Source organism: Saimiri boliviensis, chromosome X (assembly GCF_048565385.1).
Source record: "Saimiri boliviensis isolate mSaiBol1 chromosome X, mSaiBol1.pri, whole genome shotgun sequence".
NCBI classification, from domain to species: Eukaryota; Metazoa; Chordata; class Mammalia; order Primates; family Cebidae; genus Saimiri; species Saimiri boliviensis.
The window spans coordinates 43,945,904-44,017,568 of record NC_133470.1 but is presented as its reverse complement, the minus strand read 5'-3'; the positions used below and the strand labels follow the sequence as shown (position 1 = coordinate 44,017,568).

Genomic DNA, 71,665 nt, shown 5'->3' with positions numbered 1-71,665 from the left:
CAGGCTATCAGTCCATTGGCACAAACTGCATCTAATCCTGAAAGCTGAATCCAACAAGTCAACAGCAATGAGACATCTCAAAGAAGGGGCTGGTCTGATCTGTGTGGAGTGGATGAAAGGGTCATATTCCCTGTGATGCGTCCTTCCCTGACCTGAAGATTTCATGAGAACTCACAAGTTAGGAATGCAATTCGTCTCTGTATCAGAAATCTAGAGCCATTCAGCCACCCAATTTTAGATGGTCTCATGAGAACACACCCTTTCCTGTTGGCATTTTTAGCGACCCAGACAGTCCGGTCAGCGTCCGTATTTTCGTTGTTTATAGCCCCACAGAGGCCGTCTTAAATGGGCAATGGTTCAGAATCTGAGTCTGTTATTTGACATGAGCCTTCAGTTCCGCACAGCTCATGGCAAGGCTGAAACAGCTGCGGAAGACAGCATCAAGTCTCAGCTCACAGGCAAGCACAGGCAATTAAGATCTATGAATCCGGGATTTTTCCTTCAGTAACAGCAAAGCCAATATAAGGAAGAGCCAGACAGCTGTGTTCCAAGACCAAGTGACAAGGCTTTTCTAAAAGTCCCTTTTATCTTGTTCATTTTAGAGGCCAAATAGACCCACTCAAATATATGCACAGCAGGCTGAAAACCATCAGCCTCTATGGGTCAGGCAGTTCATGGCAGCAAGAGCACATTAGCAAACTAAAAGCTGTTTTTGAAAACTCCCAGAAGTATGTTTCTACCTGGAGATCGCCTCCCTTTTTATGTTCTCTCCCTTCTTAGGCTCCAATGGGCAAAAATCAGTGGTTATGGTTCTGTTTCCAATCCTCAAAGAGTTTAAATTGCAATCCACCCACAGGCAGCAAAAAGCAAGGGAACTTTGATCCACTAACACTGTTTTTTTTTTCTTTGCAGCTTTCCCTATCAGGATGTTCTGTCTAACGTCAATGAAATGAAGCATATACCATTTTACATCAGTTTTTATCATACACCCAGATGCAATAGCCACAAAATACAAAGCCTTTTAAAAACATTCCCCTCTGTTTTCCCCAAGCCCCTAGCTGTAAAATCAGCGTGTTCCATAGTGAACAGGTCTATACAAACCTACCCACAAAGTCCAAGGAAGCTGAGAGGCCAAAAAAAGAGGCTGACATATCCAGTTTCTCAGAAGGAAAACATTTAATAGGGACTTGTGAACAGAAGACATGTTCGCATCTCAGGCGGCAGTGAGAGGAGAAAGTGGATCCCCATGCCATCGCCCTCCAGACTCAGGGCTTATATACCATAGGGAAGGGGTGATTCAGAAGTGATGTGTAGGCCGGGTGCGGTGGTTCACTCCTGTAATACCAACACTTTGGGAGGCCAAGGCGGGCAGATCACAAGGTCAGGAGTTCAAGACCAGCCTGGCCAACATGGTGAAACCTGTCTCTGCTGAAAATAAAAAATAAAAAAAAAAATTTTTTAAAAGCCAGGCGTGGTGGCAGGCACCCGTAATCCCACCTGCTCTGGAGGCTGAGGCAGGAGAAATGCTTCAAACTGAAAGGTGGAGGCTGCAGTGAGATGAGATCGTGCCACTCTACTCCAGCCTGGGCGACAAGAATGAGACTCCATCTCAGGAAAAAAAAAAAAAAAAAAAAGTGATGTGTAGAATTGAAGAACAATCACATCGAGGTTATTTTCACCTAAGGGGAGGATTTATAGTAAGAATGTGCTCTTACACAAGGAAAGATAGCTAGACTGGAAATCTTAGAGGCCTTCCTGGAACTGGAGTTAATTTGAAGTCAACATGGTGGATTAGCATCCAAAATGGAGTTGCTTTAGTCTCCACACAGCATTTACAAAGTTAGCATTGCAGCTGCCGGAGACGAAGGTTGCAGCGTAAGGAGGGCTTTGTGTTGCAGAGGCAGCTACTAAGCTATAGAAAAGGCTGGAGTGGTTTTCTTGTTTGGGGAGGGATGTTTTTTACCCTTTCTTCCCCTCTGGTTTATCTAAAGCCTTGCTCCAGCACTGGGAACTGATGTAACTATTTTTCTTCTACTTGGAGGAGTGAGCAATGCAAACGTAGAACATTCTTGTCTTTTCATTGGTTTGGTTTGGTTTTGTTTGAGCCAAGAGTCTCTCTCTGTCGCCCAGGCTGGAATGCAGTGGCACGATCTCGGCTCACTGCAACTTTCCCCTCCCAGGTTCAAGCCATTCTCCTGCCTCAGCCTCCCAAGTAGCTGAGACTACAGGTGCGTGCCACCACACTCAGATTATTTTTGTATTTTTAGTAGAGATGGGGTTTCACCATGTTGGCCAGGCTGGTCTCAAACTCCTAACCTCAAGCAATCTGCCCACCTCGGCCTCCCAAAGTGCTAGGATTACAGGCGTGAGCCACTGCGCCCGGCCGGTCTTTAGTACATAGAAAGCTCACTGGGGGAATGTTTGGGCCCTTTTTCCTCCCAGTTGGAGGAGAGAACAAAAACCAAAGTCATCCTCTGAGCTGCATTTCTTCCTATCTTAACCCAGTATGGTCAAAAGCAGCCAGGAGATCCAGCAAGCCAAGTGTGTATGGATGGACTGATCATTTTCAAATGCCACGAGTAACTTCTACTTCTCATAAGAGATAGCGAGCAGCTCAGCTGCTGTTTTATATAATAGGTAACTCCATAGCCACCCAGGAATGATTTTCTCATCCCCCTTCCCTCTACTTCCCTCCCAGGAAGCCTCCCACATATCGCACTCTCCCCAGAGCATCAACAATGCAGCAACAAGTGTGTCATGTTTCTGCCCAGAGAAGCCCATTGAAGACTCAGCGACAAAGGTTTTTATTGGGAGTTTACAAGCTCTCTGCCTAGCAATTCCAGACTCTCAGAAGGGAGGCCGATGGCCAGCATAAACCAGACTGTCAGCACAACGTAGACACAGTGAGCCAACCTTATCAGTTAGGGAAGGGTGGGAACCCTCCAGAAATCCAAGTTCCCAGACATCAGCCAAGGACCAACCTTGAGAGTAAGTTTTTCTCAGCTTAACAGTCTCAGGCCTGCTCTGTTAATCCCTTTCTAGGCACCCATATTATCCAGTCTCAGAATAACAATACTGAAATGACTGAAAAAATTATAACAGTGAAAAAAATTATGACAGTGAAAGAGATCTGACCTAACTGACCCCATCTTGCCCTTAACCTCTAAACTGTCCTTATTTATTCCCAGGCATAGGCCAAGCCAACTACAGGAAAAATTTAGTTTATAGGTTTTTTCTTCTTGTTGTTTTTTGAGACAGGCTCTCACTCTGTCACCCAGGCTGGAGTGCAATGGCGCAATCTTGGCTGACTGCAACCTCTGCCTCCCGGGTTCAAGTGATTCTCCTGCCTCAGCCTCCCAAGTTGTTGAGATTACAAGTGTGTGCCAACATGCCCAGCTAATTTTTTTTTTCCTGGTAGAGACAGGGTTTCACCATGTTGGCCAGGCTGGCCTTGAACCCCTGACCTCAAGCGATCCACCCATCTCAACCCCTCAAAGTGCTGGGATTACCAGAGTGAGCCACCATGAGGCCTTAGTTTATGGTTCAACTTTGAAACAAAGATGATAACAGCCCTTTCCCAAAACAAACCCCCTTCTTGCCTTGGGGCCAGACAGCCTTTATAAAACTAACAAATTAGCCACAAGATGAGAAAATCTGGTTTAGAAGTCATGCAGCCAAAGGTCACAAGATTCCTAACGTCCCCAATTGTTCCTTTTGATAACATCACTATTGTAAATCCTATGATTGGTGCTTGAGATATTTTTCAGACCTGCATTCTTTTTTTTTTCTTAATTCTTTTTTTCAAGACAGACTGTCACTCTGTCACCCAGGCTGGAATGCAGTGGTGTGATCCTGGCTTACAGCAACCTCTGCCTGCCGGGTTCAAGAAGTTCTCATGCCTCAGCCTCCCGAGTAGCTGGGACTACAGGTGTGTACCACCTTGCTTGGCTAATTTTTGTATTTTTAGTAGAGACAGGGTTTTGCCATGTGCCAGGCTGATCTCCAACTCCTGGCCTCAAGTGATCTGCCTGCCTTGGCCTCCCAAAGTGCTGGGATTATAGGCATGTGCCACCATGGCTGGCCTCATTGTTTCATATATTTTATCATTTTTGCAGTTGTTTCAAGTGGAAGAGTAAATCCGGTTCCTGTAACTCCATCTTGGCCAGAAGCAAAAGGAAGTTTGATGTGCTCTTCCAATATGTAGTTTCCATTTTTCTTTTTTAAATTCCAGGAAGTTTTCTTGAATTATCGTTTTTACTATTTGTTTTCATCATTTTGTCCTTGTTTTCTTCAAGGACTCCTAGCATATGTGAATTGGATCTTCTTTTTCTAACTTTGATATTTGTCATTTGTCCTCAAATACTATTATTTCTCTTTGTAAAAAATATGTTCCTCCTTTCCACCTTGTATTTCTTTTAAGCCATCATGTGTTGTGTTTATTTGCTCTGTGTTCCTTGCAGTTTAATTTTCTATTCTGAAAGATTTTCTCTTTTACTCCCAAATATTTTCTGAGATCTATCGTGAGTTTTTCTACTTCTTATTTACATTATTATTTCATTGTCTCGCATCATTTTCTTAATATTGTTTAGCTTGTTCAAAATAGTTGGCTATAATTTTGATGTGTTCTGTGAGCAACTGTTTTTGACATTCTTCCACTGTGTCCAAGAATGGTATTCTACCCCTTATTGTTTTATTCTTACAGCAATATTGTATGGGATTTGTCCTCTGTATGTTCCTGTTGCTCTTCTTTATATCAAATTAGTTTTCCTGAACTTTCAGAAGGAGGTGGGGTTCAGGGTAGCTTTTCAAGTGTCAGAGCTCCCTCTTCTGTTGTTTTTGCATAGTGCTAAAAATTATGGAAGCTTGTTTCTGAGATTCTTGGCCCTGTTCTCCCACTTGAAACAGTCTCTTCCCTTATTGAGGTAGGCTGAATAATGACTCCCCAAGATAAATCCCTGGAACCTGTGTATGTTACCATATGATAAAAGGACTTTTGGGGTGTGATTAAGTTAAAGATTTTGAGATGGAGAGATTATTCTAGATTATCAACATAGGCCCTAAATGCAATCACAAGTGTCATTATAAGAGGGAGGCGGAGGAAGATGACACAAATAGCAGAAGAAAATATGAATACAGAGGCATAGATTCGAGTGTTGTAGTCACAAGCCAAGGAACGCCGGTGGCCACCGACAGCTGGAAGAGCCAAGGAATGAGGTGCTGCCTTGCCAACACCTTGATCTTGGCCCAGGCATACTGATTTTAGATTTCTGGCCTCTAGAATTGTGAACAAATAAAATTCTGTTGTTTCAAGTCACCAAGTTTGTGGTAATTTGTTACAGTAGCAAAAGGAAACTGGTTTGGTCGCAAAAGTAGGGTGTTGCTGTAAAAAATACCCAAAAATGTGGAAGTGGCTTTGGAATAGAGTAATTAGTTAATAGGTAGAGGCTGGAAGATTGTTGAGAAACATTGTAGGAAACTCCTGGATTACCTAAAACACCCTGTTGGTAGAAATTTGGATGTTGAAGGCATTGCTGATGAAGACTCAGAAGAAGTCAAGACAATGGTAGAGAACGTCTATATCATCTTAGAGAATACATGTATCATCATAAGCATGTTAATATAAATATGACCATTAAAAGTGCTGCTGGTGAGGGCTAAGAAGGAAATCTTACTGGAAACTATAGGAAAGATGATCCTCATTATAAAGTGACAGAAAACTTAGCAATTAAGCTAATTGCTAATCCTACCATTATGTTAAAAGCAGACTTACAAGCAGTGAACTTGCATATTTAGCTAAGGGGATTTCCAAGCAAAGTGTTGAAGTACAGGCTGGTTTTTTCTTGCTGCTTATAGTAAAATGTGAGAGGGAAGTGATAAACTGAAGGAAGAACTGCTAAGCAAAAATGAATCAGGGCCAGGCACGGTGGCACACGCCTGTAATCCCAACACTTTGGGAGGCCAAAGGGGGAGAATCATTTGGGGTCAGGAGTTCAAGACCAGCCTGACCAGCATGACAAAACCCTATCTCTACTAAAGATACAAAAATTAGCTGGGTGTGGTGGCATGCACCTGTAATTCCAGTTCCTCCAGAGGCTGAAGCACAAGAATTGTGTGAACCTGGGAGGCAGAGGTTGCAGTGAGCTGAGATTGCACCACTGCACTCCAGTCTGGGTGACAGAGCGAGACTCCGTCTCAAAAAATAAATAAAAAGAATCAGGACTTGATAATTTGAGAAATTCTTAGCCTATCCAGGTTGCCAAAGCTACTAAAATTAGGATATTTGTTTTTAGGAAAGCATGCTCTGGAGAGAAGGACGAAGGTATGGCTGGGCAACCATTTGCTACTACAAAAGAGATTCGGCATGTAATTCATGGATCCTCTCAATCTTTACAGCAGAAGCCAGGAGTAGAGATGGGATTAACAAGGGAAAGCCTGTGAAAGACCTTCTTGCCTGATGGTGTGAATCCCTGCAACATATACAGGAGATCCGCAAGGTTTTCAAAGAATGTTATGCCAGCAGAAGCATTGCCAACTTATACTGAGAGACAGAGATGGAATGAAATGAAGGAAGGCTTACAGATTCCAAAGATTCTTCAGGCAAGAAACAGGGTGATAAAACTACTAAGCTTCAAACCCAAGCTACCCTTCAATAAAAAGGAAGAATGATTCCAAGGATGGAGTTTGGGGCCCATAGTGTCAATTCTTGAACTACAGAGGATTATTTCCAGGCCTTGAACCCTAATGGAATCTCCCCTGCTGGGTTTCCAAGTGGCTTGGTAACTACGACTTCTTAATTCCTTCAATTTTTCTCCCTTTTAGAATGAGAATGTCTATAACTGTTATCCTGTGCCTATCGCACCCTTGTATTTTGGGAATAGATAACCCATTTTCTTATTTCACAAGGTTCACAGATAAAGGGGAATTGTACCCTGGGTTGCCATACTTAGTTTCACCAAAACCTGATCTACATGATGAGATTTGCGACTTCTGAGCTCATGATATTCAACTAAGATTTTGAACTTGAGTTGATGCTGTAATGAATTGACACTTCTGCGGGTGTTGGGATAGGGCGAATGTATTTTTTATGTGGGATGAACATCAGTGTTTGAGAACCACAGGGTGGATTGTGCAGGTTGAATAATGACTGCCTAAAAGATATCTATGTGTTAATTCCTGGAACCTGTGAATGCTATATTATTTGGCCAAAGAAAGGACTTTGCAGATGTGATTAAGTTAAGGAACTTGCCATGAGGAGATCACCTGAATTATCTAAATGAGCCCTAAATGCAATCACAGATGATGTTATAAGAGAGAGGTAGACGAGATGGCACAAAAGACAATGTGACTACAAAGATGGAGGCTGGAGTGGTGTGGCCAAGGAATCCTGGCAGCCTCTGGTGGGAGCAGGGTCCTGCTGATACTTGATTGTTTCAAGCATCAGCAATACAAAATTGTTTCAATTTTGGCCCACTGATATTGATTTCAGACTTCTGGCCTGTATAACTGTGAGGAAATAAATTTCTGTTGTTTCAAGCCACCAAGCGTAAGATATTTTGTTATAGCCGGGCGCGGTGGCTCAAGCCTGTAATCCCAGCACTTTGGGAGGCCGAGGCGGGTGGATCACAAGATCAAGAGATCGAGACCATCCTGGTCAACATGGTGAAACCCCGTCTCTACTAAAAATACAGAAAAATAGCTGGGCATGGTGGCGCGTGCCTGTAATCCCAGCTACTCAGGAGGCTGAGGCAGGAGAATTGCCTGAACCCAGGAGGCGGAGGTTGCGGTGAGCCGAGATCGCGCCATTGCACTCCAGCCTGGGTGACGGAGCGAAACTCTGTCTCAAAAAGAAAAAAGAAAAAAAAAAAAAAAGATATTTTGTTATAGTAGCCACAGGAAATGAATACACAAGTTCAAGAGATCTATTGAGCAACATGGTGACTATGGTTAGTAACAATTGATATGTTTAGGCTTTGTGCCCCCACCTAAATCTCCTCTTGAATTGTACTCCCCATAATCTCTATCTGTCAAGGGAGAGACCAGGTGGAAGTAACTGAATCAGAGGGGCAGTTACCTCCATGCTGTTCTCATGATAGTGAGTCTGTTCTCACAAGATCTGATGGTTTTATTAGGGGTTCTTCCCCCTTTGCTTGGCACTTCTTACTACTACCTTGAGAAGAAGGTGCCTTGCTTCCCCTTTACCTTCTGCCATGATTGTAAGTTTCCTGAGGCCTCCTCAGCCATGTGAAACTGAGTTTCTTTTATAAATTACCTTATACATTTATATATTACTTTCATAAATTACCCAGTCTCAGGCAGTTCTTTATAGCAGTATAAAAACAGACTTATATACAATGTATTGTATATATGAAAACTGCCGAAAGTAAATTTTACATGTTCTCACCACAAATAAGTATTTGAGGTTATGTATATGTTAATTAGCTTGATTTGGCCATTCCACAATGTATACATATTTTATAACATCATATTGTACACCTATGATATTGTGACTTATAATAAGATATATATTTGGGCCGGACACAGTGGCTCATTCTTGTAATCCCAGCACTTTGGGAGTCTGAAGTGGGTGGATTACCTGAGGTTGGGAGTTCGAGACCAGCCTGACTGACATGGAGAAAACCTATCTCTACTAAAAATACAAAATTAGCTGGGTGTGGTGGCGCATGCCTGTAATCCCAGCTACTTGGGAGGCTGAAGCAGGAGAATCTCTTGAACCTGGGAGGCGGAGGTTGAGGTGAACCAAGATCGTGCCACTCTTGTTGCCCAGGCAACAAGAAACTCCATCTCAAAAAAAAAAAAAAAGATATATTTGGTCTTCATCACCTGATATGGTTTGTATCTGTGTCCCTGCTCAAATCTCATTTCCAATTGTAATCCCTAATGTTGGAGGAGGAGCCTGGTGGAAGGTGACTAGATCACAGGGCCAATTTCTTATGAATGGCTTAGCACCATCCCCTTGGTGCTAAGTTCTCAAAGATTTGGTTGTTGAAAACTGTGTGGAACCTCTTCCACCCTCTCTCCCTCATGTACTGGCCATGTAAGATGTGCCTGCTTCCCCTTTACCTTCTGCCATGGTTCTAAGTTTCCTGAGGCCTCCCCAGAAGCAGAAGCTGCTATGCTTCCTGTATAGCCTGTGGAACTGTGAGCCAATTAAACCTCTTTTCTTTATAAATTACCCAGTCTCAGGTATTTCTTTACAGCAGTGCAAGAACAGTCTAATACATTCCCCATTTGCTAGCGCAGAGTTCCTAAGGCTCTTGGAATCTCCAGAGTGATGAGTGACTTTTCACACTAATGAGATGATGACGACTGGTGGCCGCTAGATAGCCTCAGGATGGAGGCTGGTCACCAGAAAGACCAAAGCATGATTAGAGGATTGAGACTTGCAGACCCACCATAAACTCTGGGGAGGGAAGAAGGGCAAAAGGCTAACTTGATCACCAATGGCCAATTACATAACCAATCATGCCTACATAATGAAGTTTCCATAAAAGTGCAAAAGAACTGGCTTTGGATGAGCTTCCAGATAGTTGAACACAGGGAGATTCCTAGCAGGTGGCATGCCTACAGAGGGCATGGAAGCTCTGCATCCCTTCCCCCAGACCTCACTCTATGCATCTCTTCCATCTGCTATTCATCTGTATCCTTTGTCATATCCTAGATAATAAATGGGTAAATATAAGTAGTGTTTCCCTAAATTCTAGGAGTTGCTTTAGCAATTTAATTGAACCCAAGGAGGGGGGTCACTGATTTATAGCTGGCTGGTCAGAAGTGTAGGTCACAATTTGGGACTTACAACTGGCATCTGATGTGAGGGCAGTCTTGTGGTACTGAGCTCTCTAATAGTAGTATTTCCAGGTAGCATCAGAATTGAATTGGAGGACACCCAGATGATATCCACTGAAGAATCTGACATCAGAAGTGTTGCATTAGCTGTGTTCAGAGTAAGAGAAACACTGTTTATCCCCACTATCTCTGTTAATGCATAAATATATACAATTTTTCTTTGTCAGTTAAATAATAATAAAAACAAAACAAAACAAACATGAGAGGCTGGGTGCAGTGGTTCATGCCTGTAATCCCAGCAATTTGGGAGGCCAAGGCAGGTGGAATGCTTGAGCCCAGGAGTTTGAGGCCAGCCTGGGCGACACAGTGACACCCCATCTCTACAAAAAAATATAAAAAATTACCCAGGTGTGATGGTATGCACCTGTAGTTCCAGCTACTCAGGAGGCTGAGGTGGGAGTATCACTTGAGACCAGGGAGGATGAGGCTGCAGTAAGCTGTGATCGTACTACTGCACTCCAACCTGGGCAACAGAGCAAGACCATCTCAGAAAAAAAAAAAAAAATTACATTTACTATTGCCCTATCCTGCTCAATTTTTGTTTCACTCCCAGTAGTTTCTCATTAGTGTAGTTTGCTGTCCTATAAGACAGCCCTAGTATATCATCATACAGTAAAGAATTAATTTAGGAAGTCTGGGTTGTTTAAACCTTGCACATTCCAAGGAAAGGTTTGGCCCTTGCCCAGCTCCTGGGACTCTAAGCCAGGGGTCCTGAACTGCCAGGCCACAGACAAGTATGAGTCCGTGGCCTGTTAGGAACTGGGCCACACAGCAGAAAGTCAGCGGCAGGCAAGGGAGCAATACTGCTTGAGTTCTGCCTCCTGTCAGATCAGTGGCAGCATTAGATTCTCATAGGGGCACAAACTCTATTGTGAACTGTGCAAGCAAAGGATCTAGGTTGCACGTTCCTTATGAGAATCTAATGCCTGGTGATCTGAAATGGAACAGTTTCATCCCAAAACCATCCCCCTCTGCCCTGCATCCACAGAAAGACTGTCTTGCACAAAACTGGTACCTGGTGCCAAAAAGGTTGGGGACCACTGCTCTAAATCCTTGGATTATACTTGCCTGTTAAGAAAACTTTGTTTATGGCCAGGCGCAGTGGCTCAAGCCTGTAATCCTAGCACTTTGGGAGGCCAAGACGGGTGGATCACGAGGTCAAGAGATCGAGACTATTCTGGTCAACATGGTGAAACCCCATCTCTACTAAAAATACAAAAACAAGCTGGGCATGGTGGCACGTGCCTGTAATCCCAGCTACTCAGGAGGCTGAGGCAGGAGAATTGCTTGAACCCAGGAGGCAGAGGTTGCAGTGAGCCAAGATCACGCCATTGCACTCCAGCCTGGGTAACAAGAGCGAAACTCCGTCTCGAAAAAAAAAAAAGAAAACTTTCTTTACTTGAGTGCATGAGCCATGCCAGATAGCCATGATTTTTGGTGAGGGTCTTGGGCTGTGCAGTATCAGCGTGAACCTTGGAAGGACTGAGTAAGGTCAACCACATAGGTAGTTGGCCATGGCTGAGACTGACTCCAAATAAAAACCGTCACAAACACCAAGGCTCAAGTGAACCCATGAGTCCATGGGTTATTGAGTCCATGGTCCATGAGTTCATGAGTTCATGAGTTCATGAGTCCATGGGTTCATGAGTCCTTGAGTCCATGGTTGGCAATACTTCATGCATGTTACCCCGCATCTTGCTGGGAGAATTAAGCACTGGCCGTATAACTCCACTGAGAAGGGAGAACCCAAAGCTGGATCCTTGTTTCCCCTGGACTCTGCCCTATGTGCCCTTTTCCATTGCTGAATTAAGTCTCTATCCTTTTGCTCTAATAAACTGTAACCATCAGTATAGCAGCTTTGCTGAATTTTGAGTCCTTCATAATGGACCAGTGAACCTGAGGTTGGTCCTGGGAACCTCCAGCACAGTTGGTCTTAAGAGTTCATAGGAGGCTGGGTATAGTGGCTCACACCTTTTAATCTAGCATTTTGGGAGGCCAAGGCAGGAGGATCACTTGAGCTCAGGCATTCAACACCAGCCTGGACAACATAGCAAGACCTTGTCTCTACTAAAAATTTAAGAAATTAGCTTAGTGTGATGTCATGTGCTGTAGTCCCAGTTATTCAGGAGGCTGAGAGGGGAAGATTGCTTGAGCCTGAGAGATTGAGGCTTAGGTGAGCCAAGATCATGGCACTGCACTCCAGCCTGGGTGACAGAGCAATTCCCAGTATCAAAGAAAAAAAAAAAAGGTTCATAGGAGTTATTATAGTCTGCTCCAACCCCTTCCAACCTTCCTGCAGACCTCTCACAATCACTTGTTCCTGAATTTTGCAAAATTCTTCTGTTTCAGCTGCCGAATTCAAGTTGACCTGCCATGCCCATTGGCTGTTTTGGTATTGTGTTCTCAGGTCTGGCAAATGCTGCTTACTTCCCCTGCTTTTTCCTATACAGATAATTGTACCATGAAGTTCTTGTGGCTGTTGATTTGTCCTTACTCATGTGCATTTTGATATTCATGGATATTTCAGCTATCTATTGCTGTATAAATAAACCACACCAAAACTTAGTGGTTTAATAAGTATTTTTTTACTCATGAATCTGGGCAAGGCTCACTAGGGATGGCTCATCTGTTCTTTTTTTTTTCCCCAAGAGGTGGGATCTCATTCTGTCAACCATTGGAGTACAGTGGTATGATCATAGCTCACTGCAGCCTAAAAATCCTGGGCACAGGCAGTCCTCCTGCCTCAGCCTCCCAAGTAGCTGGGACTACCAGTATGTGCCACTGAGTCTGGTTAATATTTTTTAGTGGAGATGAGGTTTTGCTTTGCTGCACAGGCTGGTCTCAAACTTCTTCTTTTTTTTTTTTTTTTTTTGAGACGGAGTTTCACTCTTGTCACCCAGGCTGGAGTGCAATGGCGCAATCTCGGCTCACCACAACCTCCGCCTCCTGGGTTCAGGCAATTCTCCTGCCTCAGCCTCCTGAGTAGCTGGGATTACAGGCACACACCACCATGCCCAGCTAACTTTTTGTATTTTTAGTAGAGACGGGGTTTCACCATGTTGACCAGGATGGTCTCGATCTCTTGACCTTGTGATCCACCCACCTCGGCCTCCCAAAGTGCTGGGATTACAGGCTTGAGCCACCGCGCCCGGCCCTCAAACTTCTTGCTTTATTGCTTCAGATGATCTACCCACCTTAGCCTACCAAAGTGATGGGGTTAAAGGTGTGAACCACCATACCAAGATTTGTTTCTTCTCCATGTGATGCCTGGGGAAACTGGAACAGTACTGGAGGATGCAAGATAATTTCATCACATGACTGGGACCTCAGTGCTAGTTGCCAGCTGGGGCTTCAGTTATGTACACAGCCTATATTTAAGAGTCTCATGCTCAACGAACTGAGCTAGCCAGGTGGCCACCACAGTGCTGCATGACCTATTTTTAAATGACGTCTCATCCTCCAGGACCTCTGTCTTCAGAAGGACAGCACAGACCTCTTTACAGGGTATCTAGGTTCCCCTCTCATGAAAGCATAAGTTCAATGTCATTTAAGGCTGGGCTTAGAAATCCCAGAATGCCATTTCTACCATACCTTATTGGTCAAATGGAACACAAAGCCAGCCCAGACACAAAGGATGAAAAAATAGGCTCCATGTCTTGATGGGAGGATGGCAAACACGTACAGGGTTGGAAATATGGCTGGCAGCCTTATCTGCAGATAATCTGCCACACTGGGGACACTGTGTCCACTGGCTTCACCATAAATGTTGTCCATGGGTTTTGATTTTGCCATCTGGTTGCTCTGTCTGTATGGTGGCATGACAAGAGAGTGAAAACTACACTGCTGCCATCATGCTTCCAGCATCTCTTCTAATTTAAGAAAAAAAACCGCCGGGCGCGGTGGCTCAAGCCTGTAATCCCAGCACTTTGGGAGGCCGAGGCGGGTGGATCACGAGGTCAAGAGATCGAGACCATCCTGGTCAACATGGTGAAACCCCGTCTCTACTAAAAATACAAAAAATTAACTGGGCATGGTGGCACGTGCCTGTAATCCCAGCTACTCAGGAGGCTGAGGCAGGAGAATTGCCTGAACCCAGGAGGCGGAGGTTGCGGTGAGCCGAGATCGCGCCATTGCACTCCAGCCTGAGTAACAAGAGCGAAACTCCGTCTCAAAAAAGAAAAGAAAAGAAAAGAAAAAAACCTATCTCAGAAAAGAATAGAAATTTTGGGTGGAGGTAGAATGAAGAGGTAAAAACATTCTAAATGGTTCATTCTCCTGAGAAATTAGGAATAAAGGCCACTAACACATCTGTGCATGTGTGTATGTACACCCATGTGTGTATTCAATCTACCAATAGACAAATGTGAATTATGCTTTTTAAGGAATGGAAAGATAATCACCAGGAGAACTGATAAGCAGAGTAGAACTTCCAAATGACTAAGGGAGGGAGAAGCGGGGAATAAACAGAAGCTTGACAGAGCCAACAAATGTAAGGAAATTGAAAAGGTGGAAACAATAACAAAATCGAAAAAAGGAAACAAAGTTCAATGCAACATACAAAATCAGGCATATCACTGATAAACTGAATGGACTAGGCTCTCCTATAAAAGAGAGGGACTTTGAAATTGAGTCAAAAAACAAAAGTTATGTGTTGTTTACTAAAAGCGTGTTTTTTTTTTTTTTTTTTTTTTTTGACATGGAGTTTCACTCTCTTTGCCCAGGCTGGAGAGCAGAGGCATGATCTTGGCTCACTGCAACCTCCACCTCCCGGGTTCAAATGATTCTCCTGCCTCAGCCGCTGGGATTACAGGCATGCACCACCGTACCCAGCTAATTTTGTATTTTTAGCAGAGACGGGGTTTCTCCATGTTGGTCGGGCTGGTCTAGAACTTCCAATCTCAGGTGACCCACCCACCTCAGCCTCCCAAAGTGCTGGGATTACAGGTATGAGCCACTGCACCTGGCCTAGAAGCACATTTAAAATAGAGAGACTGGATGCACAGGGTGGCTCACGTCTGTAATCCCAGCACTTTGAGAGGCCAAGGTGGGAGGATCACCTGAGGCCACGAGTTTGAGACCAGATTGAGACCTCATCTCTATAAAAATAAAAATTAGCCCGGCATGGTGATGCGCATCTGTAGTCCCAGCTACTCGAGAGGCTGTGGTAGGAGGATCACTTAAGCCCAGGAGTTCAATGCTACAGTAAGCTATAATTGTGCCAGGGCGAGAGTGAGACTCTGTCTCTACCAAAATAAAATTAAATTAAATTAACAAATAAAACAAAGAGACAAAAGCTGGATGCAGTGGCTCAAATCTGTAATCCCAGCATTTTGGGAGGCTGAGGTGGGAGGGTCACTTCAGGCCAGGAGTTTGAGAGTAGCCTGGGCAACACAGTAAGACCCTGTGTTTTAAAAAAAAACTTGGCCGGGCGCGGTGGCTCAAGCCTGTAATCCCAGCACTTTGGGAGGCCGAGGCGGGTGGATCACGAGGTCTAGAGTTCGAGACTATCCTGGTCGACATGGTGAAACCCCGTCTCTACTAAAAATACAAAAAATTAGCTGGGCATGGTGGCGCGTGACTGTAATCCCAGCTACTCAGGAGGCTGAGGCAGGAGAATTGCCTGAACCCGGGAGGCGGAAGTTGCGGTGAGCCGAGATCGCGCCATCGCGCTCCAGCCTGGGTAACAGGAGCGAAACTCCGTCTCAAAAAAAAAAAAAAAAAAAAAAAAAAAAAAAACTTAAAAATTAACTGGAGGAGTTACGCTACAGTAAGTTATGATCGCCCCAGAGTGAGACACCATCTCTAAAGAAGTTAGAGAGCTCTGAGAACTCCTGAGCTCAAGCCATCTTTCCACCTCAGCCTCCCAAGTAGCTGGAACTACAGGCACATACCACCACCATGCCCAGCTAATTTTTATTTTGCTAGAGATGGGGTCTCACTTTGTTGCCCATGCTGGTCTCAAACTCCTGGGCTCAAGGAATCCTTCTGCCTTGGCCTCCCAGAGTTCTGCAATTATAGGGACGTGCCTCCTGTAAACAAAAAATTTGCCAGGTACGGTGGTTCACACCTGCAGTCCCAACCACTTTAGAGGCTGAAGTGGGAGGATCAATTGTGCCCAGGAGGTTGAGGCTACAGTGAGTCATGATGGCAGCACTGTACTCCAGCCTGGGTGACAGAGTGAGATCCTGTCAATCAATCAATCAATCAATCAATAAAATGAATAAATAAAAAGAATCCAAAGTAAAAAATATGAAAATTATAAGCTAATTAATGGAAAAAAAACCTCTGTACCTTACAAGCAAACTATATAATCTCTACTCCTGTGTCCTTGCAACATTAAAAACATTCAATTGTCTAACTTCACCTCAGATAAATGATTTACACCTTTTTAAAAGAAGGGCTTGGACAGATCACATTCTTTTAAGATTCAGTAAAATCAGAAATAAATTTTTTAAGAGACAGGGTTTTGCCGTGTTAGCCGGGATGGTCTCGATCTCCTGACCTCGTGATCCACCCGCCTCAGCCTCCCAAAGTGCTGGGAGTACAGGCGTGAGCCACCGTGCCCGGCTTACCAAAATGTTTTAACCAGTTGGAAATTAAGAAACACTTTCCTAAATAGATCAGAACTAAGTGGGTCTATATTATATAAATTATTCCAGTTCATAAAGACAGACAGAAATTTCCCAGTTTATCTTATGAAAGAATAACTTTAATACCCAAACTGAAATATGCTGCTTGAAAAATAACTAGAAACAGACCAGGCATGGTGGCTCACACCTGTAACCTCAGCACTTTGGGAGGCCAAGGCAGGTGGATCACCTGAGGGCAGGAGTTCGAGACCAGCCTGGCCAACATGGTGAAACCCTGTCTCTACTAAAAATATAAAAATTAGCTGGGCATGGTGGTGGGCACCTGTAGTCCCAGCTACTAGGGAGGCTGAGACAGGAGAATCTCTTGAACCCAGGAGGCAGAGGTTGCAGTAAGCTGAGATCATACCACTGTACTCCAGCCTGGGCAACAGAGCAAGACTCTGTCTCAGAAAGGGGAGGGGAGGAGAGGGAAGGGAAGGGACAGAACTAGAAACATTATTTTGTGAATACAGATAGAAAATTCTATATAAAATATCAGCAAATCAAATCCAGACACGTCTAAAGAAAAACAAATTTGCCGTAGCCATTAAGATGATTCCAGGAATACTGGTAGGGTTTAATACTTGTAAATAAATCAACATAATTCATTACATCAATGCTTTAGAAAAACTATATAATGCTATCAATTAATATGAAAAAGAATATGATAAAACTCAGTAGCCATTGCATTAATAAGAAAAACTAGAGATAGAATAGTAAGAGAAGAAAACTACTTAAAATAAACAACACTATTTTCCAAAACTTACCAGAAAACTGTATACTAAATGGTAAAATGTTTAAATCATTTCCATTAACATTGGCAACAAGATAGGGATGTTTTCTATCACATCTATTCTCAACAGTATTTTGAAGGCTCTGTCTCAGCATTGTCCAATACAGCATTGTCCATCATTCTGTAATGATGGAAATATTTTTATATTTAGCATCATCCAATACAGTAGCCACTAGCCATATTTAGGTACTGAGCACTTGAAATTTGGCTAGGCAACTGAGAAACCGAATTTTAAGTTTGATTTAACTTAAATTTAAACAGTAGGCCAGGCATGGTAGCTCACGCCTGTAATCCCAGCACTCTGGGAGGCCAAGGCAGGTGGATCCCTTGAGCTCAAGAGTCTGAGATCAATCTGGGCAACATGGCAAAGCCTCATCTTTACAAATACAAAAATTAGCTGGGCGTGGTGGTGCACATCTGTAGTCCCAGCTACTTGGGAGGCTGAAGTGAGGGCATCGCCTGAGCCTGGGAGGGAGAGGCTGCAGTGAGTAGAGATCATGACACTCCACTCCAGCCTAGGTGACAGAGTGAGAGCCTGTCTCAAAAAAATAATAATAAAAAGATAAAATAAACAGTCAATGAGCTTAGTGGCTACCTTCTTAGGCAGCTGAAACAGTGAAAAAAGGAGGAAAAAATAATCATATCAAATGTCAGATAGAGAATATCATCTATAGCTGATATGATTGTACAATTAGAAAACCTACCAAAAAAACTATACTAAGAAGCTACCAGAACAGGTAGATAGTTTTGATAAAGAGCTGGATACAAGATAAAATTATCACCTGTAGTCCCAGCCATTTGGGAGGCTGAGGTAGGAGAATCACTTGAGTCCAGGAGTTTGATACCAACCTGGGCAACATAGGGAGAACCTGTCTCTACAAAAAAATTCAAAAATTAGCTGGGTCTCATCAGGCACGGTGGCTCACACCTGTAATCCGAGCACTTTGGGAGGCTAAGGCAGCAGATCACGAGGTCAGGAGTTCAAGACCAGCCTGGTCAACATGGTGAAACTCCACCTCCACTAAAAATACAAAAATTAGCTGGGTGTAGTAGCATGTGCCTGCAGTCCCAGCTACTCAGCAGGCTGAGGCAGGAGAATCGCTTGAACCTGGGAGGCAGAGGTTGCAGTGAGCCAATATCTCACCACTGCCCTCCAGCCTGGGTAAGAGAGTGAGACTCTGTCTCAAAAAAATTAGCTGGGTCTGGTGGTGCACACCTATAGTCCCAGCTACTTGGGAGGCTGAGGAGGGAGGATCATTTGAGCACGGGAGGCTGAGACTGCAGTGAGCTGTGATCATGCCAGTGAACTTCAAGGCAAGACCCTGTCTCAAAATAAATAAATAAATAAGAGAGAAAATTATAAAAATAGGTTATTCCTATACTAGCAATAAGCAGATGGGGCTAGTAAAAATAATGACAACAAAAATATAAATATGTAAAAATAAATTTAACCAAAAAAGATAAAAAGAGGATGGAGTTATAAGAAGAAAAATTATAAACAGGACTGCAGCATATAAGACATAATCAGACACATCAAATCCCTAGATACAAAGGCTTAATTTAATAAAAACATTAAATCTCCCCAAATATTATATTAACATAAATATAATTCTAATCATCAAAATTATAATGGGTTTTTTTTTTTTTTTTGAGACAGAGTCTTGCTCTGTCACTCAGACTGGAGTGCAGTGGCATGATCTCAGCTCACTGCAACTTCTGCCTCCCGGGTTCAAGCAATTCTCCTGCCTCAGCCTCCCAAGTAGCTGGGATTACAGGTGTGCATCACTGTGGCTAGCTAATTTTTATATTAGTAGAGACGGAGTTTCACCTTGTTGGCCAGGCTGGTCTTGAACTCCTGACCTCAAGTGATCCACCTGCCTCTACCTCCCAAAGTGCTAGGATTACAGGTGTGAGCCACCTTGTCCAGCAATAGTTTAGGGTTTTTTTGAGACAGTCTCACTCTGTCGCCCAGGCTGGAGTGCAGTGGTGTAATCTCTACTCATTGCAACCTCCACCTCCTGGGTTCAAGCGATTCTCCTGCCTCAGCCTTCCAAGTAGCTGGGGTTACAGGTGCACGCCACCGCGCATGGCTAATTTTAGTATTTTTTTTAGTAGAGACAGGGTTTCGCCATGTTGGCCAGGCTGGTCTCAAACTCCTGGCCTCAAGTGATCTGCCTGCCTTGGCCTCCCAAAAATGCTGGGATTACAGGTGTGAGCCACCTCACCCAGCCACAACAGTTTAGTTTTGTTGTGGGTGGTTTTTTTGGGTGGGGGGTGGGTTGGTAGCATTCATTTTGAAATTTGATTAAATTATTTTAAACTTCAGAGAATTCCTAGAAAATAAATTTGTAAGAACAAAAATCCCTTGAAATTAAATAGATTATAGACACAAAATAGACTTCAAGTCAAGCTAAGTATATTTGTGACCTTACATGACAGAAACGATATTTAATTCAGTAGGTACAGGGTGGTGTGTACCATAAATAGTGCCAGCTGACAATATTGACACCTCATTCTGGTGAGCAGTGCAGGTCAAGAAATACTCTTACTCTAAAGGGAAAACGGCTTTTCTGAAAAATGGCTTACTGTAAAGAATCATCCTTCCCCATATGACTTAGAAATCACAGATGCCCCTGTTTACCTATGAGAAGGCCAGACACCCACCCTCCAAATTCCCATTCTTTGTCTCATAAATGATAAGCCTGCTTATTCCCACTGATCAATCAGAACAAAATGCTCTTTAGCCAAACTTGAACTACGGTTCTTTCCTACAAGCTCCTGGACTGTGCTTGCTCCCAAGCCTGCGCAAGCATCAAAAAAAGTAGAAATCCCCTCCACCCCCTGCAACGGACCCTGCTTCTCAGCTTCTCCTGAGAATGGGCCGACCACAGTGGCACACTTTCCCGGCAGACTCCACTGGCCATTCCCCCTTGTTTGTGGAGCTTCCTCTCCACAGATTCTGCTTATCTCTGCCGGCCTCCTTAGCCTCTACAAGAAAAGCTTTTTTCTTCTGTTTGGTTTCAAGATGCTCTCAGGTTTCTGAGATGGGAGCATTCTCCCTTTTGCAATAGTCTATCTTTCTAATGAAAGTCTCTGTTTTTATTTGACACGGAAAAAAGCATGACACAGGCTTCTTTTCTTGTTCAAGCTTGATCTCGATTTCATACCATACACCAGAGTAAATTCCAACTAGATTAAAGTAGAAAAAAAGCAATAGGCCTGGCACAGTGGCTCACACCTGTGATCCCAACACTTTTGGAGGCCGAGGTGGGCGGATCACGAGGTCAGGAGATCGAGACCATCCTGGCCAACATGGTGAAACCCCATCTCCACTAAAAATACAAAAATTAGCCAGGTGGCGTGTGCCTGTAGTCCCAGCTGCTCAGAAGGCTGAGGCAGGAGAATCGCTTGAACCTGGGAGGTAGAGGTTGCAGTGAGCCAAGATTGCACCACTGCATTCAGCAAGGCTCCTTTGAAAGAAAGGAAGGAAGGGAGGGAGGGATGGAGGGAGGGAGGGAAGAAAGGAAGAACACTGAAATAAATGTATAAATGTTAAGATTATCCTTCCATCTAGAATAGGGAAGGGAAACTAGGCAAGATGGGATACACAAAAGCCATAAAAGAAAGTTTAGACATATCTGATCAGAGGCTACATTTCACTAATTACATATTAAAAAAGAACACATAAAATTTTTCTTTTTTTTTTTTTTTTTTTGAGACGAAGCCTCGCTCTGTCACACAGGCTACAGTGCAGTGGTGCCAGCTCGGCTCACTGCAATCTCCACCTCCCGGGTTCAAGCGATTCTCTTGCCTCAACCTCCTGAGTAGCTGAGATTACAAGCATCCACCACCACGCCCAGCTATTTTTTTAAAATTATTTTTAGTAGAGACGGGGTTTCACCATGTTGGTCAGGCTGGTCTCAAACTCCAGGTCTCAGGTGATCCACCAGCCTAGGCTTCCCAAAGTGCTGGGATTACAGGCATGAGCCACTGCACTCAGCCCACATAAAATTTTTCTCATTGCACATTTAAATAAAACATAAAATGCAAAAGACAAAAAGAGTTCAGGGAAAAATACTGCAATGTAATTGACAGATGATTAATATCCTTAACGTACAAAGATATTAATATCTCTAATGTAATATCCCTAATGTACAGCATAACTGACAGACTGTTAATATTCCTAACATACAATGTAATTTGTACACTGTTTACAAATTGAAAAGGACAAATCACCCCAAAGAAAACTGGACAAAGGATATGAAAATTTGCAAAAGAGAAAACCTAAATGGCCAACAGACCAAAACAATTCTCAGTTGGACAACTTGTCAAAAAAACACAACATTAAAGACAGCATCAACCTCCAGCGCTGGAGGGGATTTGCCTTAATGAACTTAACGATTTTGCTGGTGGGACTAGGAAACCTTGCAATCTTTTGTGGGAAGGAATTTGGCTATATCTATTCAGTACACCGTTATCTGCAGTTAATAATAAAATTTCAAAATATAGGAAGCAAAAGATTTAATAGCACAAGGAAAACCTGACAAGACAGTCTCTCTCTTCTCTCTCCCCACTCCCCCACCCTCAGTTGACAAGCTGAAGGGAATTATCAGGAAACACACATTTTAAACGGCCTAACGCACAAGCTTGAACCAATAGAGCCATAGAGTATGATAAACCCAACAACTGGAAGACAGAGTCTTTTCAATCAAGACACAAAACCATTTTTGAAAGCTGGTCTCGTACCTGAGCCTTAAAGCAAGTTTCAACAAATTTCAAGCTCAACGTTCTTGGGCCGCAAGGCAAATCAGGCTTAGAAATCACTGACTTAAGGATTAACTTCTTGTTCGTTTGTGGAAACGCAAAATGGTGTTAGAACCTCTAATATTTTCTGCAGTCCGTCTAAATTTCTTATTTGAATCGATCCTTAGAAAAGGACTCGATAGACCGAGCTGGGTCAAATTGCCTACGGCTCCGGCTCCGTTGGGCAGCGTGTCCACCCCTGCTGACCAAAGCCCAGCGAACGTGCAGCTGGCACTCGGCCGCCTTTGTTTCCTTCTCCTAGAATAAAACTCCACTCCTTTCCCACATTCCTGGAGACACCGCGTTTGTGTGTTCTCCCTGGAGCAGCAGCCGGAATAAAAGGCCCATGGCCTTGCCCTTTGAGTCTCGGAGGATGTTTGCCACCCGGACAATGGACTTTTAAATAATTCAGGGGTCAAAAGGTGTGTGCGGGGGAACAGTTACAAATCAGCACTTGAAACCGAACACGAAAAAAATCCAACAAATCCAAACTAATATAACAAATCAAAACTTGGATCTTTAGAAGACAACTTCAACCTTAATGCTTTCACGAGGAAAGCAGAAAGGCTAATGGCTGAATTGTGAACATGAACCAAGATGCTCCACCACTGATGTCACACACACCCATGACTCCCTGCACACATCGACAGTCCCGGGCGCTGAATCCCCGCAACCCTCCGCGCCCACACAGGTTAAACTCTTGCTGCAAGCGACTTCCGCTTCCTGGCCTAAATCTGATACGAACGACTCCCCCCCTCCCGCCCCCGCCACGGCGGCAACCGCACAGGTTCGGTGATAGCCAAGACACCGGGCATTTCCCACAGCCGACCGGGGCCCAGGTTGGAGCTGTCGCCAGCGGGGCCGCCAGGTGGGCTCGGGACGGGGCGGGCGTGGGGTGCCGGCCGCCGCGGAGAGGGGGTCGCCGCGTACCACAGAGCAGTGCGGGGGCGGGGGCGGGGGCGGGGGCTGGGTGATACTTAAAGAAGCGGAGGCTCCCCAGAGGGGACGGCCTGAGGCCGAGGGCATCCTGAGGGCTGAAGAGGCAAAGCGCGCCGCCCGCTGGGGCCTCGGAGGTGACTGACTCCTAGAGGCTGCGGCGGAGAGGGAGAAGCCCGGTGGTACATTCCATGGCCCAGTGCCTCGGCCACTGGAAATCCCACAGGGGAATATCGGGTAGGGAACCGCGGGCTTCACGGCTGAAATGACCACCCTTCCAAGATGGCGGCTCCCGTAGAGACACTCCCTAGGGGACAGCCATGTTTCTTGCCTGACAGTCACTGAAGGAAATTGGAAAGGCCGCCTCTCCTTCGACGCACACGCGCATGCACCGACGCGGTGTAAGGGCACCAGGTGTCATTGTGGGCGAGCGGCCGCTTCGGAGCTGACACTGAGCATGTGCAAATCAAATCGTGAAGCGCCGGGGTCCCTCGAAGCAGTTTTCAGCACTTAAGGCTCTGGGAGTGAGTTCAACAGACGGACCTAGGGCCACTTAAGCATTGAGATAATTATGGGGATGTTATGACATGGATCAAGCATTGAGATAATTATGGTGACGTTATGACATGGATTTCGTACTCAATGATGATGCTCAGTAGGGTGAGAAGGCTTCTCTGGGGTCATTTATAGGGAGGTTCGGAGAGTGAGTGAGTGGGGTTTGTGGGTGAGTGATGGGGTCACTAGAGAAAGATGATGGGTAGCCTGTGGGCTGAGTGATGGGAACACTGGAGTGAATGATAAGGGCGTCTGTGGGGTGAGAGATACAGGGTCTCTGGGGTGAGTGACACAGGGTCTCTAGGGTGAGTGATAGGGTATATGTCAGATGAGTGAAGAGAAGTCTGGGGTGAGAAGGGGCTGTGCGGGGTGAATACTGGAGGTTTGTGAGGTGTGGGATGGGGTCTATTGGGTGATTGCTCAAGGTTTCTGCTGGGTGAGTGATGCGTTTATTTGGGACTAGTAATGGGGCGGGGTCTGTGGAATCAGATATGCAGCTTCTGGGGTCAGTGATAGGTGGTCTTTACGTCTGGGATGAGGTTGTTTTAAAAACCTACTTTTGACTTCGTTGTTGATACTCCTGTATCTTTGTTTCTCTGTCATTAATTTCTGCCCTTAACTATGTTATTTCTTTTCTTTTCTTTTCTTTTGTTCTCATTTTAAAGTCCTGAATTGAATGCTTATCTCTTACTATCCAGTCATTTTATTTTATAATATGAACATTCAGTTTATAAATTTTTCTCCTAAGAACACTTTAGCTCCATGCCACGTGTTTTTGTTGTTGCTGCTGCTGTTTTGTTTTGTTTTGAGACAGGGTCTCACTCTGTCCCCCAGAGATGGAGTACAAGTGGCGTGATCACAGCTCACTGCAGCCTCAACCTGTGCTCAGTCGATCCTCCCAACTCAGCCTCCCAAGTAGCTGGAACTACAGGCCTGTGCTCCACACCCACTACTTTTTTATTTTGTGTAGACACAGGGTCTCACTGAATTCCCCAGGCTGATTTTTTTTTTCTTATTAAAATTCTTTTAGGAAGACCTCACCTGAAGATTTTTTTTTAAGATACAAGAATCTCTCTCTGTCGCCCAAGCTGGAGTACAGTGGAGCCGTCATGGCTCACTGCAGCCTCAACCTCCTAGGCTCAAGTGATCCTCCAACCTCAGCCTCCCAAGTTGCTGGGACTACAGGCAAGCTTGCCCAGCTAATTTTTAAATTTTTGGGTAGAGATTGGGGTCTTGCTCTGTTGCCCAGGCTGGTCTTGAACTCCTGGCCTCAAGCAATCCTCAAGTAGTCCCCCCACCTCATCCTCCCAAAGTGCTGTAACTACAGACGAGAGCCACTGCGTCCAACCCACAAGTTTTGATATGTAGCATCTCCACTATAGTTTCCTTCTAATGTTTTCTAATTGCAGTTGCAGTGTTCACTCTTACCTTTGGGTTATTTAGATATGAGATTTTGATTTCCCAAATCATTGACATTTTTGTTTTTGACTTCTAAATTGTGGTCAGAGGCTGTCACCTGAGTGATCATTACATGGAGGAATGATGCTTTTAAGTTCAACACATATCTCCAAATTACTTTTCAAAACTTTTGTAAAATTGGATCTCCTGTCAGCAACATATAAAAAGGCTTCTTCCAAAATCCTCTTCCGCACTGAATCTTTTTTTTTTTTTTTTTTTTTTTTTTTTTTTTTTGAGACAGAGTCTTGCCCTGTCGCCAGGCGCCAGGCTGGAGTGCAGTGGTGCAATCTCAGCTCACTGCAATCTCCGCCTCCTGAACTCAAACAATTCTCCTGCCTCAGCCTCCCGAGTAGCTGGGACTACAGGCACACACGCAATCTCGGCTCACTGCAACCTCCGCCTCCCGGGTTCAGGCAATTCTCCTGCCTCAGCCTCCTGAGTAGCTGGGATTACAGGCACGCGCCACCATGCCCAGCTGATTTTTTTGTATTTTTTAGTAGAGACAGGGTTTCACCATGTTGGCCAGGATGGTCTGGATCTCTTGACCTTGTGATCCACACCCCTCGGCCTCCCAAAGTCCTGCGATTACAGGTGTGAGCCACTGCGCCCGGCCTTTTTTAATTTTTGAGATGGTGTCTTGCTCTGTCACCAGGCTGGAGTGCAGTGGCTCTATCTCAGCTCTCTGCAACCTCTGTCTCCCGGATTCAGGTGATTCTCCTGCCTCAACCTCCCAAGTAGCTGGGACTACAGGCTGCACCATCACACTAAGCTAATTTTTTTGTATTTTTTAGTAATGATGGGTTTCACCATGTTGGCCAGGATGGCCTCGATGTCTTGACCTTGTGAGATTTTTTTTTTTAATTTTCCCCATTCTGAGGGCCAAACACAAGGGTATCTAGTTTACCTTGACGTGCATTTTCCTGACAACTAGTAGTTGGACATTATTTCATACTTATTGGCCGTTGAAATATATATTTAAACTTCTTCATATTCTTTGCTCTTTTTTTCCTTTTGGTGGTTTGTCTTTCTTGCTAAGTTGTGAATATTAACCTGTATTATAACTATATTTCCTCAATCTCTTTATTATGACTTTTGAAAGCTGTCTTTACATTTGATTTTTTAAAAATTATCTATTAAGATATATCTGCCTTTTTCCTTTACAGGTTCTGAGTGTCTTGTCTTGCCTAGTGACTTCTCCCCATTTCGTGTTCAAACAAATATGCCTTATTTTTAATATATTTATTGTTTCAATTTTTTAAGTGAAATTTTAATCTAACTGGAATTTATTTTGGTTATGGTATGAGATGGACTCGGTTCGTATATTCCATTTGGATAGCTAATTTGCCAGCACCAGTCATTAAATGAATACCCTTTCTAATTCAATTAAATGTCACTTTTGTCACATAAGTTCCCAAATGTGTGTTGTTTTATTTCTGAACTCTGTTTAGTTCTTCTGATATATGTATCTACTCCTTTTTAAAAAAATCATATTGACTTTAGAAATATTTCAGTACTGCTAGTGAGTCCTGACATTCCTAAAAAAGAAAAAAAAAAGAAAGAAATAGTTTTAATATCAAATAGCACTAGTCCGCCTCACTTTCTTTTTGGTTGCTTTCATTAATTTTCTTGTGTGTTTATTCTTCCATATGAATGTTAAAACTATTTTATCTAGTTTCACAAATAACCATTAAAACTATACTATTTGATAGTTTTCCTATGGACCCAGCACCTTTATTTATTTTATTTATTTTTGTTTTAATTTTTATTTTTGAGACAGAGTCTCGCTCTGTCATCCAGGCTGAAGTGCAGTGGCACTAACTCCACTCACTGCAAACTTCACCTCCCAGGTTCAAGTGATTCTCCTGCCTCAGCCTCCCGAGTAGCTGGGGTTACAGGCACCCACCACCGCACCCAGCTAATTTTTGTATTTTTAGTAGAAATGGGGTTTCACCATGTTGGCCAGGCTGGTCTTGAACTCCTAACCTCAAGGGATGCACCCGCCTCAGCCTCCCAAAGTGCTGGGATTACAGGCGTGAGCCACTGTGCCCAGCCTTCTATGTTTAACATTTTGAAGAACTGTCAAACTGTTTTCCAAAACGACTGTATCACTTTATATCCTGACAGCAATGTATGAGGGTTCCAGTTTATCACATCCTTGCTAATACTTATTGTCTTTTTAATTCTAGCCTTCCTAGTTAAGTGTGAAGTGGTATCTCATGGTTTTGATTTCTATTTCTCTAGTGGCCACTGATGTTGAGCATCTTTTCCTGTACTTATTGGCCATTTGTATATCTTTGAAGAAATATCTATTCAAATCCTTGGCCTATTTTTAAATTGAATTGTCTTTGTATTATCAAGTTGTATAGATAATCTGCATACAAGTCCCTTGTCACAAATGTGATTTGCATGTATTTCCCCTCATTCTGTGCAGGTGTTTTTGTTTCCTGAGATGGAGTCTCACTCTGTTGCCCAGGCTGCAGTGCAGTGGTGTCATCTCGGCTCACTGCAACCTCCAACTCCCAGGTTCAAGCAATTCTTCTGCCTCAGCCTCCCAAGTAGCTGGTTTTATAGGCACTCACCACCACATCCAGCTAATTTTTGTATTTTCAGTAGAGGCAGGGTTTTGCCATTTCAACCAGGCTGCTCTCGAGCTTCTGGCCTCAAGTGATCCACCTGCCTCCACCTCCCAAAGTGCTGGGATTACAGGCATGAGCCACCGTGCCCAGCCTCTGTGTCTTTTCACTTTCCTGATGGTGTCCTTATAGTTTTCACATGTTCCTGTCTTGATTTGTATTTTTTTTAGGAATGGTTCTTGAATTATGTCAGATGCCTTTTTGATGGAATAGCCTAATGGTGTTACTTTCCTAAATTGGTTGTTGTAATGAATGATACTGATATATAATGCAGATCCATCCTTGCCTTCCTGGGATAATTCTGTTGGTCGAGGGCAATTTTTCTTATGAGTCATGGTCAGATTTGAGTTACTAATGTATTTGTTTCTTTTTCCTGAACTCTGTGTCCCCTCATTCACAATTCAGACCAGGCATAGGGCCTGGGCAGAGGTGTATATAGGGTGGGTCTCTTTCTGTACAGTCAGTGTAAGAACAGAGAAGACAGGCCCACTTCTTTTTCTATACAGTCAATGTAAGCACACAGCCTGTGGTAAGTACCAGGAAGCCTGAGTTAGTAATATTTTATTTAGAATTTTTGCTACTATAAAAAGTTTGCTTATAGTTTTCTTGTTTTTCTATATTTAACAAGTATTGTTATTAAGGTTATGCCAGTTTTTAAAAGGAAATCAGAAGATTTCCTTTTTTTTTTTTTTTTTTTTTTTTTGAGACAGAGTCGCACTCTGTCACTAGGCTAGAGGCTAGAGTGCAGTGGTGCAATCTCAGCTCCATGCAACCTCCACCTCCTGAGTAGCTGGAATTACAGGCATGCACCCCCATGTCCAGCTAAATTTTGTATTTTTAGTAGAGATGGGGTTTCACCATGTTGGCCAGGATGGTCTCCATCTCTTGACCTCATGATCCACCAGCCTCAGCCTCCCAAAGTCTGGGATTACAGGCATAAGCCACCATGCCCTGCACGATTTTTTAATGTGTTAAAATAGCATAGACGCCGGGCACGGTGGCTCAAGCCTGTAATCGCAGCACTTTGGGAGGCCGAGGTGTGTGGATCACGAGGTCAAGAGATCAAGACCATCCTGGTCAACATGGTGAAACCCCCGTCTCTACTAAAAATACAAAAAATTAGCTGGGCGTGGTGGCGCGTGCCTGTAATCCCAGCTACTCAGGAGGCTGAGGCAGGAGGATTGCCTGAACCCGGGAGGCGGAGGTTGCGGTGAGCCGAGATCGCGCCATTGCACTCCAGCCTAGGTAACAAGAGCGAAACTCCATCTCAAAAAAAAAAAAAAAAAAAATAGCATAGACATTTTCTTAAGTTCAACTATATACACACTTACAGCTGATGCCTTTTTTTAAATGGCAAATTTTAGGTATATTATTTTCTCTGATTATTGCTCTACAGATTTCTGGTGGGGAGGATTAATTTTGGTAGTTTATGTTTGCTAGGGTCTAAGACTGTGTGCATGTTTGTGATATGTGTGTGTGTGTGTACATATGCATATATTTTTTTCTTTCTCTTTTACCTTGATCAGGTTTCTCATGAATATTTTGTTGTCTTCTTTTAATTTCTTTCTTTTTTTTGAGACAAGGTCTCCCTCTGACATCCAGGCTGGAGTGCAGTGATGCCATCTCAGCCCACTGCAGCCCGTACCTCCCGAGCTCAAGCAATCTGGCTAATTTTTGTTGTTGTTGTTGTTGTTGTTGTCTGTTTGTTTTTTGAGATGGAGTCTCGCTCTGTTGCCCAGGCTGGAGTGCAGTGGCGCAATCTCAGCTCACTGCAAACTCTTCCTCCCAGGTTCAAATGATTTTTCCACCTCAGCCTCCCAAGTAGCTGGCATGACAGGCGTGTGCCACCATGCCTGGCTAATTTTTATATTTTTAGTAGAGATGGGGTTTCACCATGTTGGCCAGGCTGGTCTTGAACTCCTGAGCTCAAGTGATCCATCCACTACGGCCTCCCAAAGTGCTGGGATTACAGGCGTGAGCCACTGCACCTGGCCTTTTAAAAAATATTTTCTTATATTGAACACTTAGTTCATTTACCTTTAGCTTTTATTTTTAAACATTAAAAATAATTAGGTCCAAACATTCTTTTTTTCCTCTGTGACTGTAGACAAAGACAAAATATTCTTAAAATATAGCTTTAGCTGTGTCTCAAAATTTGTTATGAAGTCTAAAATTTTGTTATCAATCCATTTTCAATTCTGACATGTTTAGAGAATATTTCTTTCTTTCTTTTTTTTTTTTGAGACTCGGTCGTCTCGGTCTGTTGCCCAGGCTGGTGTGTGCAGTGGCGCGATCTCGGCTCACTGTAACCTCCACCTCCCTAGTACAAGCAATTCTCCTGCTTCAGCCTCTCAAGTAGCTGGGACTACAGGTGTGTGCCACCACACCTGGCTAATTTTGTATTTTTAGTAGAGATGGGGTTTCACCATGTTGCCCAGGCTGATCTCGAACTCCTGACCTCATGATCCACCCACATCAGCCTCCCAAAGTACTGGGATTACAGGCGTGAGCTACCACACCCAGCCTAGTATGTGCATAGTTCTTATGTCATTTTGTCAAATGCATAGATTGATGTAACAGCTACCACAATCAAGATACAGAACTACTACCCCTTTATACTGTTTTTTTTTTTGTTTTTTTTTTGTTTTTTTTTTTAGACAGGTTCTCACTGTGTTGCCCAGGCTGAGGTACAGTAGCGCCGTCATCACTCACTGCAGCTTCAGACACCTAGGTTCAAGTGATCATCCCACCTTGGCCTTCTGAGTAGCTGAGACTACAGGTGCATGCCATAGCTACTTTCTAAATTTTTTTGTGGAGGTCGGGGGTGGGGGTCTCAGCATGTTGCCCAGGCTGGTCTTGAACCCCTGACCTCAGGTGATCTGCCCGCCTTGGCTTCTCAAAGTGCTGGGATTACAGGCATGAGCTACCGCACCCGGCCCAGTGTGTTATCTTTTGAGGTTGGTTTTTCCCCTCAGCATAATGTCCTTGAAAACCATCCAAACTGTTGCTAGCAGCGATAATTCATTTCTTTTTGTTGCTGAGTAGTATTCCATATTCTAGATTTACTACAGTTTGTTCATCTGAGGGCCATTTTGCTTGTTTGTAGTCTGAGGCTATTACATATCAAGCTGCAGTGAATAATCTTGTACAGGTTTTTGTGTACACATAAGATTTCCTTTCTCTGGGATGAATGCCCAGAAGTGCAGTTGCTGGAGCATGTGATAAGTATTTTAGTTTTTAAAGAAGCTGCCAAACTATTTTCCAGAGTGGCTGTACCACTTGACATTCCTGCTGGCAATGTGTTAGAGATCCAGTTTCTCTGCCTTCACCCCAACATTTGGTAAAGACCAAAATTCAAAGAAAGGAAAAGAGTTAAAATGTACCGTTTTTAAAAGGCACCAGTTCTAAATGTGTTTACAGCTGAACTTTAAAGAAGATAATATCTATGCCATTTTAACACATAAAAAGAAATTTCCTGGCCGGGCGCGGTGGCTCAAGCCTGTAATCCCAGCACTTTGGGAGGCCGAGGCGGGTGGATCACGAGGTCAAGAGATCAAGACCATCCTGGTCAGCAAGGTGAAACCTCGTCTCTACTAAAAATACAAAAAGTTAGCTGGGCATGGTGGTGCGTGCCTGTAATCCCAGCTACTCAGGAGGCTGAGACAGGAGAATTGCCTGAACCCAGGAGGCGGAGGTTGCGGTGAGCCGAGATCGCGCCATTGCACTCCAGCCTGGGTAACAAGAGCGAAACTCTGCCTCAAAAAAAAAAAAAAAAAGAAATTTCCTGAGTTCCTTTTAAAAACTGGCATAACCTTAATAGCAACACTTCTTAAATATAACACAACAACAATTATGTTTTTTTTTAATTGTACTTTAGGTTCTGAGGTACATGTGCAGATCATGCAGGATTGTTGCATAGGTACACACATGGCAATGTGGTTTAGAGCCTCCATCACCCCATCACCTACATCTGACATTTCTCCCCATATTATTCCTCCCCGACCTCCTCATCCCCCCGATGTCCCTCCCTTAGCCCCCGCAACAGACCCCAGTGTGTGGTGCTCCCCTCCCTGTGTCCATGTGTTCTCATTGTTCAACACTCGCCTATGAATGAGAACATGCGGTGTTTGATTTTCTGTTCTTGTATCAGTTTGCTGAGAATGAAGGTTTCCAGCTTCATCCACGTCCCTACAAAGGACAAGAACTCATCATTTTTTATGGCTGCGTAATATTCCATGGTGTATATGTGCCACATTTTCCTTGTCCAGTCTATCGTCAGTGGGCATTTGGGTTGGTTCCAGGTCTTTGCTATTGTGAACAGTGCCGCTATGAACATACATGTGCATTGTCTTTATAACAGAATGATTTATAATCCTTTGGGTATATACCCAGTAATGGGATTGCTGGGTCAAATGGAATTTCTATTTCTAGATCCTTGAGGAAGTGCCACACTGTCTTCCACAATGGTTGAACTAGTTTACGCTCCCACCAACAGTGTAAAATTGTTCCTATTTCTCCACATCCTCTCCAGCATCTGTGGTCTCCAGATTTTTTAATGATCACCATTCTAACTGGTGTGAGGTGGTATCTCAATGTGGTTTTGATTTGCATTTCTCTAATAATCAGTGATGATGAGCATTTTTTCATATGTTTGTTGGCATCATATGTCTTCTTTTGAAAAGTGTCTGTTCATATCCTTCTCCCACTTTTGTATGGGTTTGTTTGTTTGTTTTCTTGTAAATCTGTTTCAGTTCTTTGTAGATTCTGGATAGTAGCTCTTTGTCAGATGGGTAGATTGTAAACATTGTTTCCCATTCTGTTGGTTGCCTGTTCATTCTAATGATTGTTTCTTTTGCCATACAGAAGCTCTGGAGTTTAATTAGGTCCCATTTGTCTATTTTGGCTTTTGTTGCCAATGCTTATTTTGGCTTTTGTTGCCAATGCTTTTGAAAGTGTTATAGTCATGAAGTCCTTGCCTATGCCTGTGTCCTGAATGGTTTTGCCTAGGTTTTCTTCTAGGGTTTTTATAATGTTAGGTCTTATGTTTAAGTCTTTAATCCATCTGGAGTTAATTTTAGTGTAAGGTGTCAGGGAGGGGTCCAGTTTCTGCTTTCTGCACACTGCTAGCCCATTTTCCCAACACCATTTATTAAACAGGGAATCCTTTCCCCATTGCTTGTTTTTGTCATGTTTGTCAAAGATCAGATGGTTGTAGATGTGTGGCGTTGCCTCCAAGGCCTCTGTTCTGTTCCATTGGTCTATATATCTGTTTTGGTCCCAGTACCATGCTGTTTTGATTACTGTAGACTTGCAGTATAGTTTGAAGTCAGGTAGCATGATGCCTCCAGCTTTGTTCTTTTTGCTTAGAATTGACTTGGCTATGTGGGCTCTCTTTTGGTTCTATATGAAGTTTAAGGTGTTTTCTTCCAGTTCCGTGAAGAAGGTCATTGGTAGCTTGATGGGGATAGCATTGAATCTATAAATTACTTTGGGCAGTATGGCCATTTTCACGATATTGATTCTTCCTAACCATGAGCATGGAATGTTTTTCCATCTGTTTGTGTCCTCTCTTATTTCCTTGAGCAGTAGTTTGTAGTTCTCCTTGAAGAGGTCCTTCACATCCTTTGTTAGTTGTATTCCTAGATATGTTATTCTCTTTGTAGCAATTGTGAATGGGAGTTCGCTCATGCTTTGGCTGTTAGTCTGTTATTGGTGTATAGAAATACTCATGATTTCTGCACATTGATTTTGTATCCTGAAACTTTGCTGAAGTTGCTTATCAGTTTAAGGAGATTTTGGGCTGAGATGATGGGGTCTTCTAAATATACAATCATGTCGTCTGCAGATAGAGACAATTTGACTTCCTCTTTTCCTAATTGAATACCCTTTATTTTTTTTTCTTGCCTCATTGCTCTGGCTAGAACTTCCAATACTATATTGAATAGGAGTGGTGACAGAGGGCATCCTTGTTTAGTGCCGGATTTCAAAGGGAATACTTGCAGTTTTTGCCTGTTCAGTATGATATTGGCTGTAGGTTTGTCACAAATAGCTTTTATTATTTTGAGATATGTTCTTTCAATACCTAGTTTATTGAGAGTTTTAGCATAAAGGCTGTTGAATTTTGTCAAAGGCCTTCTGTGCATCTATTGAGCTAATCATGTGGTATTTGTCTTTGGTTCTGTTTGTGTGGTGGATTACGTTTATAGACTTGTGTATGTTGAACTAGCCTTGCATCCCCGGGATGAAGCCTACTTGATCGTGATGGATAAGCTTTTCGATCTGTTGCAGTCGGTTTGCCAGTATTTTATTGAAGATTTTTGTATCGTTCATCAGGGAGGTGTTAGTTTTCTTTTTTTGTTGAGTCTCTGCCAGGTTTTGATATCAGGATGATGTTGGTCTCATAAAATGATTTGGGAAGGATTCCCTCTCCTTGTATTGTTTTGGAATAATTTCAGAAGGAATAGTACCAGCTCCTCTTTGTATGTCTGGTAGAATTCAGCTGTGAACCTGTCTGGACCTGGACCTTTTTTGGTTGGTAGGCTCTTAATTGCTGCCTCAACTTCAGCTACGGTTATTGGTCTGTTCAAGTTTCAGCTTGTTCCTGGTTTAGGCTTGGGAGGGTGCAAGTGTCCAGGAATTTATCCATTTCTTCCAGGCTTACTGGTTTATGTGCATAGAGTTGTTTGTAGTAATCTCTGATTGTAGTTTGCATTTCTGTGGAGTCAGTGGTGATATCCCCTTTATCGTTTTTTATTGCATCTGTTTGATTCTTCTCCCTTTTCTTTTTTATTAATCTGGCTAGTGGTCTATTTTGTTGATCTTTTCAAAAAACCAGCTCCTGGATTTATTGATTTTTTTGATGGATTTTTTGTGTCTCTATCTCCTTCAGTTCTGCTCTGATCTTAGTTATTTCTTGTCTTCTGCTAGGTTTTGAGTTTTTTTGATCTTGCTCCTCCAGCTCCTTCAATTTTGATGATAGGGTGTCGATTTTAGATCTTTCCTCGCTTCTCTGGTGGGCATTTATTGCTATAAATTTCCCTCTAGACACTGCTTTAAATGTGTCCCAGAGATTCTGGTATGCTGTGTCTTCGTTCTCGTTGGTTTCAAAGAACATCTTTATTTCTGCCTTCATTTCATTGTTTATCCAATAGACATTCAAGAGCCAGTTGTTCAGTTTCCATGAAGTTGTGTGGTTCTGAGTTAGTTTCTTAATTCTGAGTTCTAATTTGACAGTTATGATTTTTAAGACTTCATGTGGTTTAATGCATTTGTGCTGGTTTTATTTGTATGCATTGAATGATCCTGAAAGTTTATGCCAGTTAGTACTTCTTTGTTTCTTTTATTATTAAAAGGTACTCCTGGCTGGGCACAGTGGCTCACGCCTGTAATCCCAACACTTTGGGAGGCCAAGGCAGGGGGATGACCTGAGGTCAGGAGTTCGAGACCACCCTGGCCAACATGGTGAAACCCGGTCTCTACTAAAAAAAATACAAAAATTAACCAGGCATGGTGGCAGGCACCTTTAATCCCAGCTACTCAAGAGGCTGAGGCAGGAGAATTGCTCGAATCTGGGAGGCAGAGGTTGCACTGAGCCCAGATTGCGCCATTGCACTGCAGCCTGGAGGACAAGAGCAAGACTTCATCTCAAAAAAAAGATACTCCCCTTTTGATACTCCCCTTTTTTGTTGATCTGTTTATGATTTGGACCTTAATTAGTACTGCGATAATTGTATTTTCAGACCTCCTTTCATTTTCTTGGCATTTGCCTAGTAAATTGTATAGCTTTTAAATCCTCATTGAAATATAACATAATACGGAAAAGTGCACACATTGTGCATATTTAGCTTGATGAGTTGTGTTTTTGTTTTTTTTTTTTTTTTTTTTTGAGACAGAGTCTCGATCTGTTGCCCAGGCTGGAGTGCAGTGGCACAATCTCTTCTCACCACAACCTCTGCCTCCTGGGTTCAAGCGATTCTCCTGCCTCAACCTCCTGACCAGCTGGGACTACAGGTATGCGCCGCCATGCCCGGCTAAGTTTTGTATTTTTAGTAGATACGGGGTTTCATTATGTTGGCCAGGCTGGTCCCAAACTCCTGACCTCATGATTCGCCTGCCTTGGCCTCCTAAAGTGCTGGGATTACAGGCGTGAGCTACTGCGCTTGATGATTTTTTAACAGACCAGACAAACCTGTGTAGCCACCACCTAGTTGAAGAAATGTTTTTTAGCTGGGTGTGGTGTCATGCACCTGTAGTTCCAGCGACTCATGAGGCTGAGGCAGAAGGATTACTTGAGCTCAGGAGTTTGAGGCTGCAGTGAGCTGTGATCTTGCCACTGTATTCCTGGCTAGGTGACAGAGCAGGACCCTGTCTCCAAAAAAAATTTTTTTTTCAAGCAGCCACATTTCTTAAATGTATGTAAACATAATCATGTGGCATTGCTTCGTTGCTCTTTTGAGTCTGGCTTCTTCAGTTTAACAGAGTGTTCATGGGATGAGACTCATGCATGTTGAGTATAGCAATTTATTCTCTCTCATTCCTGTATAGTATTTTCTTGTATAAATACAGCACCGTGAGGTTGACTGAAAGGATGGAGAGGTAGATGCCAGGTTAGGTTTAGCAAGTTTATTTTAACCTGCCAGGCTGGCTGCCTCACCACAGGCAGTGAAGACAGCAGCCTGACTTAAAGACTATGGGGGTCATATAGGGGGTTTGCAGGTAGCCAGGTACTATTCTAAGAAAAACCACATCTTGGTTCTCAGGGGCTGACATTCTGCTTCATTGGGTTAGTATCCTGGGTGCAACCACATCCTGGTACCTAGGTGCCCTGTTGACAAGGCTTGAGGCTGTTTTTGTTATGAGCTTGGCTTAGCAGGGGAGAACGGGGAGGGGGTCTATGGGCTTGCTTGCTGTGACCCTAACATTCCAGCCTTTTGTTATATATATAAAAGAAAGAGAAATGGGGCGTTCCTACCTGCTTCGTGCTGAGTAGGGACGCTGGTTGGGGTGGGGCTGGCTTGCAGGTTGGTAGTCCTGGAACACCATCGTGTCTTGTATTGTGCCAGAGGTAAAAGCTTGTATTGATTCTACAAAAACTGGCTGAAAAGACGTAAGAGACAAGGGCCAAAGACCAAGAGGAGGAGGAGAGTTATAGCAGGGCCGAGGAGGGGAAGCAGCCAAGGGGCCCAGGAGCTGAGAGACCTAGCGGGCCAGGAGGCCCAGGCAGAAGAATTGTTTTATTTTTTGGGTTTGGTTTTTGAGCCTTTTGACAGCCTTTTGAACTAACCTAGATTTATTTATAGGTAGAAACAGCATTGTTTGTTTAAAAAGAGGCACAGACTTCCTTGTTTTCAGCAGTGAGGAGGTCTAGGCCTCTGTGGGTTTTGTAGGGGTACTGCTGTTAAAGAGTGTAGTTGGTTTTGAAGGTGAGTGATAGAGTTTGCTTTTTTTTTTTTTTTTTTTTAGTGATTGGAAGTTTTGGGAGAGCGACTGGAAATATGATGATAATGAGGTTTTTTACAGTTCCTGCTTCTAAGTTGACACTAGTTGTGACTTTAAGGGCTACTAATAAGGGAATGAACTGTATTGGTTTTTGGGGGGGGAGGCATGTAATGTAGCAGGGACAGGGAGTTTTTGGTTTGGAGGGACAAGGTTAATGTTGGGGGTCAGGTAGACTAGGGTGCAGGTACCTGTCTAGTTGGTAGGGAGACAGAAGTAGGTTATGAATCTGCAAAGGAAGAAGATGCCTACAGTGTTAATGCAGACAGACAAGTGGATTGAAAGTAGGTGTTTGCGTGTGTAGGTTTCTTGTTTGGAGGGATTTGGTGCAGCTTTAGTAACCTAGAGTGAGGAGGGGAGAGAGACCCCTTTCAGAAATTTTGTCTGGGGAAGAGGTTTCCATGTTTGAGAGGCAGGAGAGGAGGTAATGCGGAGGGGCTGGATAAAGGGGTGGTTAGCTTCAGGGGAAACTGAATAATTTACTTGGAGTGAGGTATGGGAAGGGAGATGGGAGATGGGTTGAGTTGAGCCACAGGCAGAGGGAGGGATGGTGCCTACACGTATGTGTCCATTGAAAAAGGTGACGCATAAGGGGGCTTGGCCAAGTTTTGTGGTGTGGAACGTTATGGGACTTTGGATAGCAAGGTGAGGGCAGTTGTAATTGGCAGTATATGTGGAGAGAAGTTTGGTAGCTCTGTTAGTGAGGGCAGGGGGATAGTTTCTAGTGAGTGTGAGGGCTTTGCCTACAAAGGCAGAGCCTTTTTGGATGGTGTGTGAGAAGCGAATGGAAATATGGTCCTAGGGCTGAGAAATTGGGATAGCCGAGTAGGCAGTAGAGGAAAGGGAAAAACAGGTCTAGCAATGGGAAGCAAGTGTATCGTTGGAGTGCAGTAAGAAGGAATGAGACAGATTGAGAGATTGTTTAAGTCTTATAGAAGTGAGAAGGGACTTTGAGAGAGTAGCGGCAGTGGGGCTGACTGTTAAGTTAGGACTTTGAGGAAGAATTGGAGTCTGTATTTGGGGGAAGGAGTCGATAGGGGCTGTATGGAGAGGTGGCCTCTTTTAGAAGGTTTATGAGGTGGCTGATAGAGTCCTGTGGATAGTTAAACTTTTTTTTGCAGATGAGCAAGAAATAGGCAAATTAAGACTTTTTTGTGTGGGGGGAATGGGGAGAGAGGAGAGGACTTTTAATATGTGGTATGCTATGGGGAGAGGCTGTTTCTCTTAGCTGATGTGTAGGGATAGTAGGAGAGTGGAGACCCCTTGAGAGGAAGAGGAAACAGAGCATACATGACAGTTTGAGGTTATGTTTTTAGTGTGGTAAATAGGTGGGGAGAACCGAAATAAGGGCAAAGGAGAAGGTACAGGGTATACACCGATATGAAAGGACTGGTGAAGAGATGTTAGAATTTTTTTGGATTGTTCTTGAGGGAGGATGAGTTTTTTGATATTTGACTATTCACTTTCCCTGGAAGGAGGCTTTTTGTTCTAACAGTGAAGATTGTCGGTAGAATACTGGGGTTGGATTGTGGGGTGATGAGGAGGAAAGGGGCAGGGGCAGAGGAAAGGGAGGCTATTTTGCCGCCTTGGTGGCCTTTCTGTTCCTTTTTGAGATTTTATCGGATCCTGTTTGGCAGCCTCCGCAGTGTGTAACTCCCGCCTTAGCTGGGAGGTGTGCCGCCTGGAAGAGTTGGTAAATAAGGGGACTTTTAGTGATGCGGATTCCTACCTAGAATGGGAGCAGGACAGCGAGGCATAAGAAGGAAAAAGTGTGAGAAAATGGTATTAAATAAGGAACAAGTAAGGGGTCTGGTAGCCTATGGACATGAGATGAGTCTGTCAACCTTCACGACTGAGACCTGTGAGGGATGAGTTGGTCCTGAAAATTCGGGTAAAGCCGAGTAGGTGGCCTTGGTATTGATTACAAAAAGATTGGCTTACCTGCTACTAACAGAGTTCCCCTGGGCTCCGATACAGTGATGGCAGATGGGGCCCCGTCAGTCTTCAGCAGCTAAGCCAAGGAGCTGTGGGAGTGCAAGCGATTCTTGACCTTCTGTCTTGGTGAAGGGGTTGCGGGTTGGAGGTACAGGCTTTTCTGTCTGCCTGTTGAGAGGGCAGTCAGACTTCCAGTGGCCTGTGTGCTGGCAGATGGGACAAGGGCTTTTTGGCGCCCATGGATTGGGACATGCCCACACCCAGTGGCCTTCCTTGCTGCACTTGAAACATGCTCCCAGAGGTGCACTGCTATCAGGTCTTTTGTGCCCCTGGGTGCCATAGCCAGGCTGTTTAGGTTGGCGAATGGCTGCTGCCAGAAGCTGGTATTTAGCATGATCTCTTTGGGCCTTGTCTGTTTTGCTTTGTTCATCCCTGTTATTGAAGACTTTGAAGGCCAGGTTAGGGAGGTTTTGTTGTGGGGTTTGAGGGCCATTTATGGCTTTTTAAAGTTTGTGTCAGATGTCTGGAGCAGACTGGGATATAAAATGAGTGTTAAGAATTGTGCCTTCTTGAGGGCAGGATTAACACGGGCATATTTTTGGAGGGCCTCTGTAAGGCAGGAAAGAAACTGGACAGGATTTTGTTTGCCTTTTGGGAAAATCTTGTGAGTTTTTAAAAATTTACAGCTGTATGGGCAGCTTTGTTAAGGCCTGCCATGAGGCAAGTAATTATGTGGTTATGAAATGCCTTGCCGGGATCTGTAGGCTGATATTTCCAGGCCAGTTCCTTTCAGGGGACAGCAGCCGCCTGCAAGCCACACTCTTTCCTTCTCTTTGGGGAGGAGAGGAGAGGAGAGGATAATATAGAGATTATGCCAGGTAAGTTCATAAGACTGGGTAAGATATGTAAATTCTTTGATGTAAGTGTCGGGATTGGAGGAGGACAAAAGGCACTTTTCGATTTGGGAGAGATCAGAGAGAGAGAAGGGGACATGAACATGGACAATGCCTTCCACCCCAGCCACCTCTCAAAAGGAGAGTAAGGGAGCTGGCTGTAGGGGATGCCAGGTCCGAGAGCAGGTGTGGGATGGAGATGGAGAGGAGTCAAAGTCGGAAGCAGGGGGAATGGAGAGGGGAGGGGACAAGGGGAGAGCTGGAGCTGGGGCCTAAGGTGGAGGTTCAGGGTATCCTGGTGGAGGCTCAGGGTGCTGGTGGAGAGGAGGGGACGTCAGCTGGGTCGAAAGAGGACGCATCATCTGCCAGGGCCGTGGGAGGGATTGAGTTGGGATTTGAGCGGGCGAGGAAGATTTGGAAAGTGGAGCAGGACTGACAGAGAGGGGGCAGTTGCAGAGGGTTAAGAAAGCCTGAGCATAGGGAACCTCAGACCATTTACCATTGTGATGGCAGAAATTGTCAAGGTCCCTCCTGGAGAATGTTGAGAGTACTATTCTCAGGCCATTGAGAACCATTGTCTAATTTATATTGGGGCCAGGCTGTATTGCAATAGGGAATTAGATTTTGGGGGCCTGATTTCAGACTAATGGCCAAGGGTGTCTAGATTCCGGAGGAGACATCCTAAGGGATGTCTTAGATGGAACGGACTGGCCAGACCACATGGTAAAAGGCCAGAAGAGGATGAGGCTGCTGAGAAGGAAGACAGGAGACAGCGTCCTCTGCCCTGTTTTCTTCACCTGAGACAGTGAATTTGGAACAGTCGCTGTTGAATTAGGTGTCCCCAAGATGACAGGACTGAGGCCCCTGGGGCCCAAAGGGTGTCCTCAGCCTAGTGCTGGGACTTTCAGACAGAAAACAGATGGTTGAGGAACCCAGATGGAGGCAAACCTCTATCCAACTTACTGGCCAGAAGGTGATGATTTGGATGGAGATAACCACAGTTGGCAATGGAGGTCTGGGGTTTCCCTCCTGGATCTGGATGGGGAGCTAGCTGCAGAGGTAGGGAAAGAGAGAGAGAAAAGCAGCAAGCATCTACTCCCGTCCCAGGTTTCAGCACCAAAATGTGAGGTTGACCGAAAGGATGGAGAGGCAGATGCTGGGTCAGGTTTAGCAAGTTTATTTTAACCTGCCAGGCTGGCTGCCTCACCACAGGCAGTGAAGACAGCAGCCTGACTTAAAGACTATGGGGGTCATATAGGGGGTTTGCAGGTAGCCAGGTACTATTCTAAGAAAAACCACATCTTGGTTCTCAGGGGCTGACATTCTCCTTAAGTGGGTCAGCATCCTGATTTTGAGAGCCAGTTGCGACCACATCCTGGAACCTAGGTGCCCTATTTATAAGGCTTGAGGCTGTTTTTGTTATGAGCTTGGCTTAGCAGGGGAGAACATGGAGGGGGTCTATGGGCTTGCCTTGCTATGACCCTAACAAGCACAACTTGTCTATCCATTCTGATGTTGATGGGCATTTACATACTTTTTAGTTTTGAATAAAGCTACCGTGAACATTATCCTACCTTTTTTTTTTTTTTTTTTTTTTTGAGGAATCTCGCTCTGTTGCCCAGGCTGGAGTGCAGTGGCATGATCTCGGCTCACCATAACCTCTTCCTCCTGGGTTTAAGGTATTCTCCTGCCTCAGCCTCCCAAGTAGCTGGGACTACAGGTATATGCCACCATGCCTGGCTAATTTTTGTATTTTTAGTAGAGACGGGGTTTCACTATGTTGGCCAGGCTGGTCTCGAACTCTTGACCACGTGATCCACCGATCTTGTCCTCCCAAAGTGCTGGGATTACACATGTGAGCCACCATGCCTGGCCTCTATCATATCTTTTAGCAAACATATATTCATATTTATCTTGAGTGAGAGAGACCTGGAGTCAAATAGCAGGGTCATAGGATATTGCATGTATTCACCATTAATGGGTACTACCAAACAGTTTTCCAAAGTGTATGTAATAGTTTATGCTCCTAACAAGCAATCTGAGTTTCCGGCTGCTCCACATTCTTGCCCACTCTTGTTTATTTCCTATCTTTTTCATTTGACCATTTCTGGTGGGATTATCTTATTATTGTAGATATGGAGGATTATGTTGAGGATTATATTATTGTAGTTTAACTTCTATTTGCTTGCTAACTGGTGAAGTTGAGCATCTTTTTATAAGCTTATTTGTTATTTGGATATTTTCTTTGTGAAATGTCTGTTCCTTTTGCTCTTTTTCTATTGCTCTTATTGATTTCTAGACATTCTTGATATATTTGAGATATTAATCATTTGTCAAATATAGGTATTACAGTTACCTTCTCCCACTGTAGGATTTGCCTTTATATTTTTAATTTTATCTTCTGATAAGCACAAGTCCTTAAAAAATTAAGAACTTGGTCCAATTTAGGTATCCTTTATTCTACCAGATATCAGGACTTAATATGAAGCACATTTAATTAAGACTATAACACTGGTCCAAGAATAGACAAATAAACCAATGGAAATACAGAGTTCAGGAATGGACCCCCATATATATGGTCACAAGGAGACACTACAGAGCAGTGGAGAAAGCATAGTCTTTTCTTTTTTTCTTTTGGAGACAAAGTCTCACTCTGTCCTCCTAGGCTGGAGTACAGTGGCAAGATCTCAGGTCACTGCAACCTTCACCTCCTGGGTTCAAGCAATTCTCCTGCTTCAGTCTCCTGAGTAGCTGGGATTACAGGCGCCTGCCACCACACCCAGCTAATTTTTGTATTTTTAGTAGAGATAGGGTTTTGTTATGTTAGCCAGTCTGGTCTTGAACTCCTAAGCTCAGGTGATCCACCCACCTTGGTCTCCCAAAGTGCTGGGATTACGGATGTGAGCCGCTGGTCCCAGCCATGGGTAGACTTTTCAATAAATGGTGCTGGATCATCTTTCTTCCATATAAAAGAAATGAATCTTGACTCCAACACATATTACATGCTAAAATCCTTCCCAGATGGACTGTGTTTCTAAATGTGAAAGCTAAAACAGAAAAACTTTTACATGACCCTGAGGTAGGCGAAGGTTTCCTAACAAGACATAATGTATGCCAACCATAAAGGAAAGAATGATCAATGCTATGGTGTGTTTCTATCAGGTGCTTCATTTCACATCTTCAACTCATTTCAATTTCTTTGCATTATAACATACTTGATTTTATGCATCCTATTATTTTTCGCCCTTTTTTCTCCTATATTTTTTGTTTGCTATTTATTTTAGTTGATTAATATTTCTTCTCTTTCCCTTTTCCTATTTTTGGTTGCATGGTCATGTTTCTTTTCTTTAATTTTCTTTTTTTTTTTTTTTTGAGACAGTCTCACTCTGTCCCCCCAGGCTGGAGTGCAGTGACGAGATCTCAGCTCACTGCAACCGCCTCCCAGGTTCAAGCAATTCTCATGCATTAGCCTCCTGAGTAGCTGGGATTACAGGCGTCTGCCACCATGCCTGGCTAATTTTTATATTTTTAGTAGAGATGAGGTTTCACCATATTGGCCAGGCTGGTGTCAAACTCCTGACCTCAGGTGATCCACCTGCCTCGCCTCCCAAAGTGCTGGGATTGCGGGTGTGAGCCATTGCGCGCGGCCAGCCATGTTTCTCTTAATCCCCTTTTAGGTTTTTATAATTTTTGAATTTTGATTGTTTGGAATTTCGATTAGTTTTTAATCCATTTCTGCTAGTAGTTGCCTTTACCTTCCTTACAAATGTGTTTGTTTGTATTTTCTGTATTACTAAATCCAAATAATATTGTACCAATATCTGCCCATGGAGATTTGTAATTTGCCTTCTCATTTCACTCAGTAAATTTTCTCAGGGAGTTTTTGTTTGTTTGTTTGAGACGGAGTCTCGCTCTGTCTCCCAGGCTGGAGTGCAGTGGCGCAGTCTTGGCTCACTGCAACCTCCGCCTCCCAGGTTCAAGCGATTCTCCTGCCTCAGCCTCCTGAGTAGCTGGGACTACAGGCGCGTGACACCACGCCCAGCAATTTTTTTGTATTTTTAGTAGAGACTGAGCTTCACTGTATTAGCCAGGATGATCTCAATCTCCTGACCTCATGATCCACCCGCCTCAGCCTCCCAAAGTGCTGGAATTATAGGCTTGAGCCACCATGCCTGGCCAGCGAATTTTTTAATTTCCACCTAGTAATAGTAACACCCTTATTTACTACAAATGCCCAATTACGTTGTTTTCCTTTATGCAGATATAATTATATATCAATTGCAAGAATCCTATCTCAAAACTGCTTTCCTCCTATTTTGAGGTTTCTGTGTCTGTTCCGTTTACCATTGTTTACCAGGTGTCCCCAAACTTTTTACACAGGGGGCCAGTTCACTGTCCGTCAGACCGTTGGAGGGCCGCCACATACTGTGCTCCTCTCACTGACCACCAATGAAAGAGGTGCCCCTTCCTGAAGTGCGGCGGAGCGGGGGGAGGGGGGGATAAATGGCCTCAGGGGGCCGCATGCGGCCCGCAGGCCGTAGTTTGGGGACGCCTGGTTTAGACTATTCCCTTGAGTGTTCTCCTTAGATTGGAATATTGGCATAAAATGCTAGAAATGCTTTTATGTCTAAAATTGTCTTTCTTTTGCTCTGACAAAAGAATGGTATCTAGCTAGGGTGGGTTTAGAATTCTTGAATCTCAACCCTTCTCTCTCAATAGTTTGTAGAGTTTTCTGTTGTTGCAAATAAATCTAGTGCCATTGTGATCTTTTATTCTTGTAAATAACGTGTTGGTTCTTCCTGGAAGTGTTGAACCTGAGGTCATCGATTCAGCCCATGAGAGTTTATTGATTGGGGTGCTAAGGTGATGAATGATTGCAAGTCTGGGATTCACAAGGAATTACAGGTCAGTTTTGGGGGGGCCTTTAACAGTCCTGGATTGGGGCCTGTGGACATTGGTTATGGCAGTACTATATGAGTTGCTGTGTGATGGACTGGAACTTCTGTTACTGAAAGTTTTATGGGAGTCATTGATCTATTGACGGTGAGCTGCCTGGGTTGGTGATAATTTAAGGAGCCTGTGGAAACCCGTTGATGACACCATTTAGGGCACAGTTTTTGTCAAGCAGTGTGGGCTATAGGGATTTAGGAGCCTGTGCAGACCTGTTGGTTTGCAGGGCCTGATGGGAATTGCAGAGGAGAAGGGACAAGTTTAAGTTTTCATCTTTGACAGAAGAGGGTGGGCTCTATCCTTTGCACAGAATGTACACTGAATTACACAGAGGCTCAGTTTATGCTGAAGTGTCACGGTCACCCCTTAGCAAGGGCACTTTGAAGGTAGCAGGAACCACAGTGTTCATTGTGATTCTGCCATGTATAGAGTACCAGTTGCCTCAGTAGTTAAGAAAGTGTACTTAGGAGCCAGGCATACCTGAGTTTGAATCCCTGCACTTCCCCCTAATCTGAGTGATCTTGGGGCAAATTTCTTAATATTTCTGAACAGCTCTATCTGATGGCAAATGGGATTAGTAATAACAGTAATGCCTAGTTCACAGGCTGAGTGTGAAAATTAAATGAGGTACCTAATAAAACGTGCCTTGCACCTTGTAATAATAGCACTGTTTAATATGAGTTGAGCATGTTCTGGGTACCAGCTAGGTGTGTGTAGAAGCATCATTTCATTTAATTCTAACAACCCTATGACATAGGTATTTTCATCCTGTTTTAAGATGAAGAAACTTCAGTAAAGTGACTTCCCCAGATTCTAGCTAGAACACAGAAGAGCTTGAATACAAACCCTCATTGATTTTATACCAGATCTTGTGAATTTTCCTCATGTTTTGCTTTAATACTTGGTGTGGGTTTTACCAAACTTGCAGCATCCAGCACAGTGAGTGGCCCCTGGGCACCCCCAGAAACCATTTGTGGGTGAATGTGGAGTGATGACCATGTGGACACTGTCTTTCCAGGGTTTCTTGGAACCTCTGCAGAGTCTGGAGGCCAGGCTCCTCAGTGGAAACTGCAGGATATTCCTTCTGACCCCTGCTCGCCTCGCCCCAGCAGCTCTGGTTGAGTCCACAGATGCCAGCTTGGCTTCCAGCTTGGGAAAGAGTTGGGTTGTCAGCAGGAGAGCCTGAAGGCTGAGGCTCAGCGTGAACATGGCAGCTAATGGGGACTCTTCCCCATGGTCCCTGGCCCTGGCTACAGAGGGACGTGGCAGCTCATGTGAGGTGAGGAGGGAGAGGACCCCGGAGGCAAGAATTCATTCAGTGAGGACATACCCTGACCTGTCAAGAGGGCCTAAGGGCAGGAGCAGGTGAGTCAGAGGAAGCGGCAGATGCAGGACCTGCTGCGCTGGAGACAGATAGGGTTCTCCCGCTGAGAGTGAGCACCCCTTGGCTGATGTGGCCACATCCAGAGCCCTGCATGTTTCAGTGGCCAGTGCAATGTGACTGATTACACTGGAGGAGAGGGAGGATGTGGAAAGTGAACCCCACAGCCTAGGGAGTGGGGACAGCTCCCCGCAGGGTAGCTGAGGCAAGGTCCAGGTGGAAGTGGCCATCCATCCATTGCCAGTGAGACTCCATCCCCCACCCCAGCACCAACCCTTCCCTCTCCATTGGCTCTTTACAGACGTCAGCTGATCCCCACCAGAGCCCCCTTCCCCCAGGTCTCTGGGGATCTGGCAATTTCTCCTCCATCTTGATTTAGGTAGAGAAAAATCCTTTTTCTTTGGAACTTAGAGATTGGCAGCGTAGTAGGGCCACTACAGTCTCTAGCTCTCCCTGTAATTCCAGCACTTTGGGAAGCTGAGGCAGGTGGATTGCTTGAGGTCAGGGGTTCAAGACTAGCCTGACCAACATGGCGAAACCCCGTCTCTACTAAAAATACAAAATGTTAGCCGAGCATGGTGGTACATGCCTGTAGTGCCAGCTACTCGGGAGGCTGAGGAAGGAGAATTGCTTGAACCCAGGAGGTGGAGGTTGCAATGAGCCAAGATCACGCCACTGCACTCCAGCCTGGGTGACAGAATGAGACTCCGTCTCAAAAAAAAAAAGAAAGAAAGAAAGATAAAATGTCCCCAGAAGCCATGTGACTCGCCCAGGCCTCTCAGGTTGGCGGTGACAGCACTAGACTAGAGCCAGCTCTCCTGACTGTGTCTTCCACCCTCACCGCACCACAGCTGAGATCAAGTTTCCCGTTGAGAGTTCCCGTTGAGATCAGAGTTCCTGCTGAAATTCTGTAAGCCTGGGAGCACGATGAGCGAGCCAGGCCCTGGCTGACAGCTCCCTCCTTTCAGACCTGCCTGTGGATGCTGTTGGCTCTGGAAGGGTTCATCACCTCAGGGGCTCAGGGTCATGCGGTTATTAGAATAATATTAAAGTTTTAAATATTTTTTGTCATTTTATTAACTTCATAATAAAATATTAGAATGTATAGGTTAACAAATAGAAGAGACTAAAAACTTACTTGTAATTCCAACATTACCCAAAGTTAACCAGTGTTAACATTTAGCTGTATTTCCTTTCAGTTGTTTTTTCCTTTGTATGTGTGTGTGTGCATATGTGTGAGTATATGTGTGAGGCCTGAGTGTGCATCCATACTGTACACATACACATATATAGCTCAAGTTTTAAAACAGAATCATACTATTTGGTTACCTCATTTTTAACTGGGCAGTTTAGCATAATTTGCTAGGCAGCAAGTAGTTTGCTTCATACACCTATGATGTCCACAGTTTACCCAGTTCACTATTTTTTAAATTTTATGTATTTATTTTAATGGTTTTTCTCTGAGGCAGTCTCCCTCTGTTGCCCAGGCTAGAGTGCAGTGATGCAGTCTCGGCTCACTGCAGCCTCAACCTCCTGGGCTCAGGCCATCCTCCCACCTTAGCCTTCCAAGTAGCTGGGACTACATGCACATGCCACCACGCCCGGCTGATCTCAAACTCCTGGGCCCAAGTGATCTTCCTGCCTTGGCCTCCCAAAGTGCTGGGATTACAGGCGTGAGTCACCATCATGCCCCGCAAATGTTATTTTTAATTGCCAAATAATAAATGTTACATTGATGGGGTACAATGTAATGTTTTGATATTTGTACACATTGTAGAATATTTAAATCAACCTAGTTAACATATCCATTACCTCACAGACTTCTCATTTCTTTGGTGATGTGAGCATTTAAAATCTCTTGGCAATTTTGAAATAACATTACATCATTATTAACTGTAGTCACTACACTGCAATAGATCTCAAAAACATATTCCCTCTAACAAAAGCTTTGTATACTTTGACCAATGTCTTCCCGTCCCCCAACAACCAGTCCACTAATAATGTGCATTTAGGGTATTTCAGGTTTTCTTTTTTTTTTTTTTTTTTTTTTGGAGACAGAGTCTCACTCTGTCGCCTAGGCTGGAGTGCAGTGGCATGATTTTGGCTCACTGCAACCTCTGCCTCCTGGGTTCAAGCGATTCTCCTGCGTCAGCCTCTCGAGTAGCTGGGACTACAGGCACATGCTGCCATGCCCGGCTAATTTTTTTTTGTATTTTAGTAGAGACCATGTTGCCCAGGCTGGACTCGAACTCCTGAGCTCAGGCAATCCACCTGCCTCAGCCTCCCAAAGTGCTAGGAATTCAGGCATGAGCCACTGCATCCGGCCTGGTTTTTTTGTTTTTTTTTGTTTTTTTTTAATGAGACGAAGTTTGACTCCTGTTGCCCATGCTGGAGTACAATGGCACAATCTCAGCTCACTGCAGCCTCCACCTCCCAGGTTCAAGTGATTCTCCTGCCTCAGCCTCCCAAGTAGCTGGGATTGCGGGTATGTGCCACCATGCCCGGCTCATTTTGTATTTTTAGGAGAGACAGGGGTTTTCCATGTTGGTCAGGCTGGTCTCAAACTCCCAACTTCAGGCCCACCTTAGCCTCCCAAAGTGCTGGGATTACAGGCATGAGCCACTGCAATCGGTGCGCCCGGCCTATTTCAGGTTTTCTATTGTGATTTAAACTGCTATGATAAAATTCCTACATTGAAATCTTTCTGCCAGCCGAGCATGATGGCTCATGCCTGTAATCCCGGCACTTTGGGAGGCCAAGGCGGGCAGATCGCTTGAGCTCAGGAGTTTAAGAGCAGCCTGGGCAACATAGTAAGACCCCATCTCAACAAAAATACAAAAATTAGCTGGGTGTGGTGGCGTGCGCCTATAGTCCCACCTACTCAGGAGGCTGAGGTGGAAGGATCCCTTGAGCCCAGAAGGTTGAGGCTACAGTGAGCCGAGATCACACCACTGCACTCCAGCCTGGGTGACAGAGACCGTATCTCAAAATAAGCAAGTAAATAAATAAATATTTCTGCCAAGTCATTGAAATTGTATCTTTGAGTCAAAGGTATAGGGGCATTAAATGGTAAATGAATCAGTGCTTGACAGTAGTACACTTCCACCTTGTCTAAGCTCGGTTCAGTCATATCAGTCATGGACCCACAGGTTAGGGCCATGACAGTGTGGTCCTCCCCACTCCTGCGGGTGGCCTCTTGCCCAGCCCGTAGTGGAGATTTCTAGAGGAATGATTCTGGGCTCTGCAAGGTGCCTTTCTCCATTCATCTCTTCCTTCCCAACCACAGATCTCTGACCCATCTCAAGAAGAGATGGAAATGACCAAGACCCTGGGGGGAATATAGATTTCATTAAACATCAGGGAGTAGGGTATAGGCAGAGATACCAAGGAACCAATAAAAATGTCCCCAGGGGTTGACAAGCAGCCAGTTGTACCAAGAAACAGTGGCTGAAGATGGAGAAGATGCAGAGGGATCCATAAGGTAAAGAGGGCTCAGGGGAGCCACAAGGAAATAAGGAACAGAGACCATGGTGCACTTACAGGAGATGGAGAATAACCAAGGGGTCCAGGGTACAGGTGGAAGAACAATAAAACAGTACATGAGTCAGATGCTGGGTAACAGCGAGGCCAAGAAACAGTTGCTGAGGCTGGAGAAGTGTAGTGATCCTTCTCAGGGAAGAGCCTTCCTCAGGGAAGAGCCGAGGGTTAAAGAACAGTGAGAAGGATCATGAAATAGGAGGAGGTGCCAGGAAATAGAGGAACCAGATAGCAGCCAGATGGAGCAGTCAGTATCCAGAGGGGTGAGGAAGCAGAAGAATCCGATAAAATGGAAAAGGCAAATATATCCCAGGAACTGGGTATGAGCCTGAGGGATAAGCAAATTCCCGGGGAACCAGAAAGCAGTTCCTTGGTTTAGAGGAGAACTTGAGGGTAAAGGCAAAAGACAAGAGATACCAGGGAACAAGAAATGGGAAATATGACCTAGAGAATGGATTGCAGTCAGAGGGACCAGGAGACAATTGCTGAGGCTACAGAATGGGCAGAGGGATCTGGGAAGGGACAGAGCCCATGGAACAGGTAGAAAGATGAGAGAAGAGCCTCTGAAGCTGCGGAATGGCCTAGAGTACTGGGGAACACCTGGAGCAAGGGACGGTCACTGAGGCTGGGGTCAGCCAGAGGGAGCAGTCAAAATATGCTTAGGGCTGAGGGTCCACCAGAGGCCCCAGGAAGTAACGAGAGGAACTAGGGGAGAGGTCAAGTGAGCATTAAACTTATATCCGGTGTGGGGTAGCAGGATTGACCAGGGGCCAGCTAGAGAGACTAGAGGAGAGCCAGAAGGAATAGTATAATAAGAGAGGTAACAGCCCGAGTGCCCGTGCAGTAGTTACTGGGGTGAAGTTACAGTTGGAGAGGCTGCAAAACAGCCAGAGTTCCCAGGACCATCCTGGTTTGCCTGTGACTGAGAGGACATGGGACTTGCAGTGCTAAAACAGGAACATTCCTGGGCAAACTGAGACACTTGGTCACCCTACCCAGGAAGCAACCAGTGGAACCAGCCAATAGACATAATTTGAGTAATGGAGGGAGTGGAAGTACAGAATCCAGCCGTGGCATAGAACACACAGTAGTGCACTTTAGTGGGTAAAGGTGTAAGCTAAGGAGCCAGCTAGTTAGGTACTACTCAAAGTGTGGTCCATGGATCAGATGCATGAGCATCACTGGAGAGCACAATAAAAATGTATTCAACAGCCAGACATGGTAGCTTGCACCTGTAATCCCAACACTGGGAGGCTGAAGCGGGAAGAGTGTTTGAGGCCAGGAATTCAAGAGCAGCCTGGGCAACATGGCAAAATCCTGTCAAAAAAAAAAAAAAAATTATCTGGGTAGAGTGGTACTGAGCTGGGAGGGTCATCTGAGCCTGTGAGGTGGAGGCTGCAGTGAGCTGTGATCGTGCCACTGCACTCCAGCCTGGGTGACAGAGTGATGCCCTGTCTCAAAGAAAGAGGAGGGGAGGAAGAAGAGAAAGAGAGAATGGAAAGAAAGAAACGTACTCAAGGAGCTGTCCAAGGACAGGGAAGAATCAGGAGACTACAGATTAGTCAGCAGAATCCAACAGCAGTCAGTCTGTGTGAGCCAGGAACAGCTGGAAGGAACAGGAAAGGCCCTTAGGGGCCAGGGAACAGTCAGATGGACTAGCGTACAATCAGAATGGTGCCACAGACCAAGGATCAGCTGGAGGGACAACAAAGGGAGCACAGGACAGAACAGGAAACAAGGCATGAATAGTTAGAGGGATCCAGGTAGAGTGAAAGAAAGCAATAAAAGAAAGGGGGACACTTAGAAGGACAAGAGACATTTGGAGAGAATAGGAAACAGGGACCAAGGAAAAGTCGGAACAAGGACTAGCAGAGGGAGCAGGGACAGATCAGGGCAGACAGAACAGCTATACAGGGAGCAGCCAGGGGAAGCGGGGAAAGCCAGAGGGAGGGAAGAGCAGTTGCAGGGCCACAGAGAACAGTCCTGGGGAACAGGAAACACTCAGATGGACAGGGAGGAGTAAAAGTAAAATTTAAAAATTAGCTGGACATGGTGGGGTACACATGTAGTCTCAGCTATTTGGGAGGCTGAGGCAGGAAGGATCCCTTGAGCCCAGGAGTTTCAGGCTGCAGTGAGCCGTGATTGCACCACTGCACTCCAGCCTGGGCAACAGAGCAAGACCCTGTCTCAAGAAAGTAAAAAAAGTAAATATCCTTCATACTTTTTCACAAAGACCAAAGTCTCATGAGACAGAAACACCTACGGACACAAGTTACATGGAGCAGGCTTATTACTTACAGGTAGGCAGGCAGGGCAGCAGAAGCCTGGGATTCATTGCAAGCTGGTCCCCCAAAGCTCAGGAAAGCTGCTTGGTGCAGATGGAGTCTCATCTGTGGATGCCCCACTTGTACCACAGCTGAGGAATCCCAGAAAGCAGCCCACCTTGGGTTTTATACCCTAGGACAACCCAACGTGCACCCAACGCACGGGGGCTAAAGCACTGGACATCCGGTTTCCAGGAGAGCCCCCAGCTGTCTCTCCTGTTTGAGCCAGTCCCTCCACAGCTCAGGATGTTCCATTTCCAGCACATTCTACAGTTATTCTTGAGAACTGCAAGCAAGAAAGAGGGGACAACTGAGTTGGTCCAAGGCCACCCAGAAAATTATTCTGCAAAGACCAGGGCACCCCCAGCCCAGGGTGAGCCTGCAGAGCAGCTGGGTCCCTGGCCCCAGGCTTGCTTCCAGCCATGCTCCTAAGTGCCCTGCAAGCCCTTCTGCTAGGCCTGGGACGGAGTGGAAGGGCAAGATCACACCAGGAGGTGACAAGTGTTCTGAGGCAGGAGTGAGAACAGCCCTGAAGCAGGAGGCCTGAGCCTCCAGCCAGCAGCAGGGTGGGACAGAGCAGGTGGCTAAGGTATCAGGGACAGAATGGGCAGTTGGCAGCCAGTTCTGGCAGCAGAGTATACCCCCAGGGGTGAGGGTGCAGAATGTGCTGGGGCTGAGATGACCCTGAATAGAGACATTGCTGTGTGACTAGCTGGAGAGCCATGAGGGACTGGGATGGAGGTTCTTACTTAGGATGAGGAAGTCCTTGTAGGAGTCCTTGTGGTGGCAGGGACAGATGCCATCCTCCGTGGTGGAAACTGCCCAGAGAATGACACCTTTTCATATGTTGCAGGTGAGGCTGGAATCTGGGCATGTCTGTGTTATCAGCTTTGTACCCAAATCTCTCCAGAGCCCTCTTTCACCACCCTACACATTCCTTCCCAGCCACGGTGGAATCCAAAGCTTCTATTTTGGTAGGGAAAGGGACCAAACAGGGACAACTCTGGGCAGTGTACCTTGTCTGTATTTCTCTTGCATCTGTCAATGCTGATATAATGCCTGGCATAGTCTTTGTGCATGTGCCATTGTGAATGTGACCTTTGTGACTTCCAGGGAGGGAGAGACAGGTGAGGGTGGTCTTTTGTCCACCGGCTCCCAGCATGTATAATAAAAGTTTTTACAGCCAGGTGCTGTGGCTCATGCCTGTAATCCCAACTACTTAAGAGGAAAAAGGATCGCTTGAGCCCAGGAGGTTGAGGCCAGCCTGGGCAACATTGTGAGACACCCCTCCCACTACCATCTCTACAAAAAAGTAAAAATAAAATTTAAAAATTAGGTGGGCATGGTGGTGTACACCTGTAGTCGCAGCTACTCAGGAGGCTGAGGTGGAAAGGATACCTTGAGCCCAGGAGTTTGAAGCTGCAGTAAGCTGTGACTGCACCACTGCATTCCAGCCTAGGCAACAGAGCAAGACCCTGTCTCAAAAAAGTAAAAAAAGAGGTCAGGCGCAGTGGCTCACACCTGTAATCCCAGAACTTCGGGAGGCTGAGGTGGGCAGATCACCTGAGGCCAGGAGTTCAAGATGAGCCTGACCAACATGGTAAAATACCATCTCTACTAAAAATACAAAATTAGCCAGGCATGGTGGCAGGCGCCAGTAATCCCAGCTACCCAGGAGGCTGAGGCATGAGAATCGCTTGAACCGGGGAGGCAGAGGTTGCAGTGAGCCAAGATCGTACCACTGCATTCCAACCTGGGTGACGGTGAGACTCTGTCTCAAAAAAAAAGAAAAAATATATCCTGGCCAGGCACAGTGGCTCAAGCCTGTAATCTCAGCACTTTGGAAGGCCAAAGCAGATGGATCACCTGAGGTCAGGAGTTCAAGACCAGCCTGGCCAACATGGTGAAACCCCATCTCTACTAAAAAATACAAAAATTAGCCAGGCGTGGTGGTGGGCACCTGTAATCCCAGCTACTCGGAGGCTGAGGCAGGAGAATCACTTGAACCCAGGAGATGGAGGTTGCAGTGAGCCAAGATTGTGCCACTGCACTCCAGCCTGGGCAACACAGTAAGACCCTGTCTCAAAAAAAAAAAAAAAAAGAAAGAAAAGAAAATATCCTTAATTTTTTTTCCAAAGACAGCAGATACTGTACATTTATTGAATACTGATGTTTTTAATCAGTTTTTAAACCCTTGTGTCATGAAATATACATATTTTGAACAATGCTGCTATAAATATTCTTGAATGCACCTCCTGTTGTACATGTGCACATATTCCACATGGGCATATATATTTCCATGAGTGGACTCACTGTGTCATATTGTCTGCCTATCTTCAACATTATCAGTTAGGGCCAAATACTTTCCAGTGCGGTTGTAGCCATTCCCACCTCCTCCATCAGCAATACGAGAGTTCTCCCTGTACCACATTCTCTTCAACACTTGGTATTATCAGGCTTTTTCACTTAAGACTTTCTAGGGGTTGTGTAATGGTATCCATTGTGGTTTTCATTTGTATTCCCTGGTTACTAAGGAGGTTAAACCTTTTTTTAAATATGTTTATTAAAGCCTTGGATTTCCTCTTTTGTAAAATGAATGCTTTGCCCATTTTTCTACTAGGTGGTCTCTTTTTTTTTCTTGTTGATTTGTACAAGTTCTTTACATCTACTAGCACTGAGTCCTTTATTGGTAATGTGAGTTGGAGATATCTTCTACTCTCTGGCTTTCCCTTTGTTCTCTTTTAATGCTGTCTTTTAAATGAATAGTAGTTCTAAGCTTTGTTGTAGACAGACTTATCAATCTTCATGGTTCATGTTTGAGAACTATTTTGCTAATCCAAGGTCATGAAAGAAGATAGCCATCTGTATTATCTTCTAAAGGCTTTAGAGTTTTTGCTTTTCACATTTAAGTCCGTAATACATCTGGAATTCATATATATTTATTGAGATGGGATCTCATTCTGTTGCCCAGACTGGAATACAGTGGCACAGACAGTTCACTGCAGCCTTCACCTTACAAGCTCAAGAGAGCTTCCCACCTCAGCCTCCTGGGTATCTGAGACCACAGTCGTATGCCACCCCACTCGGCTAATTTTTATATGTGTGCTGTATGTTTTAATTTTTTTGTAGAGACAGGGTCTCTTCATGTTGCCCAGGCTGCTTTCAAACATGGACTCTAGCAATCCTCCTGCCTCAGCCTCTCAAAGTGCTGGGATTACAGACATGAGCCACCATACCTGGCCTTGGAATTGATTTTTTTTTTTTTTTTTTTTTTTTTTTTTTTTTTTTTGAGACGGAGTCTCACCCTTGTTGCCCAGGCTGGAGTGTAATGGCGTGATCTTGACTCACTGCAACTTCCGCCTCCCGGGTTCAAGAGATTTGTTGTTTTGGCATGTGATATGAAGTAGAGCTCAGACTTTATTTTATTATTTTCTATACACAACTGCCCTGGCACCTTTTCTTCTTTTATTTTTCCTTTTCTTTTGAAATAGGATCTTGCTGTGTCACCCAGGGTGGAGTGCAATGGCACAATGGCACAATCACGGCTCACTACAGCCTCAGCTTCCTGGGCTCAAGTGATTCTTCCACCTCAGCCTCCTGAGTAGCTGGGACTACAGGCACATGTAACCATGTCTGGCTAAAATTTTGTGTGTTTTATAAAGATGGGGTTTTGCCATGTTGTCTAGGCTGATCTCAAACTCCTGAGCTCAAACGATCCACCCACCTCAGCCTCCCAAAGTGCTGGGGTTACAGGTGTGAGCCTCTGCACCTGGGCCCTGGCAACATTTGTTAAAAATATTTTTCCTTACTATCTGCCTGGATACCTTTGGCATAAATCAGATGACTGTATATGTGGGTCTGTGTCTGTACTCTCTACGCCTTTTTTTTTTTGGAGATGGAGTTTTACTCTGTCACCCAAGCTGGAGTGCAGTGACCCGGTCTCAGCTCACTCCAGCCTCTGCCTCCTGGGTTCTAGCTATCCTTCTGCCTCAGCCTCCCAAGTAGCTGGGACTACAGTCACGTGCCACCACGCCCAGCTAATTTTTGTATTTTTAGTAGAGACGGGATTTCGCCATGTTGGCCAGGCTGGTTATGAACTCCTGACCTCAGGTGATCTACCTACCTTGGCCTCCCAAAGTGCTGGGATTACAGGCATGAGCCACCATACCCAGCCTGTACTCTGTATTCTGCTGCAATGGATTATTTGTATATACTAGCACCATGACAACAATATCTTAAATTTTTGTTGCTTTGTAAGTCTTGAGATCTTGTAAAGCATGTCCTCCCACATAGCTTTTACTATTCAAGAGCATTTTGGCAGGCCAGGCACAGTGGCTCATGCCTGCAAGCCTAGTGCATTAGGAGGCTGAGGTGGGAGGATCACTTGAGGCCAGGAGTTCTAGACCAGCCTGGGCAACATAGGGAGACCCTGTCTACAAAATTTAAAAAAAAAAAAAAAAAAAACTGAAGCATATGCCTGTGGTTGAGGCTACAGTAAACTGCGGTCACGCCACTGCACCCTAGCCTGGGTGACAAAGTGAGACCATGTCTCTGAAAACAAGATAAAAAATAATTGTTTAATTAAAAAGTGTCTTGGCTATTCCTGGCCATTTGCGCTACTTCCACAGAAATTTTAGAATTGGTTTGTCAGATTTTACAAAAATCCTGTTGTGATTTTAATTGGGATGGCATTGAATTTATTGAGTTCTTCTTTTTAAAGGCTTTTTTCTTGGGCTTTATTTATTTATTTATTTATTTATTTATTTATTTTGAGACAGAGTCTTGCTTTGTCAAGCAGGCTAGAGCGCAGTGGTGCAATCTCAGCTCACTGCAATCTGTGTCTCCCGGTTTCAAGCAATTCTCCTGCTTCAGCCTCCTGAGTAGCTGGGATTACAGGCATGTACCCTTACACCCAGCTAATTTTTGTATTTTTAGTAGAGACAGGGGTCTCTACCCCCATCAGGATGTTGGTCAGGATGATCTCGAACTCCTGACCTCATGATTCACCCACCTCAGCCTACCAAAGTGCTGGGATTACAGGCGTGAGCCACCATGCCCAGCCTCTATTTTATTTTTATAATGTTTTTATTTTGATGCTTAATGCATGGAATTTTGAACTTTATTCTTTTGTAATATGAGCACTGAAGACCCTAATTTCCACTTTAGTTACCGTTTCTTAATCCTGTAAATTCTTACATGTACTGATTACATTGATGTTTAGTGTATCTTCTTAGATGATAGTTCTAAAATTTAAAATGATGATTTCTGAAAAGTTTCCTCTTATTACTGATTTCTGACTTAAATACACTTCATTTAGAGATGGTCTGTAAGATATTCTGTATCTTCTCTATCCGTGTGCCCTTCCTGGGCCGTCTCATCTGTTTTGCAGCTCTATATGAGAACTCCCAAATCTTACCTCTATTCTAGTCCAACCGCCTATTGTATAACTCCCTGCGTGTTTTACCACCTTAATTTCAACGTGGACAAAATGTAACATTATGTTTTATTCTCTTCTCCACTCCCTTCCTAATCTACTAGCCCCTCTCAGTATATAGCACCACGATCTGCATGGTTGTGTAAAAGTGATAACTGATAATTGCCCTAGAATTCTTTATTTTTCTCACCCCCATAATTCAGCCTCTTTAAAACACAGTATCAACACCTTCTTTTTGTTTGTTTGTTGTTTTTGAGACAGAGTCTCACTCTGTCACCCAGGCTGGAATGCAGTGGTGCAATCTCGGCTCACTACAGCCTCCGCATCGTGAGTTCAAGCAATTCTCCTGCCTCAGCCTCCCAAGTACCTGGGATACAGTGGCCCGCCATGCCCAGCTAATTTTTGTATTTTTGGTAGAGCTGGAGGTTTCGCCATGTTGACCAGGCTGGTCTCAAACTCTTGACCTCAGGTAATCTGCCTGCCTTGACCTCCCAAAGTGCTGGGATTACAGGCATGAGCCACCCCCTCTGCCAACACCTTCTTTTACTTGCCCATGACAACTACAACCTTAAGTCCATATTGTCTTATTCTCTCATATAAACTCTGTAGTGCATCTCCAGACTGATCTGGACTCACCCATTTCAAACATTCCTTGTGATGTGTCTTTTTTGTTTTGTTTTGTTTTGAGACAGAGTCTCACTCTGTCACCCAGGCTGGAGTGCAGTGGCGCAGTCTTGGTTCACTGCAACCTCTGCCTCCTAGGTTCAAGCAGTTCTCCTGTCTCAGCCTCTTGAGTAGCTGGGATTACAGGCACATGCCACCATGCCCAGCTAACTTTTCTATTTTTGGTAGAGACAGGGCTTCACCATATTAGTCAGGCTGGTCTCGAATTCCTGACCTCAGGTGATCCATCTGCCTCGGCCTCCCAAAGTACTGGGACTACAGGAGTGAGCCAGCATGTCCAGTCCTATGCATCTTGAATACTGTTTGAAATCACACAATTACAATCTTGTCTTTTCTTGCATATAAATGGCAGTCCATTCTCTATTAGAAAAAAAGACTTGTTCCTTGTTCTGATGCTAGTATATCTCTACTGGATTTTCCTCATAGCCACCTTCTTAATATACTACACAGATTCCTTTTCTTTATATGGAACTGCTTGGAGTTCCCAGAACCCACCATGTATTTTTCTATTTTTCTTTCTCCACCGTTTTGCTCATGCTTCTGCCTTCTAGATAACTCTCACCCCACTGTCTCTAAGAAAAGTCCATACTTTTCTTCCAAATTCCTAAAGCTGCATTGATGTCTTCTTCTGTTGGTTATCCAAGTCTTTAAGTTATATTTTATTAAATTTTTAACAAATTGTTTTCCTCTCACAAAATACAATATAAAACTAGGTACTTAGTGAAAACCCTACATGATACATTATGGTAAAAAGCATTAAAAACAGCTTGCTATCTACCTTCTTCCATCCCCCGATGCTGACCATGCTGCCTTGAACAGGATTGTGTCGTTACAGATTTCAGTGTCATTTGAGGATGTGACTGTGGACTTCAGCAAGGAGGAGTGGCAGCACTTGGACCCTGCTCAGAGACGCCTGTACTGGGATGTGACACTAGAGAACTACAGCCACCTGCTCTCAGTGGGTAAGCACGGCCGCCCCATGCATCTGCGAAGGGCCCCAGTGAGTGAGGGTATTTCCATTCTCAGCTGCTGAGTGCTACCCGACATCTAAACTACGTGATGGTGTCATCCTGGATTTGCCTGGGATTCAGTTCCTTTTCACCTCTGTGATTGTTACTCTGTTCCCAGTGAAATGTGTTTACTTTTCTGAACAGCAAAGGAAAAGTGTCACTGAAAGACCCCTGAAACCCAATCAGCTGGACCCAATCCTGTATCATGTCCTGTTAACAGGGTACCAAGTTCCCAAGTTAGAGGCCACCTTCAAGTTGGAGCAAGGAGAGGGGCCATGGACACTGGAGGGGGAAGCCCCACATCAGAGCTGTTCAGGTGAGTGAGCATGACCCAGGCAGATGGGGACATGGAAGTCAGTCTCACTTTTTCTAGGAGAACCCGATGCCTTTGAAACACTCTGAAGACAACCCATCTTGAAAGTTCTAAACTTTTGGAGTCAATTAGAGATAGTCGACAGTAGCCCTCAGATACCTAAATGCCATTTCCATGTATGACCTTGCCACATTATTGTCTTCTTTGTTTGGCTTTTTGGCAAGAGAGCTGTCTCTACTCTCTGTACCCTGGATCACATACCACCCTGTCTTATCTAGGAACTTTTTATTCTTCCTACTCTGCCCCTGCCCCCCATCTTAGTCTTTTCTTATATATCCAGATGTTTTAAAATTTTTATTGCCGAGGCTGGAGTGCAGTGACATGATCTCAGCTCAATGCAACCTCCACCTCCCAGGTTCAAGTGACCCTCCACCTCAGCCTCCCAAGTAGTGGGGACTACAAGCACATGCCACCATGCCTGGCTAATTTTTGTATTTTTAGTAGAGACAGGATTTCACCATGTTGGCCAGCCTGGTCTCGAACTCTTGGGCTCAACTGATCTGCCTGACTCGGCCTCCCAGAGTGCTGGGATTACAGGTCTTTTCTTTTATTCCAATTCTCCATAACCATTGTTTATGCTTCCTCCCATGGGCAACTGGACTAATGTGTTTAAACCTTGAATTTGTGTGATATTCTCTTAAAGCCTAAAGTATTGGTTTATGAGTATGTGTTTTAGTATATATAAAACATATTGTACTATGTTTCTCAGTTCTGTTCCTTTTTATTCACTCATTCCTATGATCTCTCCATATTTTAGTGTGTTCATCTGGCTTTGTTCTTTAAATTGCTGCATAGTATTTCACAATGTCCCCAGCACCACATCATACTTAACCACTCACCTAGTCATGGACGCTGAGCATTGTGTCCAAGTCCCATCTAATATACACAGTTCTGCAATCAACTTCTACATAAATATTTCCTTACAGGGTATGAGAATTTCTCAGGGATGTGTAGAGAAGAGAGAGTTTGCCTAATCATGGAGTATCTCATCCAGAATTGGACTGAGTACCACCATATTATTCTCAGATTAGCTGCACTGTACAAGGGTTCCTGCTTTCCCATTGTTTCTGCTAACAATTAGTAGTACCGGAGTGTCTCATTTTTTGGTCAACAGTGAGTGTAAAGGAATATCTCATTTTTTTTTGACCTCATGATACAACAGTAAGGTATCTCTTTTTTAATTTGAACATTTCATGATTTACCTGATATCTCTTTGAGCTTCCCTCCTATGAATTACCTTGTTCATAATGTTTCCCTGATTTCAATTGTGCCTCCTCAATTGTCTGTTTCTTACTGATCTGCATCTCATTTATTATTTGCCCTTTTTTCAGCCTTCTCATCCTCATTTTCCCTTTTCTCCTTTTCAGTCTTTTTTTTTTCTTTTTTTTTTTTTTTTTTTTTTGAGAAGGAGTCTTGCGCTGCCACCCAGGCTGGAGTGCAGTGGAGAGATCTCGGCTCACTGCAGCCTACGTCTCCTGGGTTCAAGTGATTCTCCTGCTTCAGCCTCCTGAGTAGCTGAGATTACAGATGTGCACTACCATGCCCTGCTAATTCTTGTATATTTGGTAGAGATGGGGTTTCACCATGTTGGTCAGGCTGGTCTCGATCTCCTGACCTCAAGTGATCTGCCTGCTTCGGCCTCCCAAAGTGCTGGGATTATAGGTGTGACCCACTGCGCCCAGCCCGCTCCATATTTTCTTCTGCCTGAATTATAATTATTCTATTCCTGATTTGATTTGCTGATTCCTTTCTTTTTACTAGTTCATATTAAATGCTAATGACAGATATCTTTACCTAAAACATTCTATTTCTCTTGAAATAGGGAATTATGAAAAAAACCTACAATTGTTCTCCATTACCTAGTATTTGACAATTAAACTCTTCTTTCAAGGAGACAAACAACATGGTCATATATTTCCAGTTCAAGTCATATCTGTATATTTTCCATAACCTCTGCTCCACTCCTTTTTAATGTTTTCTTAATGTCGACCATATCTGATAGTCTTCCCTGAATCTGTTTGTTCTGTGTTCTGTCTATTCAGAGGAGATATTTTCTACCTTGTGATCAGTTCTCACCTGTCTCACAAAATAGCTCTTAATTATTCCAGCCTATATGGCTGTTTCCTTTTTCTCATCCTCCACCCCACAAGAATTCTGAAAAAAATTACAGACTGAGGCTTTTGCCTCTATGCTTTAAGAAAGTCTCCAGAAATAAGAGCCTGTTTCGGGCTGAGTGTGGTAGCTCATGCTTGTAAACCCAGAACTTTGGGAGGCTGAGACAGGAGGATCACTTGAGGCCAGGAGTTCAAGACCAGCCTGGACAACACAGCAAGATGCCATCTCTATTTCAAAAAAATAAGAAGAAGAAGAAGAAAAAAGAGCCTATTTATTTTTATAGAAAAATCTGTTAATTTGACAAATAAGAATTGAATGTATTTATCGTGTACAACATGATGTTTTGAAATATGTGTATATGAAGAGCCTATTTTTTAAAGTATAACTCAGGGTCTTACCAAGGGAAAAACCACAGACTAATTTGAACAGAGAATGGTTAACATAAAGATTCTTTGCAGCTGAGTGTGGTGGCTTACACCTGTAATCCCAGCACTTTGGGAGGCCAAGGCAGGTGGATCACCTGAGGTCAAGACTTCAAGACCAGCCTGGCCAACATAGTCAAACCCCATCTCTACTAAAAATACATAAATTAGCTGGGTGTGGTGGCCCATGCCTGTAATTCCAGCTGCCTGAAGCAGGAGAATCGCTTGAACCCAGGAGGTGGAGGTTGCAGTGAGCCATGGGACTGGAATAATGAGGGATTTGCTAGTAAAAAGGGAAACTCTGAAGAATGAAGGAATAGCAGACAGAAAGCACTAGGGTTGTGAGCAAGCAGCCAAGAAAGAGGCTCCCTACTTCCCGGGGATGAGATTCAGACCTTGTAGGGAGGGCACAACCCTGGCTCGAGGCAGGTGGAATACTTGCTATGGTACTGTGCCAGTGGAACTTGCTGGAAACCTGCCCTCTAGGATTCTAGAGAAAGCTGTTCATGCGGAGGTGACTCACTGGAGCTATTCCACTGCAAATCATCTGAGAGTAAACCTGGGGGTGTTGGGTGCTGCTGACTGTACAGCACTGTGGGAGCCTGCAGGAACTGGGTGCTTGGGAAGCCATATGAGCTGCAGGAGCTGAGCTCTAGAGAAGACTGCAAGACCTGGGCACTGCGGACACCACATGTGCATCAGGAGCCAGATGTTGGCAAAGATGCCCACAGTAAATGAGCCTGGTTCTAGACAGGCTGTCCCTGCTGGATGAGCCTGCTGAGTGAGCCCCCTAGAACCAGGAAGCAAATCTCCCTCCTCCTGCAGTGTCTCTCTAGCATCTCACACTGACAAACTTTAATATCATGCTAGCTGGCAGAAGAAAAAAAATATTTAAAGAGATAGAGATCCACTTTTTAAGTTTTTAATTTTTATGGGTACATAAGTATATATATTTATGGGGTACATGGGATATTTGGGAGGGTTTGTTTTTGTTTTTGAGACAAGAGTCTCGTTCTGTCACCTAGGCTGGAGTGCAGTGGCATGATCTCGGCTCACTGCAACCTCCGCCTCCCAGGTTCAAGCGATTCTCCTGCTTCACCCTCACAAGTAGCTGGGACTACAGGTACACGCCACCACCCCTGGCTAATTTTTGTATTTTTAGTAGAGACGGAGTTTTGCCATATTGGCCAGGCTGGTCCTGAACTCCTGACCTCAGGTGATCCACCCACCTCCGCCTCCCAAAATGCTGGGATTATAGGCGCATGCTACCACACCCAGTTAATTTTTGTATCTTTAGTAGAGACAGGGTTTTGCCGTGTCTCAAACTCCTGGCCTCAAGTGATGCACCCATCTTGGCCTCCCAAAGTGCTGAGATTATAGGCATGAGCCACTGCACTCAGCCTGCTTGGGATATTTTGATGCAGGCATATGATGTGTAATAATCACATCAGGGCAAATGGGGCCAGATCCGTTTTTGTTGAGCAGGCAAGGAAGGGCGAATTTGGAACTGAGAGGCAAAACACTGATAACCAGCACACTTACTCTTCAGTTTTCTGAAGTGGAGCGTGTAGAAAATATTTAGTAAACAAATTTATTGAATTTGGGGATATAGTCAGAGGAGGAGATTTTGTTCTCTTTCAGATGGAATTTTTGACTGTCTGCTTAGAAGAATTCAAAGGAACATACATTATATTTGGAGTGAGAAGATGACTACATGAAATGCTAACACTCACCTTTTATGTATTTGTCCTTTCTGTTATAAAACTGTGCCAAACTGACTATCAATATGAGTGGTACAGTGTCTGCTTTACAAATTCCTAGTAAACATAAGCTCCCTAGAGGTATACCAAAATGAGAGCTGACATTTAGAAAGACAATACATTTCGGATATGTACAGAAGACCAAAACGAGAAGCTAAATGTAGATGTACGTCTTCCCGTGCATGATAATTCCGAGGTGAATGGGTCCAGTTCAACAAGTCAACTCTAATCCTGACAGGTCATTCAAGGACCATGTTCTAAGTCTCTCCTCTGGCATCTCCTGGGGCATTGTTGTTACCTGCCTGGTTAATGATGGATCACTGTGGAGTCCAGTGGGAATAGGGAAGAGGAGATAGAGGAGATTTTCCCACTGTCTTAAGGCTGGCCTGCAAGTGACACATATCACTTCTGCTCATGTGCCACTGGTGAGAACACAGCGAGGCCAGTGAATGTAAGGCCCAGTTACATTCTATTCCTGTGAAAGAAGGGGAGAATAGATGTCAGGGGAGGACCTACAGATTCTGCCACAGATAGCTTTCCCTTTCCTCTTTTACACTTCTTGTTATAAGCATGTATTCCTGGAACCAATAGAAAGTTGCTTCTCGGGCCGCCACGGTGGCTCATGCCTGTAATCCCAGCACTTTGAGAGACCAAGATGGGCAGATCACTTGAGGTCAGGAGTTCAAGACCAGCCTGGCCATCACGGTGAAACCCTATCTCTACTAAAAATACAAAAATTAGCTGGGTGTGGTGGTGTATGCCTGTAATCCCAGCTATCGGGAGGCTGAAGCAGGAGAATCACTTGAACCTAGGAGGTGGAGGTTGCACTGAACTGAGATTGCACCACTGCGCTCCAGCCTGGGCTACAGAGCAAGTCTCCATTAAAAAAAAAGAAGAAGGGCCGGGCGCGGTGGCTCAAGCCTGTAATCCCAGCACTTTGGGAGGCCGAGGCGGGTGGATCACGAGGTCAAGAGATCGAGACCATCCTGGTCAACATGGTGAAACCCCGTCTCTACTAAAAATACAAAAAATTAGCTGGGCATGGTGGTGCGTGCCTGTAATCTCAGCTACTCAGGAGGCTGAGGCAGGAGAATTGCCTGAACCCAGGAGGCGGAGGTTGCGGTGAGCCGAGATCGCGCCATTGCACTCCAGCCTGGGTAACAAGAGCGAAACTCCGTCTCAAAAAAAAAAAAAAAAAAAAAAAAAAAAAAAAAAAAAAAAGAAGAAGAAGAAGAAAATTGTAACTGGTTATAGAGTTGGAGTACAGATACCTATTTGCTGTTTGTCTGTGTCAGGATGGTGTGTTGCAACTAGTTTGTCTGTAGATATAAAGGAATTGGGACCAGACACGGTGGCTCACACCTGTAATCCTAGCACTTTGGGAGGCTGAGGCAGGTGGATCACGAGGTCAGGAGATCAAGACCATCCTGGCCAACGTGGTGAAACCCCATCTCTACTAAAATACAGAAAATTAGCCACATGTGGTGGTGCATGCCTGTAGCCCCAGCTACTCAGGAGGCTGAGGCAGGAGAATTGCTTGAACCCCAGGAGGCGGAGGTTGCAGTGAGCTGAGATCGCGCCATTGCACTCCAGCCTGGCGATAGAGTGAGATTCCATCTCAAAAAAAAAAAAAAAAAAAAGGAATTGCTGTTTGAGGCATATACGTTTAATGTTTAAATGAACATTAAATTTGTAGGGCTCCACTCATAATGGTATAGAGGGAAAAGCAAGAAGAAGCAGACAGCTTAGTAAAGCGGTAGAGCTGATATGTTTAAGAGCATACATTCTGAAATATTTCTTCCATGCCAGCCTTCCCCACAGGCTACAGTTTCTTCTACTTACTCTACTCACAATCCAGGCATCTTACATAGTGGAGCCACACTCCAAGGGTTCAAATCCCATCTCTCCCACTTATTTAGCTATTTGATGTTAAACAAGTTGCATGACTTCTCTGTGCCTGTGTATTCTCAATTGTAAAACAACTGCTAATCATAGCTATCTGGTAGGGTTTAGTGAGGATTAAATGAGCTGTTATGTGGCAAGCACTTGTAACAGTTCCTGTGTATCCTAAATGATATATAGTTGTTTTGCATTGATTAAGTGTTCTATAAGAATGTTGTGTTGCTACATTATTGGTACTATACTGTCCTATGGGCTCTTTCATTTCTCTGTGTTCATCCTGTCGGAACCACATGTCCCCTCTAGCCTCTGCTAATTGTTCTTTGTGTTGCTTTCATGTCTTTCTTTTTCTTTTTAGGTGAGGCTACTGGGAAAATGCAACAACAGGGTATTCCTGGAGAAATTTTCTTCCACTGTGAGAGATTTGGTCTCCTTGAGAGATTTGATCAACCCATAGGAGAAGCTTCATTGTGTTCCATTTTAGAAGAACTGTGGCAAGATAATGACCAGCTAGAGCAATGTCAGGAAAACCAGAATAACCTTTTAAGTCATGTGAAAGTATTGATTAAGGAGAGGGGCTATGAAGGTAGAAACACTGAAAAACTCATTCATGTGACTAGCAAACTTGTTCCTTCAATTAAAAGACTCTGTAACTGTGACACAATTGGAAAGAGTTTGAAGCATACTTTAAACTCACATAATCGTAATCGAAACAATGCAACAAAGAACCTTGGCAAGATCTTTGGAAACGGTAACAATTTCGCCCATAGCCCTTCCTCCACCAAGAATGAGAACACTAAGACAGGAGCAAATGCCTGTGAACATAATCACTATGAAAAACATCTCAGCCACAAACAAGCTCTCACCCACCATCAGAAAATTCCTCCTGGGGAGAAGCCGTATGTGTGCACTGAATGTGTAAAGGGCTTCACTCAGAAGTCACATCTATTTGAGCATCAAAGAATTCATGCTGGAGAAAAGGCCCATGAACGTGACAAAAGCAACAGAGTTTTTCCCCAGAAAGCCCGGACTGACATACATCCGAGTGTTTATACAGGAGAAAAACCCAATCTGTGTACTCAATGTGGGAAAGTCTTTACCCTCAAATCAAACCTCATGACACATCAAAAAATTCATACTGGGCAGAAACCCTACAAATGCAGTGAATGTGGAAAAGCCTTTTTCCAGAGATCAGACCTCTTGAGACATCTGAGAATTCATACAGGAGAAAAACCTTATGAATGCAGTGAATGTGGAAAAGGCTTCTCCCAGAACTCAGACCTCAGTATACATCAGAAAACTCATACTGGAGAGAAACACTATGAATGCAATGAATGTGGGAAGGCCTTCACAAGAAAATCAGCACTCAGGGTGCATCAGAGAATCCACACAGGAGAGAAACCTTATGTGTGCACTGACTGTGGGAAGGCCTTCATCCAGAAATCACATTTCAACACACATCAGAGAATTCATACTGGAGAAAAGCCGTATGAGTGCAGTGACTGCGGGAAATCCTTCACTAAGAAGTCACAACTCCATGTACATCAACGAATTCACACTGGAGAGAAACCCTATATATGTACAGAATGTGGAAAGGTCTTTACTCACAGGACAAATCTCACCACACATCAGAAAACTCATACTGGAGAGAAACCCTATATGTGTGCTGAATGTGGGAAGGCTTTTACGGACCAGTCAAATCTCATTAAACACCAAAAAACTCACACTGGAGAGAAACCGTATAAGTGCAATGGCTGTGGAAAAGCCTTCATATGGAAGTCACGCCTCAAAATACATCAGAAATCTCATATTGGAGAGAGACACTATGAATGCAAGGACTGTGGGAAAGCCTTTATCCAGAAATCAACACTAAGTGTGCATCAAAGAATCCATACAGGAGAGAAACCCTACGTTTGTCCTGAATGCGGGAAGGCCTTTATCCAGAAATCACACTTCATTGCACATCATAGAATCCACACTGGAGAGAAGCCTTATGAATGCAGCGACTGTGGGAAATGCTTCACTAAGAAGTCACAGCTCCGTGTGCATCAGAAAATCCACACAGGTGAGAAGCCCAATATATGCGCTGAATGTGGAAAGGCCTTCACTGACCGGTCAAATCTGATAACACACCAGAAAATCCACACGAGGGAGAAACCCTATAAATGTGGTGACTGTGGAAAAACCTTCACGTGGAAGTCACGCCTCAATATACATCAGAAGTCTCATACTGGAGAAAGACACTATGAATGTAGTAAATGTGGGAAAGCTTTTATCCAGAAAGCCACGCTAAGTATGCATCAGATCATTCATACAGGAAAGAAACCTTATGCTTGTACAGAATGTCAGAAGGCCTTTACTGACAGATCAAATCTCATTAAACACCAGAAAACACATAGTGGAGAAAAACGCTATAAAGCCAGTGACTGAGAAAGTGTTCACCTGGAAATCACAACTTGGCGTGCATCAGGTATCTAATAGCAGGGAGGAAGAAGGCCTGATGCTGCAATTGTTGTGCAGGGGAAATAGATATGAGAGACTGAGGCTTGAGTGAGCTGAAGGCAAACAGAGCCAAGTATCCTTCCGTCCACTGGAAAGACAAGTTCCTGCATCACCACAGTGTATATGCGGTTCTGTGCAGAGGAAGAGCATTTGAGGAATAGTCATGTCTGGTTACATTATTCATACAGGGACTCTTGAGCTCCTATAAACAGCAGAATTAAGACCTGAGGAGATGACTTGTCATCTCTTGTGTTTCACTTTTTGGATAAAGAACGTTTTAAATTCAGTACTGTTTAGTTCAGCATATTCTGGGACATAAAAGTACTCACTACTGGGAAAAAAACTTTTTCAAATGTCTAGTCTGGAGAGAAGAGTTTTCATTGTCCAAACACTAGCAGGGCACTGACATCAAGGCAGAAAACCTCCTTGGGAATGCGGATAATCTGCTTTGTCATCATTGGCACTTAAGACACAGAAAAGAAGATTCCCATGAAGAACTGTTTTTTCTCTTCCCTTTGGGAAGTCCTCATGGTATATATATATATATATATATATTTTTTTTTTTTTGAGACAGAGTGTCGCTCTTGTTACCCAGGCTGGAGTGCAATGGCACAATCTCGGCTCACTGCAACCTCCGCCTCCTGGGTTCAAGCAATTCTCCTGCCTCAGCCTCCTGAGTAGCTGGGACTACAGGCACGCGCCACCATGCCCAGCTAATTTTTTGTATTTTTAGTAGAGACGGGGTTTCACCACGTTGACCAGGATGGTCTCGATCTCTCGACCTCGTGATCCACCCGCCTCGGCCTCCCAAAGTGCTGGGATTACAGGCTTGAGCCACCGCGCCCGGCCGGTATATATATTTTTTTAAGTGCAACAGAACTTTTAAATTTAAATGTATAGCTTTATGAATTGGGAAATTAGACCTAGCTCTAGCCTGTGTTACAGGAATATAGTCATTGAATGATACAGACATATAAAGGTAGTGGTTGTCTCCTTATTAATTCCCTGCTGGGACAGCAAGTGAGTCATACCCTGTAAGAGGTATGCATGCCTTCTAACCTGTGTCCCCAAAGCTGTCATTCGTATAAGCTGCAGGTCATAGATTCCTTACCCCCCAGTAACTGATGCTGCGGCAATGGAACTGATCCACAGCACTCTAGATATTCAAGCTTATCCACCAACACCCCTGCTTTCCTTGGGTTTCCTGTCTGAAAAAAAAATGGTTGAAAAATTGGGTTTCACTTCCTAATATTTTGTTTTTCTTCCTTTTTGGTTAAGATATATTCATTTCCTACATGCACTTTAAGGGTAGTTTTGTGTAGATTGCTATGGGATAAAGTCATGTTGCATTGCAATTAGTTATTCTAAGACATAATTACAGCTTATCATAGTTGAGTAACTGGAAGACTTCTCAAGAGGAAGCACTGCTCTGTTTTAACACTGATATATAGACACTTTCTCATTTTCCCTTAAACGTTTTTTTACAGTACTCATAAAAAGGAATGCTCTTCCTAGCATGCAACTGCATTTTTATTTTATTTTGAAATCTTTTTATTAAACTATAATGTATACAGAAAATGCGTATTCAGAAACATACAGCTCAATGCATTCTCAAAAACTGAACATACTCAGATCAAGAAACAGAACATGACCAGCACCCCAGAAGCCTTCCCCACTATCCCTTCCAGGCAAGCCCCAAGGGTATACACTATCCTGGCTTCTCGCAGTAGAGATTCATTTCGCCTGTTTTGTATTTTACGTAAATTGAGCCAAACAATTATGTATCATATAATTGAGTGATATACTCTTTAGCACGTGTCTTCTCTCATTCACATTATGTATGTGAGAGTCATCCGTATGTTGTATATAGTTGTAGATAATTCATTCTCATTGTCATGTTCTATCCCATTCTGTAAATACGCTGCAATATAATTTATCCATTCTGCTGTTTGTAGACATTTGGGTTCTTTGCAGCTTGGGCTATTAGGAATTGTGCTGCTGTGTATTGCTGAACATATGTATTTCTGTTAGGTATGTACCTAGGAGTTGAACTTCCAGGCCATAGTGTATCCATATGCTCAGCTATATGTTATAAAACCAGTTTTCAAGTGGTTGTACCAATATACACTCCCACCAACACAGTATGTGAGTTCTAGTGCTCCACATACTTGCCAACATTTGGTATTTTCCATCTTTTTTATTATAGCCATTAATGGTGGGCAGATAGTGATATGTCAATTGTAGGGGTTTTTTAAAAATTATTTTCTTGTCCTCCAAATCATTGTAGTATCTCCCCCGGATAGATGAGCTTTGGCTGAGACATGAGACCCAGGCCTGTTCCTCACATGACTGCACCATTTTACATTCTCACTATCAATGTATGAGAGTTCCAGTTTCTCCACATCCTTAGAACTCTTATTATTATTAGTCTTTTTTATTATGCCTATTCTAGTACATGTGAAGTAATATTGTGATATTAATTTACATTGCCCTAATGATTAATAATATTGATCATCTTTTATTGAGAATCTTTGATGAAGTGTCTGTTCAAATATTTTACCCATTATCAATTGGGTTATTTGTTTTCTTATTGTTGAGCACTGAGAGTTTAAAAAATATATTTTGGGCCAGTGTAGCGGCTCATGCCTGTAATCTCAGCACTTTGAGAGGGTGGATCACGAGGTCAGGAGATCGAGACCATCCTGGCCAACATGGTAAAACCCCGTGTCTACTAAAATTACAAAAATTAGCAGGGTGTGGTGGCCCACGCCTGTAATCCCAGCTAGTCAGGAGGCTGAGGCAGGAGAATTGCTTGAACCAGGTAGGCAGAGGTTGCAGTGAGTCGAGATCACACCACTGCACTCTAGCCTGGTGACAGAGCAAGACCCTGTCTCAAAAAATACATAAATATATGGCATAACTTTACTATCAGTCCATTATCCTTGCAAAGGTTTTCTCCCAGTCTCTGGATTGTCCTTTCGGTCTCTTAACAGTGTCTTTTGAAGAACAGAACTGCTTATTTTGATGAAGTCCAATCTTTCCATTTGTTCACCTCTAGGTTGTCCTTTGAGTGCTGTATCTAAGAAATCCTTGCCTAACCAAAAATTACAATGATTTTTTTTCCTGTGTTTTCTTCTAAAGGTTTTACAGTTGTAGGTTTTACATCTAGGTCTAGCATCCATTTTGAGAGTATGGTGTGAAATATGGATCCAAGTTCTTTTTTTTTTTTTTTTTTTTTTTTGGCTTACGGATATCCAAATATTTCTACACCATTTGTTTA

At 44.1% G+C, this 71,665-nt stretch overlaps 1 protein-coding gene and 1 pseudogene across 7 annotated transcripts; one reads left to right on the top strand and one right to left on the bottom strand.

Annotated features, from left to right (window-relative positions):
* The first annotated feature begins 22,869 nt into the window (after positions 1-22,869).
* Positions 22,870-70,335, top strand: ZNF41 (zinc finger protein 41). Of its 7 annotated transcripts, XM_074392013.1 has the most exons (6): positions 22,870-22,957; positions 35,564-35,681; positions 45,963-46,309; positions 59,124-59,266; positions 59,535-59,630; positions 66,242-70,335. In XM_074392013.1, exons 3-6 carry the CDS (start codon positions 46,152-46,154, stop codon positions 68,311-68,313), a joined length of 2,469 nt encoding a protein of 822 aa, XP_074248114.1. In that variant the 5' UTR covers positions 22,870-22,957; positions 35,564-35,681; positions 45,963-46,151; the 3' UTR covers positions 68,314-70,335. The 7 variants fall into 7 exon arrangements, with proteins under 7 accessions (XP_074248114.1, XP_074248113.1, XP_074248115.1 ...); XM_074392012.1 differs by lacking the exon at positions 35,564-35,681; XM_074392014.1 differs by lacking the exons at positions 22,870-22,957; positions 35,564-35,681 and adding an exon at positions 23,072-23,685.
* LOC120366696 (small nucleolar RNA SNORA51) lies at positions 28,052-28,217 on the bottom strand (annotated as a pseudogene).
* Positions 70,336-71,665: the final 1,330 nt, after the last annotated feature.

Coding starts and splice junctions, on each gene's coding strand:
- ZNF41 (XM_074392015.1), top strand. CDS start 46,152: ATGGCAGCTAATGGGGACTCTTCCCCATGGTCCCTGGCCCTGGCTACA. Junction 46,310..59,099: donor GGGCCTAAGGGCAGGAGCAG/GTGAGTCAGAGG, acceptor TCCATCCCCCGA/TGCTGACCATGCTGCCTTGA. Junction 59,631..66,241: donor CCCACATCAGAGCTGTTCAG/GTGAGTGAGCAT, acceptor TTTTCTTTTTAG/GTGAGGCTACTGGGAAAATG.